General features: G+C 39.3%; 2 protein-coding genes and 2 long non-coding RNA genes across 6 annotated transcripts; all 4 read left to right on the top strand.

Annotated features, from left to right (window-relative positions):
* Positions 1 to 201: 201 nt before the first annotated feature.
* Positions 202 to 3,762, top strand: LOC121381376. Its single transcript, XR_005959074.1, has 2 exons — positions 202 to 338; positions 3,253 to 3,762. It is a non-coding gene; the product is annotated as an uncharacterized LOC121381376 (long non-coding RNA).
* Positions 3,763 to 20,670: 16,908 nt separating this feature from the next.
* Positions 20,671 to 24,872, top strand: LOC121381828. 2 transcript variants are annotated; one of them, XM_041511189.1, is made up of 2 exons: positions 20,671 to 20,795; positions 24,304 to 24,872. In XM_041511189.1, the coding sequence occupies exon 2, from the start codon at positions 24,315 to 24,317 to the stop codon at positions 24,756 to 24,758; it is 444 nt and encodes a 147-aa protein (XP_041367123.1). In that variant the 5' UTR covers positions 20,671 to 20,795; positions 24,304 to 24,314; the 3' UTR covers positions 24,759 to 24,872. The 2 variants fall into 2 exon arrangements, with proteins under 2 accessions (XP_041367123.1, XP_041367124.1); XM_041511190.1 differs by lacking the exon at positions 20,671 to 20,795 and adding an exon at positions 21,839 to 21,903.
* Positions 24,873 to 30,173: 5,301 nt separating this feature from the next.
* On the top strand, positions 30,174 to 35,279 carry LOC121381829. The gene is made up of 2 exons (XR_005959085.1): positions 30,174 to 30,451; positions 34,771 to 35,279. It is a non-coding gene; the product is annotated as an uncharacterized LOC121381829 (long non-coding RNA).
* Positions 35,280 to 41,605: 6,326 nt separating this feature from the next.
* Positions 41,606 to 70,165, top strand: LOC121382136 (protein PIF-like). 2 transcript variants are annotated; one of them, XM_041511642.1, is made up of 16 exons: positions 41,606 to 41,700; positions 43,497 to 43,601; positions 44,293 to 44,346; positions 45,471 to 45,621; positions 46,553 to 46,704; positions 48,251 to 48,422; positions 49,030 to 49,178; positions 50,967 to 51,014; positions 52,497 to 52,544; positions 53,398 to 53,433; positions 55,083 to 55,160; positions 56,642 to 56,683; positions 57,596 to 57,688; positions 61,610 to 61,666; positions 62,881 to 62,977; positions 68,773 to 70,165. In XM_041511642.1, exons 2-16 carry the CDS (start codon positions 43,592 to 43,594, stop codon positions 69,101 to 69,103), a joined length of 1,518 nt encoding a protein of 505 aa, XP_041367576.1. In that variant the 5' UTR covers positions 41,606 to 41,700; positions 43,497 to 43,591; the 3' UTR covers positions 69,104 to 70,165. The 2 variants fall into 2 exon arrangements, with proteins under 2 accessions (XP_041367576.1, XP_041367575.1); XM_041511641.1 differs by having other exon boundaries at positions 57,596 to 57,928.
* Positions 70,166 to 72,089: the final 1,924 nt, after the last annotated feature.

The following is a 72,089-nucleotide window of genomic DNA, read 5'->3' as shown; positions in this document are numbered from 1 at the left end:
CTAAATTTTGCGATAGTTATAATTTTATTATATATTAATTTTCTTTTTTTGTTTACGATCCCCCTCTTAACCTCCCCCAAAGTTCCTTTGGCATGTCACTCATGTCACTGGGGCCCCCCTAAATGGATTTTCTGGATCCGCCACTGGAAAGTGTTGACTTGGAGATATTCCAAGCTGGTGTTCCCGGAGGGTGAGTCTCCACCAATAGATCCGCTGTCGATGTAATCATCACATGCTTTTGTTCTATTATTGGATCAGGAAAACGAAACCGTAAGAGTGGTAACACATCGGTGTCGGAAAGTTGACGAAGGTTTTGAAAAATCAACTCTGTAAGACGTGTAAGTGATAAAAGTGTTAAAAACACCAGTATCTGTAATATTCAGACGACAGCCAGTTTGTAGTTAATACATGCGCAACATATATCGTGACCAAATCATGTGTTTGTGTCAAAAACTGATTTAATTAATTTAGTTTCAGCTTCCTTGTTCGTCAAAAACTAAATAAAATAAAAAAACATGATTGGTAATAACATTTCGCACACTCAAACTACGGCTATGTTGTCTTTCATATGTTTAGTGTGACACTTGTTCCAGACAGTGAGATATGAAACCCGCCACTTCCACATAGGCTACTCCTATCGAATAGCAACTTCGATGTTCTGTTGGTCCGAACATAGACTCCTTCCCAAAGGAACGTGGCACTGAAACTTCCCAATTTCTGTACTAAAAATTCCCAATACATTATATACTGGCAAAATTAGCGCCAATAAATCATACTTGGGATTTTTTTCAGGCAACCAAATGTATATATATATATATATAATTGTGTCTGTTCTACGAAATTAATTGAAAAGTTGTGTACTGCATCATTTGGTGGCCTGAAAAAACGTTACTTCTCGCTCCAGCCAGTGCACCACGACTGGTACATCAAAGGCCGTGGTATGTGCTATCCTGTCTATGGGATGGTGCATATAAAAGACGCCTTGCTGCTAATCGAAAAGAGTAGCCTATGAAGTGGCGACAGCGGGTTTCCTCTCTCAATATCTGTGTGGTCCTTAACCATATGTCTGACGCCATATAATCGTAAATAAAATGTGTTGAGTGCGTCGTTATGGGTTTTAGGTTTACAAGTCAGATGTACGAAGAAACTCTGCAAAGTGATAGAAATGTAAAGTAGCTGAAGGATTTAGAAATAATACACACTTAACGTGGATTTGTTGTCCGTAATCTTTGAAAAACATAAATAATATAACTGGATTGTCATTTCATCCAGCACTCACTCCTAAAAATAACAAAATTATGACTAGCAGGACATTCCTGATGCTGAAAATATTTCTGAATTGTGTTGAGTGTTTAGCTAATTTTTAACTTACATAACCAATTAAGTTTACAATGAGACGTAACATTGAAGATATAATCCTACCAATAACATACCACTGGGGGTGCTTTACATTCAGTAAGGATTATCTGTAATGTCCAGAACCAAACAAGTAATACAGAAACTTTGTGGTAAAATGTAACTTGCCCACAACTAAGTGATTAAATGTCAACAGTAATACCAATAAGATATGGATTTGATTTGATTCAATATGATATATGTTTGCAAATTACTAATTACTATTTTATTAAAAAAAAAATTGAGTTTAAGGTGAAATTTGAAAAAACCCACATTTTAGTCAAATAATTCCTAAAATTTACTTGTACATACAAGTCATATATAGTAAACACATTAACACAATACAAGTAGCAAGCTTGATACATTTGAAATATTAATATTTTCAAAATAAATACACAATGTATGTTCAGTTGATTGGTTATGGACACTACCAGATGTTACACACGGCCATGAACAGTAGATTTGAAACCATTAATAATCATCTCCAACATTTCAGAACTGTATTTTTCAAATATGAGAAATGTTATTTGTTTTGTTTCAAACCTTTTATAGTTATATTCAAAGTTAAATGATTTTGTTCAAATGTATGATTACTGTTGGGTTTTAACGAGATTACTGTTTAATGGTGTTAACAAAAATATCATTTATTTTCCGATTGTTTTATGAACATTTTAACCCAAAGAATGCACATTATTACTTTTTTGATAGTATATATGTTTACATACTGTGTATGCACATTATGATTTCGTATTTAAAACCCAGGTTTTGTTTGGTATTGTCTATAACCAAATGTTACTGACTTTACTATTTCAGGTTCTTTACCCATCTAAGTTGAGTGTAAATCAGTATATTGTACCTTAAAATAACCCTATTACAAATGAAACTATAATTTTATATCTCGGCACAACTGGCAGTTTTAGTTTATTTCTTACATTCATATTTATTAGTCATGTGATGCATGGTTCTTTAACAGTCAGTTGAATCTTAGATAAAATAAATATTATGTTTACAATTGTTTTGAATGGGACATCCTGGCAAATAAATACCACAATATTAGTTTGATGAAGTGCATTTATGTCTTGTTATATATAAAATTGTAGTATCCATAACCTTAATGTGAAAATAGAACGAAGCTACTGTCATAAACATAAACTTGGAATTATAATTCCCATTGGTACATTTTCCAATAGTGAAATGGGCATACTTTTATTGAAATAAACTTTAATTAGATCTACCATGAACCATTAATACAAACAGAAATGAAGTATTAAGCATTTTATGGATATGGCATATCACAATCGTAAATTTATGGTAAAGATAAAATATTTATGTTTTACAACAATAACACCATTAATTTGTTAGAATACATTAAAAGAAGTAAATAAACATTCATTTAGTTTGTGTTTTTGTAGGTTTTTTATTTTGTCATGGTGTACCAGTGTAGTGTCTGTAACCACCCTTTGTTAGCAGATGAAAAAAGATCATAACCTTTTTGTCAGTGATATTTGTTGAACAAAAGTTTGGATATAAAAGTTTTAAACATTATACATCAGAAAAATATATATTTCAATGGAAGTAAATGTTGCCCTTTATTGTAAAAATGCCGTTTGTAAATAATTTCAATTTGGTTTGACGTAAGATGAAAAGTGTTTTACCAAAAAAAAACCAAACAACTATTTTTGTGTGCAATTTAGAAAACAATCGGCTCAGAAATAAATAATTTACAGTAAATTCCATAGTATGAAAAAGGGCGTTCCTTGTGGGAAGGACTATAGATTGACACTCGTAAATTATGTATTGACTGAGATTTCAGAATAGTTTGGTGTCACTAATGCACTAATTAATTCATTATTTCAGACTAACAAGACATGAAGGTCTACATTTGGTTTCCTAACCAGACCGATGTCGGGCACGCTTCTTTAGAACTCTCCAAAGGAAGGTACCTAAGCTGGTGGTCAGACGATCGGAAAATGCTGAAAATTTCCGATGACGTCGAGGCAATGGGACGAGATCCTAACAAAACATTCGACCTTGATGACCTCCATTGCGATGAAGACGAGATCGAAGACGGGTGGAACGGAGCGAGTTATTTCGCGCTTGGTACCAACTGCTGCTGGGTGGTCTACCAAGCTTTACGACATGGCGGAGCTCCCTACAGTCCTAATCCGATCTGGACCCCGTCTATTCTCTACCGTTATTTGATAAGAGTGACAGAGGGGTTTTGGGCTATGCTTGGTGCATTTTCCGAAACATCGCTCTTTTGAAACGTTTCCGAAAGACAACGATGTCAGGTCAAGGGGTAATCTATAGACTGAAAGCGTAATGACACAAAGAATGAACTCGAAAAATAAAGCTTTGTTCAATAAATTTGCATCTTTGAAATTTGTTTTCTGCAGTCCAAGAGAACTATGTCGAAACTCGTAAGACATAATTCGCACGTTGATTTCTGAAGTGATCAGAATTCGTGGATCCCCACAATTTATATCCAACCACTCTGAGACTCATTTTAATCAAGTTTGGTGTAGGTATCTCACAACTATTGATTATACATTGGTGACAATACAAACATAATGCCAAGCACTGACTAAATTATTAACAGTAGGTGCTACAAACAACCTGAAATGAAGAGAACAGGCTCTGTGAGAGGATTTAAGCAAATAAAATTGATACTTCGCGACCTGCAACTTTAATTATCCACTCATTGACACATGGAGTAATGGAGGGGAGGCAACTCTCGATTAAAATATGTAACACGGGCACAGTAAACAATGGTCTTGCCTCTAGCTAAGCAGATATGCATCTGTCAGTTTGATATGCCAAAATCAAGAGGCAATGTTACCCTTCCACTATTCCATAATCATACTGTCAAGTCTGTGTTGAGACACCAACATAATAAAATAAAGAAAAGAGGTACACGTCGCTGATTGGCTGAAATAGCGGTGTGATCCCTGTAGCTGTTCTGGTTTATAAAAATAATGAACATTCCAGAAAGAAAAATGATGTTTGTTTGATGACATCTCCAGATTTGTTAAAGCACGGTAGTTTAATGTCTGGAATAATGTAGTTACATCGACACTTCTGCAGACGTTCTGCAGACAGGCCAGGAAGGTATCTGGGCTGTCTGTCCAGGGCATTGGGTTATTGGTTAGTGAGAGAGAGGTCGGTGTACTGTAGAGGCTTTACACCTACCCAATGAGTCGTTCAACTCGCTCTGGGTGTGAGCGGGTACCTTGATGCGAACCCAGTACCTACCGATGACTTAATCACCACAGCACCGAGGTCAATGACCTGTATGAAATCCACTAGTTGGTAGCCAGTTATAGACTATTTGAGCTGATTACGGTCAGACTGTCCTAACATTGGTGGATCGGGGCGGAGCTGGGGTTGGGGTGGTGGTGGTGGTGGTGTGTGTGTGTGTGTGCGTGTGTGCGTGTTTGTGTGGGTGGGTGGATGGGTGGGAGGTGAATATTAGGATATAAATGAGATAGCTGAAACATTCTAATCATGTCTAGCAAAAAGGTTAAGGTCCAAAAATAAAATTAGAATGCTCGGCCGAAAAGTTTAAGGTGTTTTGAGCAATTTAAACGGGCAGCCAAAAATAAAGTGCGTCGGGCTATTTACAAAAAAAAAAGAAGTAAATAAATAAAATTTTGAGGGACAGCCCAAAAGTTTAAAGTCCGACTAATCCCTTACCTGGAGGCGAAGATTCTTGGAGAGGTTGGCGGCGGAACTCATGGTGTGGTGATGGGCTGCTCGAACCTGAACTTCGGGAAGAAGTCAGGGAGGTTGAAATAACAACACAGAATAGCTCCTGTATAATCCTCACGTAGGACCACCTTGAGAATGCGATGGACAACTGCATTCTCCATTTCTGGCTTGAGGAGTCCTTGTTGAAACGGCCCGTTTCGCTCAGCAGTCAGGTAGAAGTTGTTCGTTTCGGCCACCGTTTGAAGCTGGTACTTCCCTTTTCCAGATGTTTCCTTAAACGGGCCGTTGATCTGGGATGCGCTGGTGAAGTCTCCCTGGATGGCATTCCGGTACTTCCCTGGCAGCTTCTCACAGATGACCTTCCCCTTCTTGCCTTCTCGCTGTGTATCCGCTGCTGGACCAACAGCAACTGGTGGAGACGCTGGTGGACTGGCAGGTGGGTCAGTAGTCACCACATGGCCGGTCTCCATCTGCACTGGTGCTGGATCAGGAGCAACGGACACTGTCAGTTGAGCTGACAGCTTTGGCCCTCCCCTTTGTCGCTCCTGACGTGGGCAGCATCCGAGTAGTGTATGTGTGTGGGGGAGGGGGGGGGGGGACGAAGCAGAAGGGACCGCCCCAGCAATTGAGCCACCTGTTTTGGTTCCACCTGACACGACCCTGCCGGTTTCGTCAAAGAAGGGTGACAATGGCCGCGTTCCCGTCGTGCTGGACCAGTTGGCAAGCACGTTGATCTTAGCCCCCAGAGTGGGGGGTGAGGGGTGTGTGTGGGGGGGGGGGGAGAGCAATCTCACAACACAATCGCATTGTTCGAAAGCTCGAGTAGGAATGAATTTCGGGGAGTATGTCATCGGAACTCTTACAAATCTCACTCGTATGCCATCAACAAACTCAAAGTTGCCTTTTAAAAAAAATGTGATCCCCTCTTTTCAAAATTCTGGACCCGCCACTATCCTAGGAGAGTGACGTTCAACCTACGGACAGAGCATACGACATAAAATGTTTCATTGTGGTAGCAACGACTTTGGTTTGTGCGGAGATACGAATGTTGATTATGTTGTTTTTCGTTCCAATTATATGCATTTTGCCATAGCCATGTGATTTGTATTTCAGAATGCTCAGTAGAGGACCATAAGTAGAAGGCCACAGGCACAACATGATCTCGATCGTTGGCAAAAAATAAATATAACTGAGCATTAACGGAGATTTATTAATTAAGCAAGCCGTCATGGGCACTATGACTTAGTAGAAACAAATGGAAATAGGCGGCTAAACATGAGCTACGGAGTGTGGGCAGATGGAGCTAACATCAAGATTAAGACACCACCTCCCCCATTTCGCACAGCATTTTCTGCAGAGCCATCTGTGTAGACTCGGGTCCAGGTGGTGGGTGGTTAGTCCCTGTCCAGCATTTCAAGGGTCAGAAATTTCAGTTCTACTGCTGCGTTGTCTTCTTTTGCTCCGACTCCATGAAGGTCAATGATGACAGGTGGGATATCGACTGACCATTCCTCATAGTCTGGAGCACTTCCTGTTGTTGGTTTTTGAGCGGGATATGTTCACCATGTTTTTTCTGAAGAGCCTTAATCAGGTGATTTGGACTCTGCCGTTTGATGCGGTTCTTGGTCAGAGCTTGGAGTGCAGTGGATGAGATGGAAGCCTCTTATTTTTTTCACTTTGTCTCAGGAGCTTCTCGTCTCTTCTCTCTTTGAGTGAGAGTAGGCCGGCCATCTTCTCCATTGCAGCTACTGGGGTGGTCTTCATGCCACCTGTGATGACTCGGTGGCTGGCATTCTGCGACTTGTCCAAATGGTCTGTGTTGCTTTTTGCTGCTGTAGACCAGGAGGTGGAGACGTATTCCATGTGGGGTTGGACAGATCCTGTGTATACTTGGGTCAGGATCTTCATGTTGGCACCCCACTTTGTGCCAGCCAGTTTCTTCATCACGGCTATCTTCTTGGTGACTTTACTGTGAATCACGTTGATGTGAGGGTCCATGTGAGCCTCATGTCCAGTATCACCCCAAGGTAGGTTGGGTTGTCATGCTGCGGAATGTCCTGGTTATCAATCTGCAGGCTGAACTTTTCTTTCTACACATAATTGGTGTAACAAAGGCCGTGGTATGTACTATCATGTCTGTGGGATGGTGCATATAAAAGATCCCTATCTGCTTATCAAAAAGAGTAGCCCATGAAGTGGCGACAGCGGGTTTCCTCTCTCAATATATGTGTGGTCCTTAACCATATGTCCGACGCTATATGACTGTAAACAAAATGTGTTGAGTGCGTCGTTAAATAAAAAAAAATCTTTCTTCCTTCCTGTAAATTAACAATGAAGTAATTTTCCCAATTGAAATGGCGCGAAAAAGTATTACAATTCAATGGAACATGCTTTAATTTTAGGCCTAATCGTCAAAATGGAAACATTTCATCATCATTTGTTGTTTCAAATTCAGTCATTATAGTTATTCAGATATTTTGAAAAAACCCAAACGTATTGTGGGAGATAACAAGTCGAGTTTAAAAATAAAAAAATACGAAGGAATTGTTTTATTTAACGACGCACTCAACACATTTTAATTACGGTTATATGGCGTCGGACATATGGTTAAGGACCACACATATATATAGAGAGGAAACCCGCTGTCGCCACTTCGATTAAACAGTTCAGTAACGTTTTGTAACAAACAATGTCTCATTTGTCTCGGAGTTACTTAAAGTAAAATGCAACCAGTTATTGCTATTTTGTTCTTAAACAAATCGTCGCTGAACGAAGAAAACCTCGTATGTGCAGTTTTGGCGATTTTCACATTTTTATTCTTTCAGAAGCAGAACTCTATTATCCTTTTGTTGTCAAAACCTCGTACATGTCCAGGCAATGGAAAGTATGGAAAATGTCATATAAGTAAAACACGTATTTGAAAACCACTGTTTATCTGTTATGAAAACCTTGTATCTACCACTGATTATTTTTATCCTTATCATATTTCAACCTTTTCTATCGGGTAAAGGTAAACTGTTTGTGACCAAAGTGTCTATATTGTATATATGTACATATTATGTATTCAACTGGTGGTCAAGGAAAAGCTATCATACCAGAAAAGAAGTGTCGGCCCACCCGGAATTTCCGTATTTAAGGTCCAAGCATAAATAATTTAAAAAAACATCTTGGAGAAGATAAAGGTTTATCTACAATTAAGCCTGGGACTTAAATTAAGAAGCTGAAAAAAATGTACCTATACATGGACATATAATAAAGGGGAAAAGTCCAAGTTAGGGTAGCAGCAGACAACATGCATGTAAATATCATTCAATGACAAGGCAACACATGTTTCAATACCATTATGTAGGACAGGAGGAACAGTTATTAATTTTAATTTTAAATGATGAAGGGCAGTGCTTATATATATTCTAGAAACCTAGCTGTTTCATAGTTGAGGGAAGGGGAGGAGGTACACCCGACGCCTATAGATATAATGGTTATTTTAATGGATACCTGCTGTTTACTTCATGTAAAATGTCAGTTTTTAGGTAAAGGATTCTTTGGGAAGCCACTGCACAGGTTTCACAATATCGAGTTATTATATACGCAAACATGATGTATGGTATCGATTAATATGTAGGTTTATTTGTTTATTTTATTTCATTGTTGTTGTTATTGTTATTGTAAAGAGAGCAAACATGATGATGCATCTTATTTAAAGTTCTTTTAAAATATCTCGTTATAAAATTTCCTCCAGTTACAAAGTAAATAAGATGTCATTTGTTAGCCTATTAAAATATTATCCGAATTCATGCCAATAGTCTTAAATGCGGCGAATGTTCCTGTTTTTAAATCTATGGGCTTCATTTTACGTGAATCCCAGTGACCTTGGAATGAAGTAAATGTTGTTGAACCTATGAATCATGTCCCAGATTTTAAACATTGTAGTTTACTCCGTAAGACAAGTATGTTCAGCTAAAATGAAATGTGTTACTTTGAAAATATTTGTGGATAATCTCTTAAAAGACACATTTTCTAAACCATTGGTGAATATTCTTGTTAGTTAACTTAAATGGACAATGAACAATTCGTATACACATTATATTGTTATACACCCTAACAAGTGGTAGACAGCCACCTTATGGGAAACCTACCATGTAACTTTTAAGGTCTAATATACAAGGTTTATTATAACGTTTATACACCTAATCAATTGGTGACCCGGAGCCAGTTTCACAAAGGCATTTACTGTAACCATGTGTTAAGCAATCTTTAGTGAAAATGTTTTCTTTGGTCATTTTAAAAATAAATTCATTATTGTGCCACATTTTTAAATGTAGCAGACAATACTAATGAACATTACAAATGGTCATTTCTAGAAAATACAGTTTTAAAATTTGGTCCTTACATGTTGCAGCCTGGTCAAGAAAGTGTGTGGGGTGGGGTGGAGAGGAGACTTTGTTGAACTGCTCCTAATTTAAGCAATTTAAAAACAAAATATTGTCCGGAGAACTGTTCTCTAAACATCGCTTACCATCGCCCCTACACAATGTCCTGCATACGTACCTGGGGGTCAATTACAATTGTTTTTTACCAACAGCAGATTAACAGTCAGTTAAACTAAACAATGTTTATGTTGTTTGTCCCTGACTGATTGGGCAAGACATGTTTATTTTATTAATTTTAATGAGGAATTCCTGATCCAGCAAAGGACATGTGCGCGGCTTAACTGTTGAAAATGAGTACAAGTACACATGACAAGTACACCAACTGATTCAAGGCCTCGTTCCATGAAGCGATCTTAGCGTTAAGATAACCTTAAGTTATTCACCTAAGGTGATCTTAGCGCTAAGATTGCGTCGTGGAACAGGGCCCAGGACACAATTGAGACTGGGAGTGTTTATAATATGATACACCTTACATGGCTAGGTTTAAGTACCAGGGTAATTTGAAAAAAAACAATGTAGGTCTACTGGTCATACTAAATGAAGAAATTATTAATATGAAAAACTCCAATTCAGATTTTCACAGTGAAATACTCGTAAACGACATTTCTGTAATTCAAATTCAGTTATTGATAAATACTATTCATCAATTTAAAATGACTTCATTCGTAAAGTTATAGATCTTAAGAACCATTTGTTACACTGAATCAGCTTGTACCAAAGCAGTTTTTTTCGTCTCCTGTAAAATATAAAAAAAGCAGATATGAGTTTTACTTAGTTCAACGACGAAATGCTTTCCTGTCTACTATTTATCAAATCAAACAACACACACACACACACACACACACACACACAGAGAAAGAGAGAGAGAAAGAGAGAGAGAGAGAGAGAAAGAGAGAGAGAGAGAGAGAGAGAGAGAGAGAGAGAGAGAGAGAGAGAGAGAGAGAGAGAGAGAGTCCAATAATTAGTTAAATTTCGTCATAAGGACGGGAAAGCTAAGAGATTATTGACGAGGTTTATGGTTGCACCTATGAATGTTCATCTCAATAGAGTGGTGTTTTTTATTATTATTCTTAGGTTTTAATTTTGTTTAATTTAATTTTTAATTAAAATAGTCAAGCTTTTAGTTTAATATTAGGTTTTCGTCTTTTGGTCACGAACTGTAGGTCACAAACTTGGTTTATAGTTGTACCTGAATGTTTATCTCAATGCATGTGAAATGTTTTTTAAAAACGTATTATATTATAACAAATTTCCTTTAGGCTTTTAAAAGTGAAATTTTAAATAACTAAATTAACCATGAATTTTATATTACATTTAAAAAAATATTTTAATAAATTGCATTTTGTTAACATGACTGAGATGAATATCAATGAACAATGAATGTAACTATAAGCGACACCAAATGCCCTGTTTATGGTAAGCGATGCATTTAAGTTTGCAAAATTGTATTATACCGAAAATACATCCTAGAAACAATGCAGTAAAACTAACTCCATACAGTTTTAATTTCGAAGGAATATATTGGAAGGATCTGACATTTTAATATTATTATATTAATGTCGGTAAACAGTATTACAGAATAGTTGTGTATATTAATTGATATGATACACACATCAGTTACAAAACTGAGTAGTTGGTTAATTACGTAATTTGTTTATTTAGCGGTATGTCAGTGTTTGAGATTAAAACGTTTTGGCAGTATCCCAGTTGGATACTAACATTTCAAAATCTGGTATCCAACCTGAGAATTCAGTATCCCACTTAAATGAAATTCATAAATAATGCAATCGAAATCGCTGAATTCGTGAAATTCGCAATCAAACGGAATTGGCAAAAAGATTTGCTGTATCTATTTTTGCGTAATACTGACATAAACCGGCCTCGGTGGCGTCGTGGTAGGCCATCGGTCTACAGGCTGGTAGGTACTGGGTTCGGATCCCAGTCGAGGCATGGGATTTTTAATCCAGATACTGACTCCAAACCCTGAGTGAGTGCTCCGCAAGGCTCAATGGGTAGGTGTAAACCACTTGCACCGACCAGTGATCCATAACTGGTTCAATAAAGGCCATGGTTTGTGCTATCCTGCCTGTGGGAAGCGCAAATAAAAGATCCCTTGCTGCTAAACTGAAGAGTAGCCCATGTAGTGGAGACAGTGGGTTTCCTCTCAAAATCTGTGTGGTCCTTAACCACATGTCTGACGCCATATAACCGTAAATAAAATGTGTTAGTGCGTCGTTAAATTAAAAAAAAATAATAATAAAAAAAAATACTGACATAATTATTATTTTTTAGCAGTAATCTATAAATGTTTCTGACATTACAAATGATAAACCTACCCGTATTAATTTTTTGCTGATGTGAAATCAATATCCCAAAAAACATTTGAAGGGAGGAAACATCAAACAAAAACAATAGCGACTTAGCAGTTCTTTGTCTATTGATACGCCGCTATTGCTCCAGTGTAGCATTAGACTGGGTACGAGCTCGAACGTATTGTTACTTAACTTCACCAGTAGATGACGACTTTTATTGTTTCAGTGAAAAATAAAAACGCTCAAATTAAAAAAAAACCCCCCCATTATATGGTATCCTGGTGGGATACAAGGTTCTTGAAATCTGATATCCAAATTTAAATCCTGGTATCCCCGGGATATCGTTAATCTCGAACACTGTATGTATGATGCTATTAGTAAATGTTAAAGGTAACCCTAGTTACAGTTATTTGTTAACCATTACGGCGTTGTTTTTCGCTATTAAACCCCATTTTTCACAAATAAAATTGCACTTCACTTACATTTTATTATTTAGAATACACATTTCCATTCACCTGAAGTGCTTTTTGGTAATCCTGATGTTTGTAAAACCACGAAATGCATTTTTTGAATTTTTTCACAAGACGTGCTATCGAGAAAAAAACGTTAAGCAAGCGAGGTCCAATCTATTTTTAGAGGGAATCTTCCTGTGTAAACGTCACAGATGTTGGTATACCACGTGACCGTTATCATTTTGGTTCGGTTTGTTTTCTCGTGCACGGTTCGCGCAATCAACATCCGATTTGTTGTTGTTCATTTGTGAGATTTTTCTTCACAGTTCGTGAACATTTTCAGTAACAATAAAGTTCAGACAAGTAAGTGTCTCAATACAAAATGTTACAAACCCTTAAAACCAATAATTTTGCTAAGTCTTAGAGGGGATACAACCAGAACAGAACAGTTGGAACATGTCCAGGAGAGGTGAAAAGAACGCACCCCAAGTCTGTGAAATCTGTCGTGACGTAGGCATTGTTGTGCTTCGAGCGACATCTACCGGTGACATCAGAATACAAACTTTCAAAATTATTTCAAGCAATTGGGACATGGGGATTCCCATGGTATTTATTGATATAAAACCTGCTTTTTCACTCCATTTGATAAAAACGTGATCTAAGTGTGTTACAGGTTTGTAGATTAACCAAATTATAATTTATTTTCGCTGGATGGAACTAGGGTGTGCGGCTTTAACTTATGGGTCAGTTTACACACGGTGCGATTTCGTCATGGGGCGAAAAGGAAACTTCATAACTTTGAACATTTGTTGTGATATTCACGCGTGACAGTTATTATTCGAAGGACAGTTACCTGAAAAGACATCTTTGTAATTGTTTGCCAACAGAGGAACATAGGATTCCACATCGTATTGAATAAACTGTGAGAAGACACGTCTGAACGGCCATCATTAGCGACGATTCGTGTTACGGCAATTATTGTCGTTTAATATAGTTATTTACATATGATGTTACCGATAAAGTATTAACATTTAGTTATGCAATGTAATTAATTTAAGTAGATGTTTAATAGAGGTAAAACATAATTAATTACCTATTTCTACTTATTAATTATTTAGTAATTAGGTCGTTTTACGGCAACAACTATAGACACGCACAGCGCATGTGCGATAGCCCAGCAAGGCTGGGTCAGGTCACCCGCATTGCTGGAATTCCAGCTAGAGCGGTGCTGGGGTCGTTTGCATATATAAGCGGTTGTTTGACAGCGCCGGGGCCCCCGCCTGCTACCAATCCCGGTCGGACTGCTGGTGCTCCCTTGCACCTGCCAGTGCAGGCGGTCCCCCCCCCCCCCCCCCCCCCAACTTTCTGTCTTGGACGACAGAGCTTGCTTCGCAAGCACTTGCGCCCACGACAGGCGTGAGCTACAACAGCTTGCTCTGAATGTGCACGTAAACCCTATGACATGACATGACAAGCGCCGGGGAGTGAAGCCACAAACGTTTATCACGGGTACGTGGGTGTATTTCTATGTTTACAAACTAAACAATTATTTTAGCAAAGTTACAAAACGAATTATAACGGCTTCACTCATTTTTATAAGATTATTTAAAAGTAATTTTTGGTTAGATTACATGTCTTGATCAGTAATAACGGAGTTCTTACCGTTTGACAGTTCTATTTATAGGACTAAATTCGACACGTAAAGTAAATAACAGTACACACAGAAAAAGTTGTTGTTTACCAAAACAAGCATTGAAATTATAGAATGCAGTTTAGAAGATTGACATTAAATACTAATGAACATTTGTTGTTCAAATCCTTAATGACAGAAATGATTATTTAGAAAAAAAAGAAGTATAAAGAAAGGGATAAAATACACGTTTGGTATAAAAATAGCATGCAAATTTGCATATTGGGGAAACAACTTCAGTAGTATAGTTTGAAGTAGCTCAGTGTTATTAATTAGTGATAATGTAGAAATTAGAATTAGTTATACAGAATAAGAAAAACTGTTGAGAATACACCAAGATTGAAATATATTGTTTGTGCAGAAATAAATAAACAAATATTATTTATTTACATCTTGTTTGGTTACTCATTTGCCTTTCAAATCACTCATGATTCATCCTGACAAAATGAATTATTATTTCGCTAATGAGAGTTGCTATGAATGTATGGCCACGGTCGTTACAATATACTGACTTCACCCACTAGCCAAAGAGCCATTTCACATTTAGCCTTTTTATGTATTTTATAGAGTTTACTGTTAGCAATGGGAAAATAATGTGTCCAAATTACCATAGGTTCTCTTTTTTTCATTGGTATATCTTGATTGCTGGATAGTAACATGGCATGCAATAGAATGCTTAATGGGTTTTTTCTTTTGTTTTGGCAGGAAACCGATACATTTTGGTTTTTACGGAATACTTGACAAAATGGGTTGAAACCGAGGCAATTATTGACAAGACAGCACACAGTGTCCTCTGTGTGTTAGTAAAGTTTGTATCGAGCCACGGGTGTCCTGAAGTTCTTATTACATATCAAGGAAGAGAATTTTGTAATGATCTGAACGACAGGTTTTGTCAAAAGATGGGAACTGACCACCGCATTGCCTCGCCCTATTACCCACGGACAGGAGGACAAACTAAAAGATATAACAATACCGTGTAGCATGTTTGGATGTTACGTCATTGAACATCAAAATGTCTGAGATGAAAAATTGCCATATATGCTGTTTGCATACAGAACGGCGGAGCACGAGTCAACGAAGAAGACCCCATTTGTTCTTGTTTAAGGGAGATCAGCTCGGCTACCTATTGAACTAGATATTTCTAGTGGGCCAGACACTGAATCGGCCGATTTAGCATTGGGAAACAGATGCAAGGCATTCGTTCAGCTTTCGTTGTATTTGCAAGCTGTCAAAACGACAATTAATTGTAATAGGCTAAAACTGTCACGACAAGGCACACCGAAGGAATCGAAGCTGTAACACTGACAAAAGTCATGCTATAAAAGAAAATGGTAAAGAACTTGCATTTAAGAAAAGGAAATTAAAAGTATATGAGGATGAGTTCAGTCAACACGAGGTTGAGGTTCGAGGCCAAACTGAAGAACCAGGAAGCACCAGTATTCGGTTCCATGCAGTTGACAAGGAATGGCAAGCCACAAAATCACAAATATTTGGTTTAAATGTAAAAAATGGACACGCGGAGATGGGAATTTGCCGTAAAATCAGGTCAGATGCATCACCCGTCAAGGTGGTTTCCATGAGAGGTGATGGGAATTGTCTATTTCGTTCAATTATCTACATATTAAGTGGAGTACAATCCAATTATAAGGTAGTTAGAGAGGAAGTTGTCAACTTCATTAACGCCAATAAACACATTTTCCAGCAAATCCAGTCAGAGCACTTCCATCAACACGTAACGAAAATGCAACAAGAGGGAACGTGGGGTACAAAGTTAGAAATTTTCACTTTCGCAAGCATTACAAACACAACAGTGTATGTTTACTGTGTTCACGGGAAGGTAGATGGGGAATCATTCTACACATGGTTACCATATAAACCCTTATTAAATACAGGTGAACTGCCATCCCAATGTGCTGCTTACAACCAAAACTTGAACGATCACTTCGAACCAGTTCTTGATGTCGAAGAAACGCTGTTTTCTAGACCACCATACAGACCTGTAAAAGATTCTGTGCCATCAAAATATTGGAGGTACATATCTGAGCAGACTTTAATTTCTGCACTGGTGAACAGCCAAACTGACTCTGATATTTTGAAAGAACGAGAAGGAATGGATATGGTATTTGTCCAGAAGTTTAGAAATACCCCCTACACCATATCGGGTTTAGATCATGTTGCTAAGGAAATGGATGCAAATATATTCAATTTGCTATGTGACTGGGAAGACCTGGAAGAGAAGTTGAAGTAAACTACACAGACTGGTTTCACGAAAATAATATATATACATGTAAACTATACACAGAAGCGCGCGCACACCACACACAGACGTACAGACACACTATACATAATTACTTCCTAATTGTATTTGTTTAAAGCGTGTCCAGTTTGGAGGGAATGTATCTTGCCAATAAAAAATAAATGTCTTAAAAATGTATAGGCTATGTTTTCTTTTCAGAACTCTGAACAGGTTTTTCAGAATGATTGAAGTTTCATTGCAGTAAACCAAAATGAATTTTAAAATGGAAAGTGAAACCTAGAAACTAAATTCTCAAATGGAAAGTGAAACCTAGAAACGTAATTGCCCTAACTTGTTCCATACGTGCAAACTTTTATGTAAAGAAATTTGATCAATTAATTGATTAATCCCCCCCCCCCCCCCAATTATTGTCATATTTCTTAATTGATATTTTATGTCTGCAACATAATAAAATCAGTTGTACTGGAATGAGGCAACAAGTCATGTGACAGTTATTTCAATATTATCTATTTACCATGTTTGGTATTTGTTTCTGTATGTTGCGTTTCCCTGCAACAGCCCCTGCGCGTGCTGTAACCTCACCGTGGTGCAGGGGTGTAACATTCTCTTTGAGAATGGCCAATACAGCACAATTGAAATGTTGAGTAAAAATAAGTATCTATCTGTGATATTTGTATTTTTGCACAGTTCCTTACACTGTTTTTATTTAAATCTTAAATTTTTATATTGATGTTGATCATCACTTTATTTATCTTTTGCATTACCATAGTTTGACACCCAATAGCCGATGTATTTTTCTTGCTGGGGTGTTGTTAAACATTCATTCATTCATTCCCTGCAACAGAAAACAAAAACAAAACATAGCGGCAAGAATTTTTATGTCCTTTTTGCTGTTGTTATAGGCACCTATTTGCCGAATAACTACCTGACATGAAAACGGGCATTATTGGATGAATAATCTCAATGTTGTTATAAAGGAAATCTCTACAGACATTTGTTTATCACAGTATCATGTTGCTATGAACGCCATATTTGTTGGTAATGAAAGAAGAAACTCACATCATCAAATCAGACATTTTAATCAATCCAGGCGTGGGTGCAGAACATTTTGCAAGGGGGGGGGGGGTGGGGGTGGGGGGGGGGGGGGGGGGGGGGGGTGGTGGTCTAGACTGGCAGGCTGAGTTTGCATGCTTCCCATGAATTTTTTTTAAAACCTAACAGGAGTCTACAAAATCTTTAGTGTATTTGAATGGGCTCCCATACCTTATAATTACACCCAAGTTTCATTACATTTGGCTGATTGGTTTGCCAGTAATTATTAATCGGGTTTAAGCCAGTTGAGTTGGGTTGAATCTAGTACTGAAATGCGAACCCAGTACCTACCATACTTGAGGCCTATAACCTAGCCACTAGTTTTATGATTTTTCATGGAGTAAAGTTGGAAGTTTGTTTTGTTTATCGACACCACTAGAGGACATTGATTAATTAGTCATCGGCTATTGGATGTCAAACATTTGTTTTTTGTGACACGTAGTCAGAGGAAACCGCTACTTTTTTCCTTTAGCAGCAAGAGATCTTTTATATGCACTTTCCCATAGACAGAACAGTACATGCCACGACCTTTGATATACCAGTCGTGGTGCACTTGTTGGAACGAAAAAAAGCCCAATGGTAGACATCCACCGAGGAGGTTCGATCCTGTGACCGTGGCACCTCAAGCGAGCGTTCAACCGACTGAGCTAGATCCCGCCCCTTTCATGGAGTAAAGTAAACATAAGTACTGGCCTATTCCATTTGTAAATGGAGGGGAGAGTCTTAACGATAAGCAAAGTTATCTTTAGGATAAAATGGTTAGCCCCGTTCGTTGCGGGCGATTCGGTGATATAGGTTCGAGTCCCAGCTATGGCATAAACAATTTGTGAGGCCAGAAAGGATTTAATTATTCCCTACGCCCGTGCGTTCATATCTATGTATATACTAGTCAAACCCGACATACATACAATATATATGATAGATAGATAGATATATAGATATATATATATATTCATACATAAAATACATACATACTTACATACATAGAACATACATACATGGGTCATTCTACACGAGTGGGTCTAATTATGTAAACAATGTGCACAACGGAAAGATAATAAAACTGGTTTAAAACTTTTTTTTAACTTGCATGTTGGGATTCCCGTATTGGCAAAATATGAGGTGAATGCAGAGAATGGGAATAACAACCACTTTCATATAAATGAACAGCTCAATCCATACTATATTTGCATCTATTTTGAACTATATAAAATGTCACTTGATGATAGAGGCCACTTTTAAAGTTCCTATGGGTTGTTGTTTTATAGAGGACTGACTGTAAACGTAATATATTATAGCAAAATAACTTACATAGAAACTTGTTGAAATCCCATTAAGAAGATTTTCTATGATTTCAAGTGGAGTCATTATTCTATGGGGGTCAGTTTTCAACGTGTGTGGGGTCGTAGTACTACGGGTTTTTGAGCTGGGAGTCATTTTTCTCCTGTAGAAAACTGACTCCTTTTGCCGTAGAAATGTGACCGGGAGTCAGTATTCTACGGGAATCAAAATACCACGTTACACCGGCTGTTCACCCGCCAAATTCACCAATTGCAAATTTTAAAATAAGTTGGCGAATTTTATTTTCATTTGGCGAAATAATTTCGTGTAATAATTGCTATTGGGTTAGAAGACAACTAGGATTATGCTATTTATTCATTGTTTGGTGAGGGGGCGGGACGTAGCCCAGTGGTAAAGCGCTCGCTCGATGCGCGGTCGGTCTGGGAACGATCCCCGTCGGTGGACCCATTGAGCTATTTCTCGTTCCAGCCAGTGCACCACGACTGGTATATGAAAGGCTGTGGTATGTACTACCCTGTCTGTGGGATGGTGCATATAAAAGATCCCTTGCTGCTAATCGAAAAGAGTAGCCCATGACGTGGCGACGGCGGGTTTCCTCTCTCTCAATATCTGTGTGGTCCTTAACCATATGTCTGACGCCATGTAACCGTAAATAAAATATGTTGAGTGCGTCATTAAATAAAACATTTCTTTCTTTTATTGTTTGGTGAAGTTTTCAGCTCACCCACACTGCTAATCCTGACTTAATTATAGATACCCCTGCGCGTGCTGTAACCTCACCGTGGTGCAGGGGTGTAACATTCTCTTTGAGAATGGCTAATACAGCACAAATAAATTTTGAGTAAAAGTCAGTATCTGTCTGTGATAGGGTGTCGTGAAACATTCATTAATTCATTCATTTTAATTATAGATAATGTATTTATTTCTATCCTAACATATGCACGTATATCGATTCTTTTTTCCTGACAACATCAAGATCACATGTGAAGGTCAAATGTCAAGAATTGTTAAATACAGCTTTAGAGGTTTGATAACGGAATCAATACAAGAAAAACATGTACATATTGAGTGAACTTAATAATTCATAATGCATTTTCTTCTGTCCTAACATATTCAGTGATACAAGTGGTTTGTAGCAATTAGGTAGCAATATATATCTATAGAGTGGTTACCGCTCTACGGCGAAAATGTATCGGTGATAGTGGGGCGAAAGCAGAGGCGGATCGGGGGGGGGGGGGGGAGGAAGCCCGGCCCCTCCCCCTAAATTTTGCGATAGTTATAATTTTATTATATATTAATTTTCATTGTTTTACGATCCCCCTCCAAACCTCCCCCAAAGTTCCCTTGGCATTCCACCTCATGTCATTGGCACCCCCCCCCCCCCCTCCCCCAAAAAAAAGAAGAGGATTTTTTGGATCCGCCACTGGAAAGTGTTGACTTGGAGATATTCCAAGCTGGTGTTCCCGGAGGGTGAGTCTCCACCAGTAGATCCGCTGTCGCTAGTCCCTTGGCTGGTTTCGGTTCCTGTAGAAGGGAGTAGGCCCCTTCCTCTTGTGAGAAGTTGAGGGTGGCGTTGGCGAGGCCCCTTCCTCTTGTGAGAAGTTGAGGGTGGCGTTGGCGAGGCCCCTTCCTTTTGTGAGGAGTTGAGGGTGGCGTTGGCGAGACTGTGGGGCTGGTCGGACATTCATCCATGGGCTCCACGGGAGAGACTGAGTAGACGGGACCATCGCTGGCGGTTGAGTCGCCAGTTTTAGTACCCGCTGGTTCGCCCCTGACGCGTTTTCTGGTTCTGCTCCTGAAGTAGATCCTGTTGCTATCTCCTGTGGTTCGTCCCTAGCCGGGGGTGGATTAGCAGAAGGGATCGACACTGGCGGTTTGGCTCTCAATTCATCATCAGTCCCAGAGTGGGGCGGGGGGATGGGGGGTGGGGGGGGGGAGATTAATTGACACGGGTGATAAATACAACCTCATCGTCGCCCTGTCAAAATTCGAATATTCTTGTTATTAGTAACTATCGTACTGAAAGCGAGGTAGGACTCGTAATCATCACATCCTTTTGTTCTATTATTGGATCAGGAAAACGAAACCGTAAGAGTGGAAACACATCAGGTGTCGAAAAGTTGACGAAGGTTTTGAAAAAGCAACTCTGTAAGACGTGTAAGTGATAAAAGAGTTAAAAACACCAGTATCTGTAATATTCAGACGACAGCCAGTTTGTAGTTAATGCATGCGCAACATATGTCGTGACCAAATCGCGTGTTTGTGTCAAAAACTAATTTAATTAATTTAGTTTCAGCTTCCTTGTTCGTCACAAACAAAATAAAATAAAAGTAATGCTTGGTAATAACATTTCGCACACTCAAACTACGGCTATGTTGTCTTTCATATGTTTATTGTGACACTTGTTCCAGACAGTGAGATATGAAACCCGCCACTTCCACATAGGCTACTCCTATCGAATAGCAACTTAGATGTTCTGTGGGTCCGAACATAAACCCCTTCCGAAAGGAACATGGCACTGAAACTTCCCAATTTCTGTACTAACAATTCCCAATCGTTGGTGATCGCACGCCCACGCGTACCACCAATCGTACGATGTCCTACTACCAATCTTAAGAGCAATCGCAGTATGCGATCGCAAATGGAGATCGTATTAAATATTGCCGATTGAGTCGTACCTCGGCCAAATTGCCACCAATCGCAGGATCTAGAAAATGTACGATCCATTGTGACTGAGGCTTTATACTACTACTGCTACTGCTACTACTACTACTACTACTACTACTACTACTACTACTACTACTACTACTACTACTACTACTACTACTGTCACTACTACTATTACTACTACTACTACTGCTGCTGCTGCTACTACTACTACTACTACTGCTGCTGCTGCTGCTACTGCTACTGTTACTGCTGCTACTGCTGCTGCTGCTGCTGCTGCTGCTGCTGCTACTGCTACTGCTACTACTACTACTACTACTACTACTACTACTGCTACTACTGCTGCTACTACTACTACTACTACTACTACTACTACTACTACTACTAAAACTACTACTACTACTACTAGTAATAATGATGAATTATTATTATTGTTGTTGTTGTTGTTGTTGTTGTTTTTGTTAAGTGAGTGAAAGCGAGGCAGGACCTTGGACTCGTAATCATGCGTTTGTTCTATTATTGGATCAGGAAAACGAAACCGTAAGAGGGAAAACATATCAGGTGTCGGAAAGTTTTGAAAAAACAATCTTTAAGAAGTGTAAGTAATAAAAATGTTAAAGACAACAGTATCTATAATATTCAGATGACAGACAGTTTGTAGTTAATACATTCTTAACAAATGTTTTGACCAAATCGTGTGTGTAGAAAACTGATTTAATTAAGTTTCAACTTCCTTGTTCCCTAATAGTCGGTTTACAGGCTGGTAGGTACTGGGTTCGGATCCCAGTCGAGGCATGGGATTTTTAATCCAGATACCGACTCCAAACCCTGAGTGAGTGCTCCGCAAGGCTCAATGGGTAGGTGTAAACCACTTGCACCGACCAGTGATCCATAACTGGTTCAACAAAGGCCATGGTTTGTGCTATCCTGCCTGTGGGAAGCGCAAATAAAAGATCCCTTGCTGCCAATCGGAAGAGTAGCCTATGTAGTGGCGACAGCGGGTTTCCGATTCAGTGTGACTGAGGCTTTATACTACTACTGCTACTGCTACTACTACTACTACTACTACTACTACTACTGTCACTACTACTATTACTACTACTACTGCTGCTGCTGCTGCTGCTACTGCTACTGTTACTGCTGATACTGCTGGTTTGTGCTATCCTTCCTGTGGGAAGCGCAAATAAAAGATCCCTTGCTGCCAATCGGAAGAGTAGCCCATGTAGTGGCGACAGCGGGTTTCCTCTCAAAATCTGTGTGGTCCTTAACCATATGTCTGACGCCATATAACCGTAAATAAAATGTGTTGAGTGCGTCGTTAAATAAAACACTTCTTTCTTTAAAGTGTGCATTGCTTGTGTTATTATAAAAGTTAACAGTTATGGGGAAAGGTGGTGTGGGTTTTTTGGGGTTTGTTTTTGCGGCAAGATATATCTGCCAATTTGCGGCACCAGACATCCTCAACATATTACATTTACACCCTGAAAGTCAATGTGAGATGAAATTTAAACATGTTCTCAGTAATACAACCTTTTGGATTTAACACATTCGTTTACCCAGTAAGAACATGAATAATGTTGCTACATACTGTTTCAGTCCTACTTTTATCATACTTTTCCCACTTTTGTCGTACTTTTGTCTATATTTGTATTCCTAATTTTGTCCTACTTTTTGTTAAGGGTGCGCTGGACAGCCTGAAAACGAAAAGGAAAACATTGGTCAAGATTCTAATAAAACAATACTCGCCCATAGTGATAGACGTCTGAGTTTGAGATGATTATTTTCCCATTTTCTTAATATTCCAGACACATATAAAACGGATCTCCAGCTAGTAGTAGCACATTAATAAAAAGAATACTAGCCTCGGTGGCGTCGTGGTTAAGCCATCGGACATAAGGCTGGTAGGTACAGGGTTCGCAGCCCGGTACCGGCTCCCACCCACAGCGAGTTTTAACGACTCAGTGGGTAGGTAAAAGACCACTACACTTCTTTCTCACTAAACACTTAACAACTAATTCACTGTCCTGGACAGACAGCCCAGATAGCTGAGGTGTGTTTGAACCTTAATAGGAGATAAGCACGAAAATAAGTTTAAAATGAAATGAATAAAAGAATAATCAAATAAAGAAAACTATAATTTCAAACTGCATGAGCACATGGCACTGTTACTACGGGTGAGTTTTACTGTTTAATTTATATACTGACCAATGTTTTTACCAACTCAAGTTTGAATTTCGAATCTCGAATGACATTTGCCATGTCACAGGGCTAGCTCTAGGTGTAGAGAACATTTCGCTACATTATCTCCTAACTTCAAACATTGTAAATATCCATTTATTAGTCCCATACCGATCCGACCGGAGGGGACTATAGGTTTCATCGCCGTCTGTCTGTCTGTCTGTCCGTCTGCCTGTCTGTCAGTCCATCTGTCTGTGACACATATAGTTTTACAGACGTTTTCCCCCACGATTTCCCAAGATATTGAGCTGAAATTTTGTGTACATCTTTATTAAGCTCTGTTGATCACGTTTTGAAATTCATGACGATTTACCCATTTTTGACAGAGTTATGGCCCTTGAAATGTGGAGATACAAAAATTTGTTTTCCGCACTTTTTTTTCGGAATTCCTTAGTATATTGAGCTGACATTTTGTGTACAACTATTATGTACTGTTACAGATCAAGATGAATTTTGTGGCGATATTCCCTTTTTTTTTTTTGCAGAGTCATGGGCCTTTAACTTAGGAGATAAGAAAATACGTTGGGCCCGGTAGGGGACATGCTTTGCTTTATTTTCTTACAGAATATCAATTATTAATTTAAATTATTTCGCTAAATCAAATTAAAATTCGTCATTTAGTTTTATAATTGGCAGAGCAACACCCGAATAACAATGTCAGTAAACGCCATCACAAGATCGACACTCTTAAATTGTGCATCAAACTGAGATTTAGGAACAGGTTGGTGTCACTAATGCACTCATTAATTCTTTATTTCAGACTAACAAGATATGATGGTCTACATCTGGCTTCCTAACTCGTCCCATGTTGGTCATGCTTCTCTAGAACTCTCCAACGGAAGGTACATAAGCTGGTGGCCAGATGAAGGAAAGAAGAAAAGTAAACCGCTGACAATTCACGGATCATCTCACGAATCCTTGGAGGATGACGTCGAGGCAGAAGAACGAGATCCTGACAAAACATTCGACCTTGATGACCTTGATTACGACGAAGAAGATATCGAAGACTGGTGGATCGAATGGAGCAACAGAGGGAGCTATTTCCTGCTTGGTACCAACTGCTGCTGGGTTGTCTACGAAGCTTTACGACATGGCGGTGCTCCCATCAGTCCTAATCCGATCTGGACCCCGTCTATTCTCTACCGTTATTTGGTAAGAGTGACGGAGGGGTTTTGGGCTATGCTTGGTACATTTCCCATTACATCGCTCATTTGATGTATTTGATCTCATTTTTGGAGAGGCGGTGTATAGATAGACGGATAGCTTAATGGCGCGAATAATGATTCCCCCCCAAAATAAAGCTTTGTTTAGCAAATTTGCATATTGGAATATTTTTATTGTTTGTTTTTAAAACAACTAGGTCTAAACTCTGAAAAAGAACGTGTGTTTCGCTCGGTTGTTTAATGTCTGGAATAATATAGTTATATGGACACTTGGCATACAGAATAGAAGAGGAAACCCGCTGCTGTGACAGCCTGGGCTACCAAACAGCAGCGAATGGTTTTGAGATTGGCAGTCCTGCAGACAAGTCAGGAAAAATGTATAGTGCTCATTTGAAGAATAGAAATCATCTGGATAACAACTATCAGATCTGTTCATATTGATATGCTTTAGAATCGAATGCTTATGCTCATCGAAAATGGTCTCTCTGCGCTAAAATGAATACGAAAAGTGTGTGTGTGTTTTGAAAATACCGAAATATGAATTACTAACCTGTGCAATGTGTAAACACACTGGCCATAATATAAACAAAAGAAATCGTACGATAATCATTTCGTACCATTGTAAAAAGTGATTTCATACAATAGTCAATTCCTACCATAGTTATTTATATTGGTCTTTTATCGGCAAATATGTTTTTAATGTGTGTGTGTGGGGGGAGGGTAATCTTTTGTCGTTAAATAAATAACTTGTGAAATTTGGAACTGAAAAAAAAACACCCCATAAAAACCCAAACAAATAATAACAAACAACAAGAAAAAACGAAGAAGCAATGATTGAAGGAAACAATTGTTTGTTTGTTTTGCTTAACGATACCATTAAAGCACATTGATTAATTAATCATCGGCTATTGGATGTCAAACATTTGGTAATTCTGATACATAGTGATCAGAGGAAACATTTTCTTAATGCAGCAAGGGATCGGCAAATACGTTTTTAATGTGTGTGTGTGTGTGGGTGGGTGGGTGGGGGGTGGGGGGGGGGGAGGTGGGTCATCGTTTGTCGTGAAATAAATAACTTGTGGAATTTGGAACTGAAACCCCCCACAAAAAACAAACACCCCCCCCCAAAAAAAAAAGAAAAGAAGAAGAAGAAGCCCTGAATGAAGGAAACAATTGTTTGTTTGTTTTGCTTAACGATGCAACTAGAGCACATTAATTAATCATCGGCTATTGGATATCAAACATTTGGTAATTCTGACACAGTCATCAGAGGAAACTCGCAGCATTTTCTTAAAACAGCAAGGGATCTTTTATATGCACTTTCCCCACAGACAGGAAAGCACATACCACGACTTTTGACCAGTTGTGGTGCATTGGAACGATAAAACACCCAATCACTTCAGTGGATCCACCGAGGTGGTTCGATCCTGCGACGCAAGCACCCGAAGCGAGCACTGAACCGACTGAGCTAAATCCCAGACCTGACGCATTTTGTGAGCGAATTAAACGAAGATTCTGGAATCTTGATAACAACATTTTATTCATATTAGCATTACTGTCAAACAGCTATAGAAAAAGAAAGAAATGTTTTATTTAACAACGCACTCAACACATTTTATTTACGGTTATATGGCGTCAGACATGGTTAAGGACCACACAGATATTGAGAGAGGAAACCCGCTGTCGCCACTTCATGGGCTACTCTTTTCGATTAGCAACAAGGGGTCTTTTATATGCATCACCCCACAGACAGGTGGTGGTGCACTGGCTGGAACAAGAAATAGCCCAATGGGCCCACTGACGGGGATCGTTCCCACACCGACCGCGCATCGAGCGAGCGCTGTACCAGTGGGCTACGTCCCGCCCCGATAACAGCTATATAGGGTTATAAACGAATCACTACACATTGTTACATGGATTACAACTAATTGTGCAGGTAAACTGATGGAAATGCTAATCACTACACATTGTTACATGGATTACAACTAATTGTGCAGGTAAACTGATGGAAATGCTAAACACTACACATTGTTACATGGATTACAACTAATTGTGCAGGTAAACTGATGGAAATGCTAAACACTACACATTGTTACATGGATTACAACTAATTGTGCAGGTAAACTGATGGAAATGCTAAAAAGATCTTAGGTTAGCACATTTTCTCCGAATATCTGTATAATGTTTACGCGAATTTGAGGTTTTGCTCTAGCACTAGGGGTGGGGGGTAGTTGCCCCAACCCCGCCCCCTGTCTCATACGTTTATGACCTAACGTGTCAATAAGCACAGAGCTCCAGGTGCAAACATTACAGAACTAGCTTGCTTAGGAACGTCAGATGTGGATGTTGATCACAATGCATGTGAAAAGAATTAAAAATTAATTAATTAAACATTTTTAATTAAAATATTTTTGCATTCAACTTAACGTTAACGTTTTTCGTTTACTTCCATTTCTCACAAAATATACTAGTATGTTCTAGATTGACGATACGTTTCTTTTAAATATAGTTGTTCCTATGTATGTTCATCACAATGCATGTGAAAAGAATTAAAAATTAATTAATTACACTTTCTTTTTATTTTACTAAAAATGTATCTGCTTTTTGCTCAAACTTAAAGTTTCACGATTAATTTGTTTCGCAAAAACAATAAGTCCTACACAAATGAAACTTAATTTATTGTTGCATCTATGAATGTTTATCACAGAGAATACGAAAATTATATAAAACAATAATTCTCTGCCCTCCGCGTCTTCATCGGCATGAACTTCAACAGACTCGGCGCCCGCTTGAGCTCCTCAATGATCTCGCAATCACCGAAAATGTATCGGTGATAGCGGGACGAAAGTGTTGACTTGGAGATATTCCAAGCTGGTGTTCCCGAATGGTGAATCTCTACCAATGGATCCGCCGTCGCTAGTCCCTTGGCTGGTTTCGGCTCCTGTAGAAGGGAGTAGGCCCCTTCCTCTTCCGAGAAGTTGAGGTGGCGTTGGCAAGACTGTGGGGCTGGTCGGACATTCTTCCATGGGCTCCACAGGGGGCGACTGAGTAGACGGGACCGCCGCTGGCGGTTGAGTCGCCAGTTTTGGTACCCCCTGGTTCGCCCCTGACGCGTTTTTTGATTCTGCTCCTGAGGTAGTCCCTGTTGCTATCTCCAGTGGTTCGTCCCTAGCCGGGGGTGGCTCAATCTAATTAAAATTAACTCCACTATTACATGTGGATCTAACAGCAGCCTGTTAGAGATCATGTCCAGTTGACCTTTCATTCGACCAATCAAAACCTTACTTGCAAAATCATGCCAGTGATTTAAAAAAAAAAAATTGAAAAGATTTCGGGATTATGCCGAAGGTATACGAAATGATTCGGGTAAATTACGAAGTATGCCGGAAACTAATTTCGATATAAAATTTTATATAAAATTCGTTTCAAGACGAAAGATTCCCAGTCTGGAGCTCCACGCGGTAAGACGTGTTTGTTTCGCGTGTGCACACTGCACGTGCTTTCGTGTGCTCGACTTGGGGGTCCTTCATTTCGTTGTTTTTGTCAGCGAAATGAAGTTTTGTACTGGGATGTATGCGGCCATTGGAACTGATTGAACGCTGGAACGCTTCTCGTTTCGACAGCCTGCACCACCAGGTTGGATTCTTTTTTAGCGAGATTACTTGCCTCCACGTCATTTCTCCGTCTGACTGTCGACTTGGTTTTTGTCGTGACTCGTATGACGGCCATTCTGCAGAACGCCACGGTTGTTCGCGTTTAGTCTCTACATGTCCGAGCCTGTCCTAGCAGCACTGGAAAATTGACCGCCCCACTCTAAGAAGAAACAGGAAGCGGGGTCGGCCCCTACTACTCTTTTTCTAGACTTTACCTTGCTTTATAGTGATACCATCTCGTATCCTCCGGAGTCGGGCTCGTCCGCACCACTATACCAAACCATGACGACTGGAATATACCCTAGTCTGATACTCTCTCTCGTTCAGACGGATCCGGCTTCTCAAGATCTGTATTTCAGATCAGTATTTCAGCACAGCACTACACCTTCAACGTCTATCGACTGTCAATCTAGGGGTTTTCTTGACGGGATACCACCCATCTCTTTACATTGTTTTATAGTGATACCATCTCGTATCCTCCGGAGTCGGGCCCGTCCGCACCACTATACCAACCCATGACGACTGGACTATACCCTAGTCTGATACTCTACTCGTTCAGACGGATCCGGCTTCTCAAGATCTGTATTTCAGCACAGCACTACACCTTCAACGTCTATCGACTGTCAATCTAGGGGTTTTCTTGACGGGATGCAACCCATCTCGTCCCTTTAAGCTGTGCACCCAAACGGCCTTAACGAGGCCACTCGCGTGGACATATCGATCGGACTTTAAACGTTTAGATCTGCGTTCAAAATTTTATGTGGTATTACTTCTTTTTTGTAATATTATTAAATAGTCCGATCCTCTCTTCTTTCTCTTATTTAATTTTGGACTGTCCTTCTAAAATGCTCCAAATTATATAAATATTCGGCCGAGCAGTCAATTCTTTTTTATTTTTGGCTTGTAACCTTTTTCTTTTTTTTCTTTAATTTATTAACTTTTTTACTAATTGCTATTTTCTAAATTCTGCCCATTTTCACCACCTCCCCCCCCCCCCCCCCTCCATCCCGAGTCAGGCCACCGATCTTATCGGAGGTCGGACTCGGGATGGGCGTGTTCGAAACCCTAGTGGTATATGGGCACGTTAAACTAGTTATCATCATCATCACCACCCATCTCGTCCCTTTAAGCTGTGCACCCAAACGGCCTTAACGAGGCCACTCGCGTGGACATATCGATCGGACTTTAAACTTTTAGATCTGCGTTCAAAATGTTATGTCGAAATTACTTCTTTATTTTTAAATATTATTAAATAGTCCGATCTTCTCTTCTTTCTCTTATTTTATTTTGGACTGTCCTTCTAAAATGCTCCAAATTATATAAATATTCGGCCGGGCAATCAATTCTTTTTATTTTTGGCTTGTAACCTTTTTTATTTTATTTTTTTATTCTATTAACTTTTTTACTAATTGCTATTTTCAAAATTCTGCCAATTTTCACCCCCCCCCCCCCCCCCCCCCCTCCATCCCGAGTCAGGCCACCGATCTTATCGGAGGTCGGACTCGGGATGGGCGTGTTCGAAACCCTAGTGGTATATGGGCACGTTAAACTAGTTATCATCATCAAGACGGAAAAAAACCTGTGATGGTATAGCCATAAAATCTCTTTATACTAGTATACAATCCAGAGTTTATTACTGCACTCTCCCCCCCCCCCCCCCCCTGTTTTTTCAATGTTGAAATAGACCAACAAGTTCGCCTATTGCATAGTCTCGATCGATATGTTTAGAATTTGTATGCTCCCGAATAACGTTATAAAAGGCGAAGTGTAATTGGTCGATATTTAAATTGTTATAGATGAGATGTCACCTGGCGGTTTGTCTCTCAATTCATCATCAATCCCAGAGTGGGGCGGGAGGGGGAGGGAGGAGAGATTAATTGACACGGGTGATAAATACAACCTCATCGTCGCCCTGTCAAAATCCGAATGTTCTTGTTATTAGTAACTATCGTACTAAAAGCGAGGTAGGACTTGTAATCATCACATGCGTTTGTTCTATTATTGGATAAGGAAATCGAAACCGTAAGAGTGGAAACACATCAGGTGTCGGAAAGTTGACGAAGGTTTTGAAAAAATCAACTCTGTAAGACGTGTAAGTGATAAAAGAGTTAAAAACACCAGTATCTATAATATTCAGACGACAGCCAGTTTGTAGTTAATACGTGCGCAACATATGTCGTGACCTAATTGTGTGTTTGTGTCAAAAACTGATTTATTTAATTTAGTTTCAGCTTCCTTGTTCGACAAAAAAAAAAAAAAAAAAAAAGTAATGCTTGGTAATGACATTTCGCACACTCAAACTACGGCTATGTTGTCTTTCATATGTTTAGTGTGACACTTGTTCCAGATAGTGAGATATGAAACCCGCCACTTCCACATAGGCTACTCCTATCGAATAGCAACTTAGATGTTCTGTGGGTTCGAACATAGACCCCTTCCCAAAGGAAAGTGGCACTGAAACTTCCCAATTTCTGTACTAAAAATTCCCAATATATTATATACTGCCAAAATTAGCGCCAATAAATCATACTTGGGATTTTTTTCAGGCCACCAAATATATATATATATATATATATATATATATATATATATATATATATATATATATATAATTGTGTCTGTTCTACTAAATTAATTGAAAAGTTGTGTACTGCATCATTTGGTGGCCTGAAAAAACGCTATTTCTCGCTCCAGCCAGTGCACCACGACTGGTACATCAAAGGCCGTGGTATGTGCTATCCTGTCTATGGGATGGTGCTTATAAAAGATGCCTTGCTGCTAATCGAAAAGAGTAGTCTATGAAGTGGCGACAGCGGGTTTCCTCTCTCAATATCTGTGTGGTCCTTAACCATATGTCTGACGCCATATAATCGTAAATAAAATGTGCTGAGTGCGTCGTTAAATAAAACATTTCCTTCCTTCCTTCCCAAGTATGATTTATTGGCGCTAATTTTGCCAGTCGTATCAGACATGGAACCCTTGCGAAAAATCCTGGATAAATCCCTGTATATATTATGCACCTGGTATCATATGGAGAAGAGTTTAGTAGGATAAACTAATCAAGAAATTATAATTTCAAACTCGATCAGCAGATGACATTATTACTATGGGTGAGTTTTGCTGTTTTATGTATATATTGACCAATGTTTTTACAAACCCAAGTTTGAATCTCGAATCTCAAATGACATTTGCCATGTCACAGGGCTAGCTCTCTGTGCAAAGAACATTTTGTTATTTTTCTTACAAAGTATCAATTATTAATTTAAATTATTTCGCTAAATTAAAATAAAATTTGGAGAGCAAATCCATCATGATAATGAAACCAGGCCATCACTATATTTCGTCCAATCCTCTTTTTGGTTTACAAACAAGGGACCAAATCATGATTCAGTGTTATGCTATGCTACAATGAAATATTGTGGCCCAGCACATCACTGTTTGGTTTGTGTTGGTACATATGAGTCACACCTAACTGCGTGGAGTATTTCAGGTTTCTCATTTCAATAAAAATTGCACACTGAATGAATGAATGAATGAATGAATGAATGTTTAACGACACCCCAGCACGAAAAATACATCGGCTGTTGGGTGTCAAACTGGTAATGCAAACAAATAAGGTGATGATCAACATCAATAAAAAAAATTCAAGATTTAAATAAAATGAGTGTAAAGAACTGTGCAACTATACAAATATCACAGATATATACTGACTTTTACTCAAAATTTCAATTTGTGCTGTATTGGCCATTCTCAAAGAGAATGTTACACCCCTGCACCACGGTGAGGTTACAACACACAGTCAATTAATGGGTCAAATTACGATACTTTTTGTCGTTATAGATTTCCATTTTAATTTTCACTGAAATCATGTTTTATGTTAAAATGGCAGTGGTTTCAGACAATTCAATTATCTTTAATATGTGAGTTATTTTTATAAAAATTGGTCATCAGGTTCAAAATGTATTGCAATTTATGTAAATGTACTAGTTCGTTATGGGTTTTTTTTCAAAAACAAACTATACCTCATGCTATATGGACATTAAGTCCTTAAACATTAAGTGAAAATAACTAATGTTGCACTGAATGTTCTTACAAATAATTAGTATTTATGATTTAGGAATAAAAAGTGCAATATTTTTTAATGTTACAAAAATTTAACAAAATTAAGGCAGCTTAAAATTTTGTCACAAAAATATGTAGTGTCCCTAACCATCTAATAATGATTAACTTGATCAAAAACATTGTACATCCAATTGAGGTTTACAAGAGAGATGTACGAAGAAACTCTACAAGGTGATAGAAATGTAAAGTAGCTGAAGGATTTGGAAATAATACACACTGAACGTGGATTTGTAGTGTCTGTACCTGTAGTGTCCGTAACCTTTCAAAAACATAAATAATATAGCTCGATTGTTATTTCATCCAGCACTCACTCCTAAAAATAACAAAATTATGACTAGCAGGACATTCCTGATGCTGAAAATATGTCTGAATTGTGTTGAGTGTTTAGCTAATTTTTAACCAATTTTTAACCAATTAAGTTTACAATGAGACGTAACATTGAAGATAGAATCCTACCAATAACATACCACTGGGGGTGCTTTACATTCAGTAAGGATTCTCTGTAATGTCCAGAACCAAACAAGTAATATAGAAAATTTGTGGTAAAATGTAACTTGCCCACAACTAAGTGATTAAATGTCAAAAATAATATCAATAAGATATGGATTTGATTTGATTCAATATGATATATGTTTGCAAATTACTAATTACTATTTTATTTATTTTTTAAAATTGAGTTTAAGGTGAAATTTGAAAAAACCCACATTTTAGTCAAATAATTCCTAAAATTTACTTGTACATACAAGTCATATATAGTAAACACATTAACACAATACAAGTAGCAAGCTTGATACATTTGAAATATTAATATTTTCAAAATAAATACACAATGTATGTTCATTTGATTGGTTATGGACACTACCAGATGTTACACACGGCCATGAACAGTAGATTTGAAACCATTAATAATCATCTCCAACATTTCAGAACTGTATTTTTCAAATATGAGAAATGTTATTTGTTTTGTTTCAAACCTTTTATAGTTATATTCAAAGTTAAATGATTTTGTTCAAATGTATGATTACTTGTTGGGTTTTAACGAGATTACTGTTTAATGGTGTTAACAAAAATATCATTTATTTTCTGATTGTTTTATGAACATTTTAACCCAAAGAATGCACATTATTACTTTTTTAATAGTATATATGTTTACATACTGTGTATGCACATTATGATTTCGTATTTAAAACCCAGGTTTTGTTTGGTATTGTCTATAACCAAATGTTACTGACTTTACTATTTCAGGTTCTTTACCCGTCTAAGTTCAGTGTAAATCAGTATATTGTACCTTAAAATAACCCTATTACAAATGAAACTATAATTTTATATCTCGGCACAACTGGCAGTTTTATTTTATTTCTTTCATTCATATTTATTAGTCATGTGATGCATGGTTCTTTAACAGTCAGTTGAATCTTAGATAAAATAAATATTATGTTTACAATTGTTTTGAATGGGACATCCTGGCAAATAAATACCACACTATTAGTTTGATGAAGTGCATTTATGTTTTGTTATATATAAAATTGTAGTATCCATAACCTTAATGTGAAAATAGAAAGAAGCTACTGTCATAAGCATAAACTTGGAATTATAATTCCCATTGGTACATTTTCCAATAGTGAAATGGGCATACTTTTATTGAAATAAACTTTAATTAGATCTACCATGAACCATTAATACAAACAGAAATGAAGTATTAAGCATTTTATGGATATGGCATACCACAATCGTAAATTTATGGTAAAGATAAAATATTTATGTTTTACAACAATAACACCATTAATTTGTTAGAATACATTAAAAGAAGTAAATAAACTTTCATTTAGTTTGTGTTTTTGTAGGTTTTTTATTTTGTCATGGTGTACCAGTGTAGTGTCTGTAACCACCCTTTGTTAGCAGATGAAAAAAGATCATAACCTTTTTGTCAGTGATATTTGTTGAACAAAAGTTTGGATGTAAAAGTTTTAAACATTATACATCAGAAAAAAATATATTTCAATGGAAGTAAATGTTGCCCTTTATTGTAAAAATGCCGTTTGTAAATAATTTCAATTTGGTTTGACGTAAGATGAAAAGTGTTTTACCAAAAAAAAACCAAACAACTATTTTTGTGTGCAATTTAGAAAACAATCGGCTCAGAAGTAAATAATTTACAGTAAATTCCATAGTATGAAAAAGGGCGTTCCTTGTGGGAAGGACTATAGATTGACACTCGTAAATTATGTATTGACTGAGATTTCAGAATAGTTTGGTGTCACTAATGCACTAATTAATTCATTATTTCAGACTAACAAGACATGAAGGTCTACATTTGGTTTCCTAACCAGACCGATGTCGGGCACGCTTCTTTAGAACTTTCCAACGGAAGGTACCTAAGCTGGTGGTTAGACGATCGGAAAATGCTGAAAATTTCCGATGACGTCGAGGCAATGGGACGAGATCCTAACAAAACATTCGACCTTGATGACCTCCATTGCGATGAAGACAAGATCGAAGACGGGTGGACCGGAGCGAGCTATTTCGCGCTTGGTACCAACTGCTGCTGGATTGTCTACGAAGCTTTACGATATGGCGGAGCTCCCTACAGTCCTAATCCGATCTGGACCCCGTCTATTCTCTACCGTTATTTGATAAGAGTGACAGAGGGGTTTTGGGCTATGCTTGGTGCATTTTCCGAAACATCGCTCTTTTGAAACGTTTCCGAAAGACAACGATGTCAGGTCAAGGGTAATCCATAGACTGAACGCGTAATGACACAAAGAATGAACTCGAAAAATAAAGCTTTGTTCAATAAATTTGCATCTTTGAAATTTGTTTTCTGCAGTCCAAGAGAACTATGTCGAAACTCGTACGGCATAATTCGCACGTTGATTTCTGAAGTGATCAGGATTAGTAGATCCCCACAACCTATATCCAACCACTCTGGGGCCCATTTTAATCAAATTTGGTGTAGGTATCTCACAACTATTGATTATACATTGGTGACAATACAAATATAAAGCCAAACACTGACTAAATTATTAACAGTAGGTGCTATAAACAACCTGAAATGAAGAGAACAGCCTCTGTGAGAGGATTTAAGCAAATAAAATGGATACTTCTCGACCTGCAACTTTAATTATCCAGACTATTGACACATGGAGTAATGGAGGGGAGGCAACTCTCGATTAAAATATGTAACACGGGCACAGTAAACAATGGTCTTGCCTCTAGCTAAGCAGATATGCATCTGTCAGTTTGATATGCCAAAATCAAGAGGCAATGTTACCCTTCCACTATTCCATAATCATACTGTCAAGTCTATGTTCAGACACCAACATAATAAAATAAAGAAAAGAGGTACACGTCGCTGATTGGCTGAAATAGCGGTGTGATTCCTGTAGCTGTTCTGGTTTATAAAAATAATTAACATTCCAGAAAGAAAAATGATATTTGTTTGACGACATCTCCCGACTTATTAAAGCACGGTAGTTTAATGTCTGGAATAATGTAGTTACATCGACACTTCTGCGGGGCTGGGGTTGGGGTGGTGGTGGTGGTGGTGGTGGTGGTGGTGGTGTGTGTGCGTGTGTTCGTGTTTGTGTGGGTGGGTGGATAGATGGGAGGTGAATATTAGGATATAAACGTCATGTGACACCTCCGCCCATTTGAAGTGTTAATTACTTTTTAAAAATTAATTATCCACAATATACAACACTAAATAAAAACGTGTCTCTGAGCATTTTTGTTTCTAAATATTCCAGGGAGTGAATGAGTAACTCGTTTTATGTGCTCATGTACCACGAAGGTTTCGAAAACGCCTGTCTCGGGCTTAACCTCTGACAATGTCAGACATCGCCAGTGATTAAGTCCGGGCTAGGAACGCGGGGGTGGTGTGTGTGTGTGTGTGTGTGTGTGTGTGTGTGTGTGTGTGTGTGTTAAGTTTGAGATGGGCGGAATTTGGAATGTCAATTTAGAAGTTAGGTCAGAGGCCTAAAGCCAAAATGAGATAGCTGAAACATTCTAATCATGTCTAGCAAAAAACGTGAAGGTCCAAAAATACAATTAGAATGCTCGGCCGAAAAGTTTAAGGTGTTTTGAGCAATTTAAACGGGCAGCCAAAAAAAAAAAAATAATAATAATAATAATTAAAAAGAAAGAAGAAGTAAATAAATAAAATTTTGAGGGACAGCCAAAAAGTTTAAAGTCCGACTAAGCCCTTACCTGGAGGCGAAGGTTCTTGGAGAGGTTGGCGGCAGAACTCATGGCGTGGTGATGGGCTGCTCGAACCTGAACTTCGGGAAGAAAGTAAAGTTTGTTTTATTTAACGACGCCACTCGAGCACATTGATTTTTTATCTTATCATCGGCTATTGGACGTCAAACATATGGTCAATCTGACACTGTTTTAAGAGGAAACCCGCTGTCGCCACATAGGCTACTCTTTTTACGACAGGCAGCAAGGGATCTTTTATTTGCGCTTCCCACAGGCAGGATAGCACAAACCATGGCCTTTGTTGAACCAGTTATGGATCACTGGTCGGTGCAAGTGGTTTACTCCTACCCATTGAGCCTTGCGGAGCACTCACTCAGGGTTTGGAGTCGGTATCTTGATTAAAAATCCCATGCCTCGACTGGGATCCGAACCCAGTACCTACCAGCCTGTAGACCGATGGCCTAACCACGACGCCACCGAGGCCGGTCTTCGGGAAGAAGTCAGTGTGGTTGAAATAACAACACAGAAGAACTCCTGTATAATCCTCACGTACGACCAACTTGAGAATGCGATGGACAACTGCATTCTCCATTTCTGGCTTGAGGAGTCCTTGTTGAAACGGCCCGTTCCGCTCAGCAGTCAGGTAGAAGTTGTCCGTTTCGGCCACCGTTTGAAGCTGGTACTTCCCTTTTCCAGATGTTTCCTTAAACGGGCCGTTGATCTGGGATGCGCTGGTGAAGTCTCCCTGGATGGCATGCCGGTACTTCCCTGGCAGCTTCTCACAGATGATCGTCCAAGGAGATAATCTGATACCCGGCGGGGCCTTTTCCGTGACTTTCCCCTTCTTGCCTTCTCGCTGTGTATCCGCTGCTGGCGCAACAACAACTGGTGGAGACGCTGGTGGACTGGCAGGTGGGTCAGTAGTCACCACATGACCGATCTCCATCTGCACTGGTGCTGGATCAGGAGGTACGGACACTGTCAGTTGAGCTGACAGCTTTGGCACTCCCCCTTTGCCGCTCCTGGCGTGGGCCGCATCCGAGTAGTGGCGGGAGGGGAGACGAAGTAGAAGGGACCGCCCCGGCAGTTGAGCCGCCGGATTTAGTTCCTCTTCAGTCGACCCTGCCGGTTTCATCTTCTTCTTAGAAGCAGGTGGGACCGCCCTGGCGGTTCAGCCGCCGAGTTTGGTCCCCCCCCTCCCCCCTGTGCTGCCTTGGGTCGCCTTTTCCGCCTACTTTGGTATCTACGCGGGCTATTGTCGCCATATATACTGGTGACAATGGCCGCGTTCCTGTCATGCTCGACTCTGTACTTGACATTGGGGCGAGACGTAGCCCAGTGGTAAAGCGCTCGCTTGATACGCGGTCGGTTTGGGATTGATCCCTGTCAGTGAGCCCATTGGGCTATTTCTCGCTCCAACCAGTGCACCACGACTGGTATATTAAAGGCCGTGGTATGTGCTGTTCTGTCTATGGGATGGTGCATATAAAAGATCCCTTGCTGCTAATCGAAAAGAGTAGGCCATGTAGTGGCGACAGCGGGTTTCCTCCTTCAATATCTGTGGTCCTTAACCATATGTCCGACGCCATATAACCGTGTTGAGTGCGTCGTTAAATAAAACAGTTTCTTCCTTCTGTACTTGACCAGTTGGCCAAGCACGTTGATCGTAGCCCCCAGGGTGGTGGTGGTGGTGGTGGTTGGGGGGGGGGGGGGAGGACGGGGCGGAGATAGCAATCGTCACTGTCTCACAACACAATCGCAATGTTCGAGAGTTCGAGTAGCAATGAATTCGGGGGAATATATCATCGGACCTCTTACAAATCTCACTTCTATGTCATTAACAAACTCAAAGTTGCATTTAATTTTAATTTTTTTTTTTTTTTTAATTATGATCCCCTCTTTTCAAACTCTTGGATCCGCCACTGTCCTGGGAGAGTGACCATCAACCTACGGACAAAGCGCACGACGTAAAATATTTCTTTATGGTAGCAACGACTTTGTCAAAACATCCCTTCGACTTTGGTTTGTGCGGAGATACGAATGTTGATTATCGTAACGGTTTGCTTTTTTCGTTCCAATTATATGCATTTTGCCATAGCCATGCGATTTTTATTTCAGAGGACCATAAGTAGAAGGCCACAGGCACAACATGATCTCGATCGTTGGCAAAAAATAAATATAACTGAGCATTAACGGAGATTTATTAATTAAAATTTAATTGTTGTATTCATTATTCAGTTGGGACCTTAGCGAGCCGTTCTGGGCAATACGACTTAGTAGAAACATATGGGAATAGGCGGCTAAACATGAGCTAGGGGCCTAGGCCTATATACACACACACACACACACACTCACTCTCTCTCTCTCTCTCTCTCTCTCTCTCTCTCTCTCTCTCACACACACACACTCTCTCTCTCTCTCTCTCTCTCTCTCTCTCTCTCTCTCTCTCTCTCTCTCTCTCTCTCCCTCTATCTCTCTCACACACACACGCGCACGCGCACACACATTGTTTTAGAAAATCTGAACATAAAACTGTTGCTAATTCTAAATACGCAACGGCGTTTACTGCAGGTTACTTAAAATAGTAATTAATATTGTGACTATACAAATGGTATATACCAGCATATATATATATATTTTTTTCTCTGAAATAAAAATGTGTGTGTGTGTGGGGGGGGGGGGGGGGGGGGGCGAGACATCTTATACTATCCCCCAAGCTAAATTTTTAAGTGTGTGTGTGTGGAAGGGGGGGGGGGGGCGTCCCCCTCGTCCCCCACCAATTGACGCCCATGGTGCTTCATACATCCATGAACGTAAAACATTATCACGTTCAAGTTATAAATAATGGAATTTTCCTAGTTAAGTCAACAACAATGTATTCCGTGGCCACTTACAATGAAAGAAAGAATAAATGAATGTTTAACGACACCCCAGCACGAAAAATATATCGGCTATTGGATGTCAAACTATGGTAATGCAAACAAATAAAGTGATGATCAACATCAATATAAAAATTCAAGCTTTAAAGGAACATTCCTGAGTTTGCTGCATTGTAAGATGTTTCCTACTAATAAAATATATGTACGATTAAACTTACATATTACATACATCTTAAAACATTGCAGCAAACTCAGGAATGTCCCTTTAAAGAAAAACACAGTGTAAAGAACTGTGCAAAAATACAAATATCACAGATAGATACTGACTTTTACTAAAAATTTCAATTTGTGCTGTATTGGCCATTCTCAAAGAGAATGTTACACCCCTGCACCACGGTGAGGTTACAGCAATCAAGTTTAAGTTTATAAAACATTTGAAAATAATTTTGCTACACCAGGTCCTCCGTTCATTTTTACATTTTTATATTTTATCGACTCGAATGTTTAATTTTTTTGTAAATTAACGTAGCCCAGTGGTAAAGCACTCGTTTCATGCGCGGTCGGTTTGGGATCGATCCCTGTCGGTGGGCCCATTTGGATATTTCTCGTTCCAGCCAGTGTTCCACAACTGGTGTAACAAAGGCCGTGGTATGTACTATCATGTCTGTTGGATGGTGCATATAAAAGATCCCTTGCTGCTTATCGAAAAGAGTAGCCCATGAAGTGGCGACAGCGGGTTTCCTCTCTCAATATATGTATGGTCCTTAACCATATATCCGACCTATATAACCGTAAATAAAATGTGTTTAGTGCATCGTTAAATAAAACATTTCCTTCCCTCCTTCCTGTAAATTAACAATTACGTCATTTTCCCAATTGAAATGGCGCAGAAAAGTATTGCAATTCGAAGGAACATGCTTTAATTTTAGGCCTAATCGTCAAAATGAAAACATTTCATCATCATTTGTTGTTTCAAATTCAGGCATTATAGTTATTCAGATATTTTGAAAAAACCCAAACGTATCGTGGGAGATAACAAGTCGAGTTTAAAAATCGGAAATACGAGTTCAGGGCTCATAATTTCTAAGCTATCGTAGCACTACGCAGGGCCGTACCCTGATCAAAATCCATGGGGGTGGGGTGAAGGGCACTACTTTTTTTAAAAATAAACAAATGAAACACTATATAAATTAAACCCTGAGATGTGTATGCTATTTTTTGGAGTGATAAAAAAAGAAGAAGAAAAAAAGTGAGATTCTCAGGGGGCAACTGCCTCCCCTGCCCCCCGGAGGATACGGCCCTGCTACGATATCGTATTCATTTCATTTTTCAACTTAGTTTCGTGCTTATAGTGGTTAATGAGAGAGAAGAGGGTGTAGTGAGTGGTCTTACACCTACCCACTGAGTTGTAAAACTCGCTCTGAGTGGGAGCCGGTTCCAGGCTGCGAACTCTGTACCTACCAGCCTTATGTCCGATGGCTTAACCACGACACCACCGAGACCATCTTCATAAATCAAGGCTAATATTCGTTCCTGAATACGAGGAACGAATATTAGCCTTGATTTATGAAGATGCACCGAGACCGGTTACGATATCATAAAAGCGTCCTGGTTTTACAATATCGTAGCGCTAAGATAGCTTCGAAATCTGTAGCCAGAAGCATTTCAGACGCTATTTTCAAGTAATTATTAGCAGCACACTCGAGCGCAGAAATATTCAGGGAGCTATATTTTGATATTTTTAAGAACTCACACGTTGGAAATAAAACAACAAATACTCCCCCCCCCCCCCCCCCCCCCCCCAAAAAAAAAAAAAAAAAACCCAAACAAACAACCCCAAACAACAACAACAACAACATCCCCTCCAAAACAACAACAACAACAACAACCCCCCAACAATTGTCGACAAAAATTAAATGGCTCCCCGGATTGCATAATTGTGTACACCTTTCCACCTTTCGACACACTGATGAAAAATCATCGCTATGCTGATATTTCTTCTCAATATGTCTGATGACGTCATAAATACAGGCGTATCGTTTTAATGACGTCACTATACGGAAGTAAAAATATATGTTTAATTAGGAGTGGAAAATCCACAACCCGACTCAATATCAACGTAAACTGCTGACATATTTCGAAGGTAAATGGTTATATCTGTTAATATCCTTCACTAGCTTCTCGTTTAAATTAAAATTAATTTTAAACATAGTCCTATTTCTAATTAATCCTTTAATCTAAGTCTGAAATAAAAGAAACATTTTAAAAACGTATTTGAATATCAATCAGTAGCTTATTGAGTATGCTTCCATGTACATATCGCTGTTATAACATAGTATGACTAAGGTAAAAGACTACAGTTTCTATTGAAATCCTGTCACTTTTTGTGCCAAAAGACCTTGTGCAGTGGAAATGGGCATCCAGTTCCATATGTGGAATGTTTATATGCAATAAAGTTTATCTTATCTATTTTATGGTATATATATGGGTTTGTTTCACGGAAAATACCCAAGACAGCTACACACACAACATTATGGGTACCTACTAGTATAATTCTGCAACTGAGGCGCATTCGTAATATGACCAAATTAGTGATAAAATAGCTGAAATTACTGACTGACAGACCCCAGCCTGAAATTCTACTTGGGACTGTGCCCTCTGCACTAGAGATTGTGCCCGCATTTCTACAGGACCGTAAATCTAAATTCCCCGTAGGCTAAATCAGACCGCCTGAGTTTTGTTGTTGGAAACTTGTGAAATGTTTTATTCGTGATCAGTCGATCTCTGGCTAAACATTCTGATAATTTAGTGCCTAAAATCATAAAATCCTAGCGCACAACAAACGTTCTCATCAAAATACTGTCTTGGGTTTCCGCGTTTCCTATATACATAATAAACATCTGGACACACCCATGATGTACAATAATGAATAATGTTATTCTATATATATTAAAACAAGAAACTAAAGTAGTAAAGTTACAACAAAACGTGTTATTCAATGTAGGAGGAATGCAGACCTAAAGTGTTAAGAGCCCAGTTTTGAAAAGAGTGTATACGTAAAACCAATGATGACAATACCCCAGGGTCATAGGTAGTCTAAACCTACCAGGGCACAGTAATACAGGTACACACACACACACACACACACACACACCCCGGTAAACAAAACGAGCATTTCTATACCAAAAGGAGCACTTTTTCGAATATGTCTAGGGGTGCAACTGCCATTTAACCCCCACCCCCATACAATCGTATACATGTACTTATTAATTAATTCATTCATTTCAGCTATTTTCGTAATTATAATCCAGTTGAGGTCGGCAATCAAAGTGTGAATTGACCTTAAGAGAGTTTGTGAATTAGGTCCAAAATGTTTTGTTTAACGACACCACTAGAGCACATTGCTTAATTAATTATCGGCTATTGGATGTCTAACACCTTGTCATGAGAGGACACCAGCTATATTTTTCCAGTAGCAGCAGGGGATCTTTTATATGCACTTTCCCATAGACAGGAAAGCACATATACCACGGCCTTTGACCTGTTGTAGTGCACTGGTTGGAACGGGAAAAAACCCCAATCAGTTGAATGGATCCACCGAGGTAGTTCGATCGTGCGACGCAAGCACCTCGGGTGAGTGCTCAACCCGTCCCAGATGTGTATTTTTTCTTTCAAATGCTTAACTGGGAGAGCCCGAAAGTGTTTTTGTTTTTAAAGTATCTATGAAAACGATCCTGAAAGTGTTTTTGTTTTTAAAGTATCTATGAAAACGATCCTGAAAGTGTTTTTGTTTTTAAAGAATCTATGAAAACGAGCTCTGTTTTGTTTTATCATGAACACTGATGTCATTTGTTTCCCTATTAGATGCAAGATTTAGTTTTGACTGTTGAAATGCGCATGGTGTTTGTGATGTTTTTAAATCATTTTATTTGTGTTTAGGTTAAAACGTTCACTGCACGAGAAACCGTCATGGTTGAGTATTCTATAGACCACTGTTTAAATTCTCTTGGAGTGAGAGTTGAATGGTGTGAGCTATGCGCCCAGGTAAGTTTGTTATTTCAAAATGTATCAGCACGCGTATGTTGAGATTGAACAATGTAGTGTTTGAGGACACATACAATAAGATTGAATGTATGTTCACAAAATAACAAGGCTATTTGGGGAGCGTTAGAACCCCGCCCAACCCCGGGGACGGGACATTGCCCAGTGGTAAAGCGTTCGCTTGATTGATCCCCATCGGTGGACCCATTGGGCTATTTCTCGTTCGAGCCAGTGCTAGACACCTGGTGTAACAAAGGCTTTGGTATGTACTATCCTGTCTGTGGTATGGTGCATATAAAAGATCCCTTGCTGCTAATCGAAAAGAGTAGCCCATGAAGTGGCGAAAGCGGGTTTCCTGTCTCAATATCTGTATGGTCCTTAACCATATGTCTGACGCCATATAACCGTAAATAAAATTTGTTGAGTGCGTCGTGAAATAACATTTCCTTTTCTTCCGCCCCACCCACAAACTACCAATTATTTGGCCATTAACGGAAATATCAGTTACCAAAACAACATCATTCAAAAATGATTTAGTCCGATTGATGTTACAGATGAAAATGTGTTATTACACGTACCTTCAAATGCTAATTTGTTTTCAAAATGTTATCACTAAAAATCACCGGTTCAAACAATCATTATACAAAGCAGACATTGTTGTTTACTTAATGGATTCCTGTTATTTTACTTTCAGCAATACCTGTAGTGCTTGTCTTACTGTTTAACGTTACAACTAGTTCCTATTACAGTGAGTATTCTCCTCAAACACACGCAGTTTGTCATCCTTTCATTCCTCCATCCATCGACGCACCCATGCATCCTTCCATCGATGCACTCATGCATGCATCCATCTATCACTTGTCATTTTGGTTGTTCATGAGAGTGCATAAGTTAACATTTTGTGGAAAACTAAATGTTTTAAAAGTACGTTCTTTCACTACCCTCATAAACAAATAGGGTATTTCTCAAGAAACTACTCGCGTCAATTTATTAGTGGAACGGGCCAACACAGTTTTAAAAAAAGTTTATTTATATAGTACGAAAAAAGTAACTGTTTTGGATCACACGTGGGATTCATTGTACACAGAACACATCATAGGTCTGGGTAGGCGGTCTGTAATTTCTAAAGACATTTATTGAATGATAACTGTTATCGAAAAGCCATTTGCAAAACATCATAAGCATGTTATTCATTAGACCATAAACCCCTACAAAAGCCAAACATTCTACCAAAAACGTGAATTGCGGGACATTAAATGACCTTATCTAGAAGCGAATCTTTCCAGCTGTGGTAGGCAAGTGAAGCCAACATCCTCAAATGTCGAAAATTTTACCCCAAAAACCCACCAATTCCTCAACACTTAAATAACCTGTTAGAATCGAACCTTTCCAAAAGTGATGTACAAATGAAGTGGAGACGAGTGTGCCCCAACACATACAAAAGCCGAAAGTTCCACACAAAAAAAAAAAATACAACGTGACTTTCTTAACACTTTAAAGAACCTTATCTAGAGTCGCATCATTCCAAAAGTCCAGCTAGTGCACCACAACTGGTCAAAGGCCGTGGTATGTGCTTTCCTGTCTTTGGGAAAGTGCGTATAAAAGATCTCATACTGCATTAGAAAAATGTGGCGGGTTTCGTCTGATGACTACGTGTCATAATTACCGATTGTTTGACATTCAATAGCCGATGATTAGTTAACCAATGTGCTCTGGTTGTGTCGTTAAACAAAACAAACAAATACATTTTCCAACTGTTATATGGACACGGGGTAGAGCTGAGTGTGGATGGGGTATGTTGGGGTAGGACGTATAACCGCTCGTCTAGGTACTTCATGCCTGACCCCCCATCCTGTCTGCTGCTACTTGTAGAGTACATTGGTTGTTTCGAGAAGGAGGTGAGCGGGTCGTCGTCCGTGCCCAGGCTGTTCAACAACAAGTACTCGGGGATGCCGCGGCTCACCCTGTCCGTGTGTCTGCTGGAGTGCACCTCGCACAACTACTACTACGTCGCCCTTGATAGGTACGTTCAGAGACTAAATAGAACACAGTTTACTAGATGGGCGTGGACCTCATTCTTATATGCAGATTAGTCCTCCTAGTTAAACTGAAATCTCTAATATTTAGACTTTTAATAAGGCTGAAATCTCTAATATGTAGACTTCCAGTAAGGCTGATATCTTTAATATTTAGATTTCTAGTAAGACTAAAATCTCCAATATTTAGACTTCCAGTAAGGCTGAAATCTCCAATATTTATAAATCGACAGGTTGTCGTATGTTCCGTGGATCATTCCTTATTATAAACGAACTTTTGATGCTTTTCCATCCCATCTAGTGGCCCTCGACTGAATCATCAAATGCCGTGGTATGTACTGTGCTGTTAATGGGTTAGCACGTAGGAGTGTCCTATGTGATGATAGTGTATTGTTTATATGTTAGACACCAAGATTAGCCCTAGTTTAGTTCTATCCTATGCATAATTGGGGCTTTCTAAGCTGTCTATGGGATTGTGCATATAAAAGATCCCTTGCTGCAAATCGAAAAGAGTAGCCCATGAAGTGGCGACAGCGGGTTTCCTCCCTCAATATCTGTGTGGTCCGTAACTATATTTCTGACGCCATATAACCGTAAACAAAATGTGTTGAGTGCGTCGTTAAATAAACCATTTAATTCCTTCCTTCTAAGCTAGTCTTGGGAGTGGCAGTCCTACAGGCAGTCCAAGAGGGATGAAAGATACTTTTTCGGATCTCCTAAGGGAGTAGCGATCCTCTTAAGGACGAGCACCTTATAGCGGATCATGGAAGCAATTATGAATTTGGCTAAAAACAAGTCCTTTCGGCTCTGCGTTATGCAGATACACAATTTTAATAACAAAATACGGTTTTGTCGTTCAGATTTAGAAATGTGCCGACGTGTCGTTTAAACAAACATTCTTTTTCTTTGCTCCCCCAGGACTCACTGCGGCTGTTCGAATACCGTGGGTCACCTGCGAAGGGAGAGCGGGTGTACTGCCCCGTGCAGGACGCGACCGTTCCCCAATGTGCCCTGTGGAGGCGAGATGCGACTGGCTGTGTACCAAATGACTGACAAACGCCATATGAAAAGTGAGTCAGCCAAACCCACTTAATTGCATAGCATGGCGTCGAGGGGAAAGTATGCTAATAACCCGATTATTCGTTGTGGCCCGATTTTCACATTATAACCAGCAGTAAACTTTACAAAAGGAGGAGAAGAAGAAGAAGAAGAAGAAGAATTTTATTATAGTGTCACATGCTGTATATAAATCATGTAATATAAATATATGTATACAGAGGTTAAAATTTACAGGATCTGACCAAACATTTAAAATTCTAAAATATTTAAAAGCACATTGTACTAACCCTATAAGTAAAACTCAATTTAATATGTGTTTATTATAAAATATAACATTGCTGCTAAGTTTGATTTTGGTTATTCAGTAAAAGCAATCATAAAATAATAACACACTAAGTAGTTTTGTTTTCTTTTGAAGGGACATCCCTGATTTTGCTGCAATTTTTAAGATGTTATCGACTAACAGAGATGTTTTAACGATTGTAATTACATATCAAATATAGTTTTCTGCATAAAATATTAGTGGCTGTATGTTAAACGTGTTTCTGATTGTTTTAATATTTGTACTAGGTTAAATTTAATTTTATTTCCTAAAATATATATATATATTTTTTTGTACGTACGAAATTATTTGAAGACAAAAGCCAGTTTGGGCTTCTTACAAATATTATGACGACCAGAAACACATTGAATATATAGACCCTGATATTCTATAATTTTTTTTTAATAATATGTAAGTTTAATCGTTGAAACATTTTATTAGTCGGAAACATCTTACAATGCAGCAAACTCGGGAATGTTCCTTTAAGCATGGTTAAAAGAGTAGTGGCCAACTTTACAAATGTCTGGTTGACAGTGCATTTGAAGGAAGGAAGGACCCTCCACTCCCCTTGCCCACTTTTTAAAAATTTAATAATCCGAATTGTCACATTAAATTAAATACCCCTCTGTCTCAAGTCCAGCCGTTGGCCATGTCAGAGATTGGACATGCGATGGACATGTTCGGACCTTTAATAGGATATGGACACGTAACTAGAGTACAAGGTCAAGGTCAGTACCCGACTCAGAAATAAGCTTAGGAATCGGAAGAGCGGGGGTGGGTGGGTGGTGGGACCATGTAACATGACATGCTCCCCACCTGTCAAACTAACGATGCCAAAATACGCTCTGCCACCCTCTCTCCCCCCATCTTTTGCCTATACTCAGGTGCGATGGGTCGCGGGATCGATTTGCATCGGCTGCCATATTGGATTGCTTCCTTTTCCATTTAGTGCAGCAATACGGAACTTTCAAATCCCGTCTTCATTTCGGAGGAAAACTCAATGTAGTAAACCATTTGGTTATTAGAAACAATAGCCGATGTACATGTGGTCGCAGCCTGTTTTCTCCTCTAAAACATAGACTGAATATGTGCTGGGGTGTCGTTAAAACATTGTTTTTCTTTTCTTTCTACCACCCCCCCCCCCCACACCCCCCCAACGATTAATTTAAAATAATAAACATTTAAACTGTTATTTCCTGTCGTCTGCTTTCCTTTTACATTTCTGTTTTCCTCAGTATACCTCGGCTGTTACAAACTGCTCCCCCTGGACGAGGACATGGCGATGGCGCCACTGCAGGACAACTCTGCGTTCAGCGGCGCCACACGCCTCGTCGAGCGCTTCGTGGCCACCAGCTGCATCAACCACTGCGCCAAGGCGGGCTACGTCTACGCCGCTCTGTACAATGGGTAGGTCCCGTACAAACAGGTGGACGTTGAAAAAAATCTTGTATAACGACCACATCTATATAATGGGCATTCCGTAAACAGCATTTCTGTTACATTGTTACCTGTTTATAGAGGTCACATGCTTGCAAAGGCCTTCTTGAAGAGTAAAACATATTCTAAATCAAACATTCCTGTTAGCTGTAATAAAACATTACTCTCAGTCGTAATAAACCATTCCTGTCAGCTGTAACAAAACGTTCCTGTTATCGTAATAAAAAATTCCTCTCAGCTGTAATAAAACATTCCTGTCAGTTGTAATAAAACATTCCTCTCAGCTGTAATAAAACATTCCTGTCAGATGTAATAAAACATTCCTCTCAGCTGTAATAAAACATTCCTCTCAGCTATAATAAAAAATTCCTGTCAGATGTAATAAAAAATTCCTCTCAGCTGTAATAAAACATTCCTTTCAGATGTAATAAAACATTCCTCTCAGCTGTAATAAAACGTTCCTGTCAGATGTAATAAAACATTCCTTTCAAATGTAATAAAACATTCCCCTCAGTCGTAACAAAACATTCCACTCAGTCGTAATAAAACATTCCTGCCCCCATGTTTTGAATTGTAGTGATTTCTGCGGCTGTGACACGCGACTGGACACCATCAAGGTGATGCGACACATACACTGCAACTACCCGTGTGAGGACGTCAAGTTGGGCACTTGCGGCGCCGGTAATGACGAGCCCTTTGTGTCGGTGTGGAAGTCAGATTCCGCTGGTGAGTAAAATCACAATCGAACAGGGCCACTTTTACTGGGGCACCGGTTGACCAAAAGAGTCAACGGATATAGATCGTGGATCCCGGAAACCGGCCTCGGTGGCGCTGTGGTTAACCCATCGGACATAAGGCTGGTAGGTACAGGGTTCGCAGCCCAGAACCGGCTCCCACCCAGAGCGAGTTTTAACGACTCAATGGGTAGGTGCAAGACCACTGCACCCTCTTCTCTCTCGGTAACTACTAACAATTAACAACTAACCCACTATCCTGGACAGACAGCCCAGATAGCTGAGGTGTGTGCCCAGGACAGCGTGCTTGAACCTTAATTGGATATAAGCACGAAAATAAACTGGAATGAAATAAAATGGATCCCGGGCAAGTATGGGCCCACAGCCACGTCGTTATAGTCATCTAAAGGACTTGGAACACTAAGTTTTCTGCCATAATGGGGGGAATTTTTTTTTAGTGTTAGTGTTTATAAAATTACAGTGCAGTTTACGGAAATGTTTTTATTTAACGACACACTCAACATATTTTATTTATGGTTGTATGCTGCAGTTTACGGAGACCGGCATTAGAATCTACTTAACCAATCTGCATGCAGTTTGACAGTAAGTTGTCTTAGCCACACGAATATCGGGGTCTAAAGGGTGTGCACCACCAAATAAATTCCCACAGACAACAATAGTAACATGTGGCTAAAACTGCTACAACCTTTCAATCAACGTATACACCCCTCACCTCACCCTTAAAATAAAATTTTAATATGGGGTGCTTTAAGCCATTCGTTTCAGAGAGTAGAGGAAACATATTTGACTACCCAAGTTCTGCACAATGAATTGTCATCCTATTTCACGAGTTTCAAGCACGACAGAGGCTAGTACACTAATACTAGTTCATAATAAATTACTGAAATTTATTGGCCAGATAAAAATATTTTGCCACGTCTTATAGCTCGCCAATGGGAGACGTGGCATTATTTGTAAAAAGTTAAAGTTTGTTTTGTTTAAAGACACCACCAGAGCACATTGATTAATTAATCATCGGATATTGGATGTCAAACATTTGGTAATTGTGACACGTAGTCCATCAAAGGACACCCGCTACATTTTTCTTAATGCAGCAAGGGATCTTTTATATGCACTATTCCACCGACAGGAAAGCACATACCACGACCTTTGACCAGTTGTGGTGCACTGGTTGAAAAGCGAAATGGAGGAGCTAAATGATACGGTGGTCCGATTTATGGGTGGATAACTAAAACAGTTTGTGATCAACCTGTATCGATTTTATCGTCAAAAAGTGATGGGGTCGGGATCTAGTTCAGTCAGTTAAGTGCTCGCCCAAGGTGCTTGCGTCGCAGGATCGAACAACCTCGGTGGATCCATTGAACTGCTTGGGTTTTTCCTCACAACTGTTTAAAAGCCGTGGTATGTGCTTTTCTGTCTGGGAAAATGTTATAAAAGATCCCTTGCTGCTAACAGAAAAATATAGCGGGTTTCCTCTGATGACTACATGCCAGAATGACCAAATGTTTGACATCCAATAGCTAATGATTAATTAATCAATGTGCTCTAGTGTTATCGTTAAACAAAACAAACTTTTTCTTTTTCTTCAGAACGTGGTGGTCACTCATTCATTGTGATATCATGCTACATTTGACACTATTTATTCTCAGGCAGTATTTGCATTGACATGCGTGGAGGAATTAATGGTGGTGTGTAACCTACACTATACCAAACACGTGCACGCCAGTTAAATAACTCTTATCATGCTATTTGTTTTCAGCAGTCAAGCTGTTGCCAAGTGTAGTCGACGAAGACTTTAACGAGAAAGGTAATGCTAATCAAATTTGAATTTCTTTTCGATCTCTACACATAGTTATGAGGCCAATATGAAACAAATGATTTCTGATAAACCAAAATGTTAGACGCTGACAACCATGATTTTTCAACATACCAACCAGATTGATTTTAAAGAGGAATGTGTAGCTATCACCTTATACCAGTTGTTTGCTTTTAACCTTTTATAAAGGCCTTTTCTGGAATTGGCCCCCTGACTAACAACATATAATGTGGAACTGTTTTGTTGCTAACTCTACACATGATGTATGCTCACAGGAAAAAGGTTTCTGTGCGTGTAGTACATGAGGTATATGTTTGGCAGTAATAAAGAAACGATCAAATTGTTTTCAAGAAATTATATATTGGTCATTCATAGACATTATGAAACGATCTGCAATATTATGGTATGTCCACAGGAGTCGTACATTTTCACAATTTACAAACTACAGTTGATTGGAGACCATTTTGTGACGCCATGGACTTTTGCCACGAGTTTATTTAATTTATTAAGGTGAAACCAGGTGATGAAAACCTCGTTTTGAAAAATGAAGAGACTTGGTCTTAATTATGACCAATCATACATTATGAACTTTTGTCCATTTAATTTGTAGTTCTAGCGTACATAAAATTATTTTGAAATACATAGCGCAGTTTTAATACAGCTGCCACGCTCTCCATGTTGATTTCCAGGTCACAATGACCTCAATTTGCAAAAGGAGCACACCAAAATGGTTATGAATTCCCTGTTTGGTGTAAATAGATACCTCGTTCATTATTCTAAACCTATTAGTTTGAGGACTCCAACATATTCTTATTTTAAATACGGTGGACAACGGCTATCTTAAACTTGACGGTCAAGATGACCTGAAAATGCAAAAACTAACTCACCTAAATATTGTAAATCCTCCGTTTTGTGCAGATAGACACTTCTTTTATTTTGTAATAATCATATATCTGTTCGTACACGTGTGCGCAATTATTTGGAAGGTAAAATCCAGTCTGGGCTGCTAACAACGGGACGGCGAGGAACATATATAGGTGTATTCTAAACAAACAGCAATGTATGGATCCATTAGGTTTGCGCCAATAGTCACAAGTGCCGTACTGCTGATATGTCAAAGGATATGGTATGTGCTGCCCTGTGTTTGAAAGCACATATAAGAGATTGCTTGCTACTAATAGGAAATTGCAGACGGTGCCCTCTGAAGACTTTGTGTCAGAATTATCAAGTGTTTGAACGAGGAACATCTTACAATGGCAGCAAACTCTGACCAGTGTTTAAAACTCAAGCATCGCAGTAATCAAAGAAAAGAACTGAATTCACAAAACATTTCATTTACTACTGTATGTTCTGGGTTGACCTTGCGCTATGAGAGTGAGAGTTTATTATAAGGCACTACCACTAACGTCTCTCTCAAACACCTTTATTTACTTTGTCTCTCGTCTATTCTCTTTTGTTTTGTTTTTCTCGCAGAGTTAATGAAACAAATGGACGCCAATATTGACGACGGGGATGATCGAGGTATTTTAAAACAGTTTCCGTGTTGTGTATTAATCTTCTAACTGTTTAATATTACATAGATACGTTTATATGTGAGAATAAAAAAATTCCTAATCCTACCGTTTACATGGCGCATTGTATTTAATAGTGATAAATATACTGATAGAAAGGAGCGAGGGAACACTTGGTAGTATAGATCAAATATAATTTATTCCTAGCGTAGTCAAATCTGTTTCTTACACACCCATTGGTGAACACATCATTCGTTATTTTTGATCATACATACATGTTTACAGACATGCCTGTGTTAACAATTTCAAGACATACGACTGGCTGCTTATAGGTGATGACCAGGTCACCAATACCATACATCCAATGACAAAACAGCACGATCAAAATCGATTACATTGTGACGTATAGTTAACCTGACAATCATTTTTATGTGACGCGTAAGTTAGCTACAAGTACAAGGGCTTTAAATAACTTTTAGTCGAAAAAAATGTTAAAACTGGCTTAAAATCTGGTTTTTGATAATACATTCTTGTCCGTTAGATACCATTTATCTTACAACTCGTTGTTTAAAACGTATCAAACTACCTTTCGCCCGTTAGATACATTGTAAGATAAATGGTATCTAACGGCCACTCATGTATTATTCTCTATATAGCATACAAATGAGATATTTGGTTATGTGACGTATATTTGACAGGTTTGTTTGTTTGTTTGTGTGTTGTTGTTTGTTTTGTTTTGTTTGTTTGTGGGTTTTTTTTGCACATATCTGTTGGTAAATGACTCGTTCATCTTGGTGCTGTGATTAAGACGTGCGATCTAACGGACCACCAGCTTTGATCGTTTGACATGTCTTGTTTTTCAGTTCAAGAATTCAAAATCACAGAAAACGGAAATTTAGGTACGACTCGTTTAGTTCATTGTACACTATTAGCTGATGTCCATATTTTGGCATTGTTTAATATTATTGAACAGTATTTTCTTTTATATATATATATTTTTTTTTTTATCCTGTCCTGCTTTAATCTGTCTGATCATACCTACATGTCCATTTTCTTTCATTCGGCCATCTAGCCAATTTTATTGTCAGGTTTTCTACATATTATATCAACGTTTACCGTTATTTTATCTATTAAAGTCGCAGATCCTATTTTCAACCTACGAAAAGGGACACGCAGTTTAGTTAATCTACACACCTGTAACACATTTGGATAAATTTACAACAAAGTGAATAAAAGGTTTGTGACGTTGAAAGAGGGAAATATTCTTTAAAATAGACTATAACTTGACTCCATAACAGTTACATTTCAGAAAAATGTATTAGAAACACCAGGATGACCAGAAACACTTGTGATGTAGAGAAATGGATAATGTAAACAATACAATAGGAGTAATGTGGATTGCTCTGATAGTGAGAATTATGCCTTAGTGTTTAAAAACTAGAGTGTCACTTTAATAGCGTACATGTCGACAGCATCCCCCCCCCCCCCCCCCAGTATCTGTGTGGTCCTTAACCATATGTCTGACGCCATATAACCGTAAATAAAATGTGTTGAGTGCGTCGTTAAATATAACATTTCATTTCTCTCTCATTAATTAATTGGTTGGTTCATTTTTTTGATTGATTGATTGATTATTTGATTGATTGATTCATCCATCCATTCATTCATTCATTCATTTTGCAAGCGACCAGATGTTGATATTTTGAAAAAATATCTTACTGTAATAAAGCTCTGTAAATCATTACGGTACATCAGTATGTATTTGAGTATTTCATAATCCTTTGCTTAACAAAGAAAGTCACCATATTTCACAGAATAACAGTAAAACAGACCATCTACATTTTCAGAATATTTCTTAAAAGTCACTAAAGACAAATAAACTGTAAATGTCTGAAGGTGAACTATTTACCTGCATTGGCAATATTAAATTGGTGTCTGTAATGTGAAAGGATGTTTATAGTTTTATATCCCTACAATTACTATAATATTATTACATAGTATCAAGATATGATGAATAGATATAAATGTCTATATTTTCGGTCACTGACCAAAATGTAACGTTTTGGGACGGAGCTACTTCTACACGAGTTATAATCAGCAAAGAAATGGTATATTGTTAAATGTTACTGATGTTTTATTTCCTGTTGATGATTTTTATTTTTTAGAAACGTTTCGGAAACAATTTTTGTTTTAAAAATAAAAATAATAAATGATTGTTTAAAACCTATTTATGTTGGTGTATAGATATTGTAAGCAAATAAGGCATTTAACACGTGTGGGCCTACTACGCCAGAAAACGGTAAAGTTGTGAAATAAAATGGTTAATTTTATTACTTTTTCAAAATATAATATATATAGCATTGCAAGATAAATAAAATGACAGGTTTCTCTATTAAAATATTGGCTTTACCCTGCTCCGGTCGAATGGTGAAAGCTGCTCGGCGGAGCTTCGCGGTATTAACCATTCTAACGTTCGTAGGATGCTTCCGATATCTTAAGACATTAACCAGTTATTCTCCATCTATCTATTTGCACCTGACACGTGCAGAGTGGAAGAACAAGGAGAAGAAGGTGAGGGTCGTTCGTTACGAGAGAGAGGAATCGTCTGGCGATGGAGCCGAGGATTGTAAGTCCTTTTCTTGTCGTCAACAGGTTTTACCAAAAAGGGACAGTCCTGAGTTTTCTGCCATTGTAACACGTTTATTATATAACGAACTGATCCATTTTTATGACTAAACTTACATATTAAAGATATTTTCTTGTTTAGAATATCAGTATCTGTATAAACAACGTGTTTTTTGTCGTCCTAATGTTTATAGTAGCCCAGACCAGATTGTACGTTGCAATAATTTCGTTCGTACGAAAAAAATATATATCCTGAAGAAAATGAACAATGATTTCTGCAAACATTAGCACACGACAACGAACACATTAGATATGCGGACGCTGGTATTCTAAACAAGAAAATACATTTAATATGTCATTTTAGTAGCCGAAAAGGACCGGTTAGTCCGAAACATCTTACAATGGCTGCAAACACAGGACAGTCCCTTTAAATAAATGCATATACATGTATATATATAAATAATTACAAATGAAACAATGGGATTTTAGCAATATGTCCACGTGCAGAATTTAGACACACTGGTTTAATGAAGTATCGCATAGACAATTTGCTATTTGTTTATTGTTTTATTGTTTTATTTTATTAATTATTATTATCATTATATATTTATTTATTTATTTTATTTATTTATTTATTATTTATTTATTTTTTAATTAATTAATTAATTAATTAATTTTATTGTATTATTTATTATTATTATTATTATTATTTTATTTTATTTTTTTTGGGGGGGAGGTTGTGTGTGTTTTTTGTTTATTACACTGGCTACTTTCTTTTCTCTCCTTTGAATTTTATCTCATTTCTTGCTGATCTGTGACAGATGATGTGCTTGATTGTGTTTAGCAGCTTATTCACTAGACCACGGAGCTCACTAACTAGCATATTGTTTGTCTAGAAAAATTACTCTTGCGCAGTGGGCGCAATCTTTTTCGTGGTCAGAGGCAGGACCCAGAGAGAACATGCTTGAACACTGAATGCATTTGGAATTAGAATGGACAATTTAATCGCTTAAGTCTTCAGTCTGGACTTTTAAAGTTGTATAAACACGGACTTTGGAGATTTTGCCAAAGAGAATTTACTAGTCTTGAGCCCGGACATTAACGTTTTTAAGCATGAGTTCAGAAGAATTCACAGTATATCAACTATCTCCCGAATCTCAATATATACTAATACTTTCTTTGACAACCCCCCCAAAAAAACCACAAAACCAAACAAAAAATACAAAACAAACAAACAACACACCAAATAAAACAAACAATAAACAACAACAAAATAGAATGTTACTGCAAAAACATAATTTCGCGTTTCGTTTGGTGTTCAATATATATTGGTATTGACTCACGCAGACTGCATGGTTTTTATACTGTCCTCGGCTTAACCTCTTAGCCATCGGTAAAATTCACAAAATGACTATTTATTATTTATGTACAGACACTGTACCGTCACATGAAAGAACTGATTACATCTGTTTTTATCAACAGTGGGAACAGAGGTAGACGGACCCAGTGGAAACGGAAGAAACCGTACGTCATAAATATTCGTAGCTATTATATCTCAGCAGAAAGCCGTTAACGTAAATTAAACATCATAGTGTATTAGTTCAATGGAACTTACGTCTTTGTGATCCGTAATCGATTGTTTACATTGTTAAGGGCGGGACGTAGTAAAGTGGTAAAGCGTTCGCCAGATGCGCGGTCGGTTTAGGATCCATCCCCGTCGATGAGACCATTAGGCTATTTCTCGTTCCAGCCAGTGCACCACCCAAAGGCCGTGGTATGTGCTATCCTGTCTGTGGGATGGTGCATATAAAAGATCTCTTGCTACTGATGGAAAAATGTAGCGGGTTTTCTCTCTAAGACTACATGTCAAAATTATCAAATGTTTGACATCCAATAGCCGATGATAAATCAATGTACTCTAGTGGTGTCGTTAAACAAAACAAACTTTAATTTTAGTTTACATTTTTAAAAGCTGTAAGTAGACAGCTTCTTTCTACGAATTTGTGCTGTCAATGGAAATCATAATGTAAATAGTGTGAAACACTACAGTACATAATTGTTTAATATTGAAAATATGATGAAGAAAAAAGTGTTGTGAAAAGGATGATTACATTAAATTATTTAGTTGTACATTTTATGTAATGCTTACATTTCAAAGCAAAAGTTAATAAATAATTTTGCTGGAAATCTTCATTAATGGCATCATGGAACTCTGAGATGAAGAAAATATATGATATTGGTAGAATGGAAATATATTTGGCTATCTCTAGATTTTCGTATTATCCATGTCATTGTGAATGAAACGGAAACTGTCAGCGGTTTTATTTTATTATATTTCATTTACAATTAACAAATGATATGTTACTGTATAACAATTTAAAAACAATTCGACTTCATTAATTCATATTATTTTTATTATTAACTGTTTTGCAATAGCTCTGGATGATGACGGTTCCGGCGGGTCGTCAAATGAAGCTCCCGCTAAAACCTCCACTAAAGCTTCCGCCCAAGGCTCCGGAAAAGCTTCTGGTAAAGCTGCAACTCTTGAAGTCTCTACTAAAGCTTCCACTCTTGATGTCAGCAACAGTGCTAAACTACATGTTAAAGCTAAAGCTTATAAAGCTCGTACTAAAGCTAAAGCTCGCGCTAAAGCTAAAGCTCGTGCTAAAGCTTATGCTAAAGCTCGTGCTAAAGCTGGAGCTAAAGCTAAGGTCTCCGCTAAAACCTCTGCTAAAGTGCCTGCTAATGCCATCAATATCACCAACGAAGGTATTTCACTATGATTAGTCTCTGTGGACCCAGACTGTTGTCGAACTAAGAGTCTGGGAGAACTGTCCAAGAAATTGAAAACCTGTAATGTCGAAAAGACAGAACCTGATTGGTCGAACCGGTCTTATTTTTTTATTTCGAATCGGAGTTGATCGAGACAGAAGGTTGGATGTTTTTGTGAACAGTGTTCTGAGCTCGAGTGACCTCTGAGCCTAGAATGTTTATGTGTGAGGGTGTGACTGGAGCGCATTTAGTGGTGGAGTCTATCCACTTGGAAATGTCTGACGAGCTAGCGGTCGCCAAGCATCGAGTCTACAGGGCCGTACCTTCCCGGGGTGGGGTTGGGTGGGCAGAGGGGCAGTTACCCTCCCCTGAGAATTTCACTTTTTTTTTACTCCAGAAAACGCCCCCCCCCCCCCCCCCCCCCCCCCCCCGGATTTTGATCAGGGTACGGCCCAGGTCTAAAATTCCATTTCCTGGTCTGGTGCTTATAAAACTGTTAGAGTCTAGACTCGAGACTCTAATAGAGTCTGAGACGTGAACGTCCTGGTCCTAGCACAGATCTAGAAATGTCGCGACCACAAAATACAAAACAAAATAAAATAATTAAAAGTCGCTTTTTCAGATCCACCTTGGACTAACGGTTTCTTAACAAACGTTGATACCACGAACCATTTATTTACGAGGTCACTCCTGACATTACATCTGCATTTTGGTGACTAGTTTAAACGCTGAAAGAAAAAAAAACACCCCAGGAAAAAACACCCAACACACTCTCGAAAGAGATATCGGAAAGAGAGCCACCCAGATTGGTATAGGTGTGTTGAGTTTCGTCAGGTACAGTTTGTGCTGGTCACCAATATGCGTGTGTGGTGTCATCAGTGTACTAACAAATTATCAAACTGACGTCTGCGGCTTCAGGTTTATAAAATGTATTTTGTGCATGCAGTCATTTGTCGTCACATGCAAGCAGAACAGGGGCCCATTTTACTAAACATCGTAAGTTTACATCTGCTACTAGCAGTTATAAAGCTAAAGTTCGTGCTAAAGCTAAAGCTCATGCTAAAGCTAAAGCTGGAGCTAAAGTTAAGGTCTCCGCTAAAACCTCTGCTAAAATGCATGCTAATGCCACTGATATAACCAACGAAGGTATTTCACGATGACTAGTCTCTGTGGACCCAGACTGTTTGACATCAATTTCACTCAGTAAATTACATCTTTACGGAATCTGGGGGTATTTTAAGGACAAAACGAAAATGAAATATGTGTTCTTCTAACTATATTTGTTGTACTATAATAGTAATAAGATTGTGGTTTAGTCATAGGTTTACATTTACGTGCAAAACTGGGCTTACGATGTTTTGTGAAACTGGGCCCAGGACTAGAGGATACTCGAGCTGCAGAGCTCCCGATGTCGTGTTTCGACAAGAATGTGGGTCAATAGAGACGAGATATATTAGTGGATTAGTTTTGAAAACATCTCATAGTCATTTGCGAGATTCTTGTTCATAAAGGTTGAAACAATGGGAAGTGGATATCTATGGAGCAGTGCCCCACGTCTGGTATATCAAAAACCCTGGTATAAGCTGTCCTGTCTATGGGGAGGTACAGATCCCTTGCTGCTGCTGAAAACATATATTGGGTATCCTTTGAGGACAACATGTTAGAATTACGAAATGTTTGACATTCAGTAGCCGATGATTAATGCACCATTGTGCTTAGTGTATTGTCATTTAACAAGTGGCTCAGGCCACAAGACTGGTAGGTATTGGGTTCGCATCCTGGTACCGGCGCTTCCACCCAGAGCGAGTTTTAACCACTCAGTGGGCATGTGTAAGACCACTACACCGGCTTCTCTCCCACTAACCACTAACCACCAACTACTGTCCTGAATAGACAATCCAGATGGCTGAAACGTACGTCTGCTACATCGACTTCTCTCTCACTAACCACTAACCACCAACTACTGTCCTGAATAGACAATCCAGATGGCTGAAACGTACGTCTGCTACTTCGACTTCTCTCTCACTAACCACTAACCACCAACTACTGTCCTGAATAGACAATCCAGATGGCTGAAACGTACGTCTGCTACATCGACTTCTCTCTCACTAACCACTAACCACCAACTAATGTCCTGAATAGACAATCCACATGGCTGAAACGTACGTCTGCTACTTCGACTTCTCTCCCACTAACCACTAACCACCAACTACTGTCCTGAATAGACAATCCAGATGGCTGAAACGTACGTCTGCTACTTCGACTTCTCTCTCACTAACCACTAACCACCAACTACTGTCCTGAATAGACAATCCAGATGGCTGAAACGTACGTCTGCTACTTCGACTTTTGGGCGGGACGTAGCCCAGTGGTACAGCGCTCGCTCGATGCGCGGTCGGTGTGAGATCGATCCCCGTCGGTGGCCCCATTGCGTTATTTCTCGTTCCAGCTAGTGCACCACGTCTGGAATATCAAAGGCCGTGGTATGTACTACCCTGTCTGTGGGATGGTGCATATAAAAGACCCATTGCTGCTAATCGAAAAGAGTAGCCCATGGAGTGGCGACAGCGGGTTTCCTCTCTCAATATCTGTATGGTCCTTAACCATATGTCTGACGCCATATAACCGTAAACAAAATGTGTCGAGTGCGTCGTTAAATAAAACATTTCTTTGTTTCTTTTTCTCACTAATCAGTAACGGGTAAACACTAACCCCTGTCCTGGGCAGACAGCCCATATTTCCGAGGCGTGTGCCCAGGAAAGCGTGCTTGAATAATACTTGGATATAAGCGCGCAAATAAAATGAATGAAATCAGCAACTGGAAGGGCCACTAATGTATTAATTCGCTTTTCAACTAAGGGTGGAGTGTGGGTGTGGGTTAGCAATGCATGATTTTCAGATCTGTACACTGTAGATTAAAGGTCCGTGTTTTTCTTACAGCACTGTACGGTACTGCTGTTTAAAAACCGTAACTTCCTCTTTACAATAGCAAATTCTCAACAAATAGCGTGTTATTGCTTGTCCTAAAGTTACCAAAAGCTTGTGTTTTCATGTGGCCGCTTGGCGAGCAACACAGTTTTGATGATACATTTTTGAATTACATCCTGTTCAGCGGCCAGGACGTCGGGTCGTTCAAAACTCTTCAAATAATACTGGATATAACGATTTGTTTTCAGTCCACATTTGAAACGTTGTGGCTGGACAACAGGGGTGTGGGACCCTTTTTCCTATTTTCTCATTCCAGGTAGTGCACCACATGTGTTTTCCTGTATGTGTGGGATGGTGCATATAAAAAATTCCTTTGCTACTAATGGCATTTTTTTTTAGCGGGTTTCCTCTCTAAGACTATATGTCAAAATTACCAAATGTTTGACATCCAATAGCCGATGATTAATAAATCGATGTGCTTTAGTGGTGTCGTTAAACAGAACAAACTTAACTTCACCTTTTCAGTATATTTTCCTTGGATACCTATTTGAATAGCTTTAAAATGTGTTTTAGACTTAGCGGGTGGATTCGTCCAAATATCTTAAGATGCATTTGTAGGTGATTATGCAATACGAAATATTATTTACACGCTTAGATGTGATGAAGTACAGAGAGTTTTAGCCAAACAGCCTAAAATGTTGTAAAATTACAAAATACCTCTAACTGGGATTAATTTATATTCCTGAACAGAAGCAGAAAAAGAGGAAAAAGAAGACTATTACGAACAAGAAGAGGAAAGCGAAAAAGGTAATTTTGTTTTTCTTTCATAAGTTATTTCGCTGAGGGTTTTCTTTTCTCAACATTTTGGGATTTTCGTTTTACTTCCCCGACTGCATCCCTACGGTCTGTTCAATGGCATCAACTCTCCAAGAACGTCGACAGGCGGCCGCGCAGACACGTGCACGATAAAATGACTTGAAAAGAAAATCTCCAAATGTTGTGGAAATTACTGTTGAAGAAGTAAGGAAGTGCATTTCATCTTAGAAGAATGGTTTTCAGGAATGTGGTCCAAGACGGTGGACCTGTTGGCATAACCGTTCGAGATGCGTTTGGGTGCAGGAAAAAATTCGCAAATTCGGGCAAAAACGATAGAGATATTAAGGCAAAATGAGCTGGCCTAGAGCCTTTTCACCATGTATTTCCACCATTCTACCCACAATATTAGTTGTAATCCATATAAAAATGCGTAATGAATCATTAGCAACCCTATTTAGACGTTTGGCAGTAATGCTAGTACGTCGTCCATATTTGGGCATTTTCAATAAATTAATGCAAAAATCAGACTGCCCTACTAAATGGGAACTCATACGCTTATGCCAGTCGGCTACCGTATTAAGTACATATAGTAGATGTTGAGTGGTTTTGATTTTTTTTCTCCATAATTAACATAATATACTGGTTTTGTACAAAGTTTGGTAACTTTCCCGATATTTGAGTTAAAAAAGTGGAACGTCTTTCTTAAACAACATAAATATTCGATATATAACTAGTATTTTGTGTCTTCGTGGTTACTAACGAGCGCAGGGTTTGAAATTCTTCGTATCCTAGTACTGAAACCATGTCTACTCGATGTTTTATTAACCAATTTTATAATTTTGTCTGCCATATAAAATTTGTAATTGTAAACTGTAGGGAGAGACCTTCATATACTATAGGCATCGCATGTTGGTCAATCCCAAAACGTTAATACAGACGTTAATAAATACTACTTTTAAAAATCCTAACATTACCAATGTATTTTGGGGCAATAAAAATTAAATTGGTTAAAAAACCCACACAGAAAACAAATAAATAAATAAACAAACAAAACAAGTCGTGCTGGCAGCTCATGTAAATTGTAAGATTTAAGGTCATAGCACTGACTTTACTCTCACTAACCCATAGCCATCATCCTCTGTCCTGGACAGACAGCCCAGGTATATGAGGTGTGTGTTCACCTGACTCTCACATTTATGTTGCAGACGATGTTGGGTCTCTTGGTCTGCCCATAGGACTGGGAGTCGGTGGCGGCGTCGTCTTCCTAATCGTTATCGTCGGAATTTGCATCGTCATAAAGAGGTTTGATTTAAATTACATCAGTCTGCTATAGGTAGTACTAAACCAACTAACTTCCGACTGGGTCAAAGTTCTTTTGATAGAGAAGTTAACACCACAGGTCCTCGGCAACACATTTATGCAATTTTATTTCATCTAGTACCACTGTGTCAAGTAGCCTTGTGCTTGAAACATGTATGGGGTACCTGTAAAAAAAGTACTCAAATTTTGTGCGGAACTAGGGTAGTCATAGCCGCTAACCGTTATCTCTGAAATGAGCAGCTTGACCCCCATTTTTTTTCTGATTCACTTTAAGGGTGAGGGGTGGTAGTATTTATATCCGTGGTGTTTATGTCCATTAATACGCTGCAGGTAGGAATTTTAGCCACATATAATACTATGGTCGTTTGTGGGATTTGATTTGGTAGTATACAACCTATACTCTACATAGGTTACAGATAGACAGATACACAGAGACAGAGACGCATACATACATACATACATATATACATACATACATACATACATACATACATACATACATACATTTTTATCCCGTGTGCCAGTGTGTTAATATATGTGTATATACTAGTCAAATCCGACATATATACAATATATGGATACATCTATACATGCACACAGACAGACAGGCAGACGAACAGACGCACATATAGACTGACAGACATGTGATTACAAAATAAAAACAGATATCATTGTATACAAGCCTATAGGATAGACTTTGTAGGTTAAAAACCGGCCTCGGTGGCGTCGTGGTTAGGCCATCGGTCTACAGGCTGGTACGTACTGGGTTCGGATCCCAGTCGAGGCATGGAATTTTTAATCCAGATACCGACTCCAAACCCTGAGTGAGTGCTCCGCAAGGCTCAGTGGGTAGGTGTAAACCACTTGCACCGACCAGTGATCCATAACTGGTTAAACAAAGGCCATGGTTTGTGCTATTCTGCCTGTGGGAAGCGCAAATAAAAGATCCCTTGCTGTCTGTCGTAAAAGAGTAGCCTATGTGTGGCGACAACGGGTTTCCTCTAAAAACAGTGTCAGAATGACCATATGTTTGACGTCCAATAGCCGATGATAAGATAAAAAATCAATGTGCTCTAGTGGCGTCGTTAAATAAAACAAACTTTACTTTTTGTAGGATGGAAGTGAAATCGCTAAATCTGATATGTATTTATCTAAAGCATGCACATACCCACCAGCAAGTTGCGACTGGGATCAACTAACCCACTGTCCTGGACAGACAGCCCAGAAAGCTGAGGTGTGTGCCCAGGACAGCGTGCTTGAACCTTAATTGGATTTAGGCACGAAACTTAAGTTGAAATGAAAATGACTGGGATTCTAAATGTTTTAGCATGTGCCTATCTGTCCACTCTACGTTTATATAATGTTTACTGGTGGGAACGTATACACCAGTGGTTCTTTACTGGTGGGAACCTCGTAATTTACTTATATAATGTTTACTGGTGGGAACGTATACACCAGTGGTTCTTTACGTTCCTCGGTGGATACACACGCACCTCGTAATTTACTTAACGTGTTTACTGGTGGCAAAGTATACACCAGTGGTTCTTGACGTTCCTCGGTGGATACACGCGCACCTCGTAATTTACTTAACGTGTTTACTGGTGGCAAAGTATACACCAGTGGTTCTTTACTTTCCTCGGTGGATACACACGCACCTCGTAATTTACTTAACGTGTTTACTGGTGGCAAAGTATACACCAGTGGTTCTTTACTTTCCTCGGTGGATACACACGCACCTCGTAATTTACTTAACGTGTTTACTGGTGGCAAAGTATACACCAGTGGTTCTTGACGTTCCTCGGTGGATACACACGCACCTCGTAATTTACTTAACGTGTTTACTGGTGGCAAAGTATACACCAGTGGTTCTTTACTTTCCTCGGTGGATACACACGCACCTCGTAATTTACTTAACGTGTTTACTGGTGAGAAAGTATACACCAGTGGTTCTTGACGTTTATCGGTAGATACACACGCACCTCTTTGTCTTAATGTGAGGCAGGTGAGAGAGTGGTCGCAAGTTGCTATTACTATGTGTCTTCAAAACTGAACGTGTTTATCTCTGGTATCCTTGAAGAGAGGTGAGTTATGGTAATTGTGTGTAGGGCCAAGATACTTTTCTATTGTCGAATCGTACGTCGTGCATCTTGTGATGAGTGTCCATATTGTAGTTTATGAACACTCACTTGTGAACTGCGTGACAGTCTGTGAACACACTCCAGAACCTCCTGGTAGTCTAGCCATATCCACTTGTGAACCGCGTGACAGTACATTTCAGAACCTCCTGGTAGTCTAGCCGAATCAACTTGTGAATCGCGTGACAGTACACTTCAGAACCTCCTGGTAGTCTGGCCATATCCACTTGTGAACCGCGTGACAGTACACTTCAGAACCTCCTGGTAGTCTAGCCATATCCACTTGTGAACCGCGTGACAGTACACTTCAGAACCTCCTGGTAGTCTAGCCATGTCCACTTGTGAACCGCGTGACAGTACACTTCAGAACCTCCTGGTAGTCTAGCCATGTCCACTTGTGAACCGCGTGACAGTACACTTCAGAACCCCCTGGTAGTCTAGCAATGTCCACTTGTGAACCGCGTGACAGTACACTTCAGAACCCCCTGGTAGTCTAGCAATGTCCACTTGTGAACCGCGTGACAGTACACTTCAGAACCTCCTGGTAAACTAGCCATGTCCACTTGTGAACCGCGTGACAGTACACTTCAGAACCCCCTGGTAGTCTAGCAATGTCCACTTGTGAACCGCGTGACAGTACACTTCAGAACCCCCTGGTAGTCTAGCCATATCCACTTGTGAATCGCGTGACAGTACACTCCAGAACCTCCTGGTAGTCTAGCCATATCCACTTGTGAATCGCGTGACAGTACACTTCAGAACCTCATGGTAGTCTAGCCATGTCCACTTGTGAACCGCGTGACAGTACACTTCAGAACCTCCTGGTAGTCTAGCCATGTCCACTTGTGAACCGCGTGACAGTACACTTCAGAACCTCCTGGTAGTCTAGCCATGTCCACTTGTGAACCGCGTGACAGTACACTTCAGAACCCCCTGGTAGTCTAGCAATGTCCACTTGTGAACCGCGTGACAGTACACTTCAGAACCCCCTGGTAGTCTAGCAATGTCCACTTGTGAACCGCGTGACAGTACACTTCAGAACCTCCTGGTAAACTAGCCATGTCCACTTGTGAACCGCGTGACAGTACACTTCAGAACCCCCTGGTAGTCTAGCAATGTCCACTTGTGAACCGCGTGACAGTACACTTCAGAACCCCCTGGTAGTCTAGCAATGCCCACCTGTGAACCGCGTGACAGTACACTCCAGAACCTCCTGGTAGTCTAGTAATGTCCACCTGTGAACCGCGTGACAGTACACTCCAGAACATCCTGGTAGTCTAGTAATATCCACTTGTGAACCGCGTGACAGTACACTCCAGAACATCCTGGTAGTCTAGTAATATCCACTTGTGAACCGCGTGTTCAGTACACTCCAGAACCTCCTGGTAGTCTAATAATATCCACTTGTGAACCGTGTGACAGTACACTTCAGAACCTCCTGGTAGTCTAGTAATATCCACTTATGAACAGCGTGAGAGTACACTCCAGAATCTCCTGGTAGTCTAGCCATATCCACTTGTGAACCGCGTGACAGTACACTTCAGAACCTCCTGGTAGTCTAGCCATATCCACTTGTGAACCGCGCGACAGTACACTTCAGAACCTCCTGGTAGTCTAGCCATATCCACTTGTGAACCGCGCGACAGTACACTCCAGAACCTCCTGGTAGTCTAGCCATATCCACTTGTGAATCGCGTGACAGTACACTCCAGAACCTCATGGTAGTCTAGCCATATCCACTTGTGAACCGCGTGACAGTACACTTCAGAACCTCATGGTAGTCTAGCCATGTCCACTTGTGAACCGCGTGACAGTACACTTCAGAACCTCCTGGTAGTCTAGCCATGTCCACTTGTGAACCGCGTGACAGTACACTTCAGAACCTCCTGGTAGTCTAGCCATGTCCACTTGTGAACCGCGTGACAGTACACTTCAGAACCCCCATGTAGTCTAGCAATGCCCACCTGTGAACCGCGTGACAGTACACTTCAGAACCCCCTGGTAGTCTAGCAATGCCCACCTGTGAACCGCGTGACAGTACACTCCAGAACCTCCTGGTAGTCTAGCAATGTCCACCTGTGAACCGCGTGACAGTACACTCCAGAACCTCCTGGTAGTCTAGTAATATCCACTTGTGAACCGCGTGACAGTACACTCCAGAACATCCTGGTAGTCTAGTAATATCCACTTGTGAACCGCGTGTTCAGTACACTCCAGAACCTCCTGGTAGTCTAATAATATCCACTTGTGAACCGTGTGACAGTACACTTCAGAACCTCCTGGTAGTCTAATAATATCCACTTGTGAACCGTGTGACAGTACACTTCAGAACCTCCTGGTAGTCTAGTAATATCCACTTATGAACAGCGTGAGAGTACACTCCAGAATCTCCTGGTAGTCTAGCCATATCCACTTGTGAACCGCGTGACAGTACACTTCAGAACCTCCTGGTAGTCTAGCCATATCCACTTGTGAACCGCGTGACAGTACACTCCAGAACCTCCTGGTAGTCTAGCCATATCCACTTGTGAATCGCGTGACAGTACACTCCAGAACCTCATGGTAGTCTAGCCATATCCACTTGTGAACCGCGTGACAGTACACTTCAGAACCTCATGGTAGTCTAGCCATGTCCACTTGTGAACCGCGTGACAGCACACTTCAGAACCTCCTGGTAGTCTAGCCATGTCCACTTGTGAACCGCGTGACAGTACACTTCAGAACCTCCTGGTAGTCTAGCCATGTCCACTTGTGAACCGCGTGACAGTACACTTCAGAACCTCCTGGTAGTCTAGCCATGTCCACTTGTGAACCGCGTGACAGTACACTTCAGAACCCCCTGGTAGTCTAGCAATGTCCACTTGTGAACCGCGTGACAGTACACTTCAGAACCCCCTGGTAGTCTAGCAATGCCCACCTGTGAACCGCGTGACAGTACACTCCAGAACATCCTGGTAGTCTAGCAATGTCCACCTGTGAACCGCGTGACAGTACACTCCAGAACATCCTGGTAGTCTAGTAATATCCACCTGTGAACCGCGTGACAGTACACTCCAGAACATCCTGGTAGTCTAGTAATATCCACTTGTGAACCGCGTGTTCAGTACACTCCAGAACCTCCTGGTAGTCTAATAATATCCACTTGTGAACCGTGTGACAGTACACTTCAGAACCTCCTGGTAGTCTAGTAATATCCACTTATGAACAGCGTGAGAGTACACTCCAGAATCTCCTGGTAGTCTAGTAATATCCACCTGTGAACTGCGTGACAGTACACTCTAGAACCTCCTGGTAGTCTAGTAATATCCACCTGTGAACTGCGTGACAGTACACTCCAGAACCTCCTTGTAGTCTAGTAATATCCACCTGTGAACCGCGTGATAGTACACTTCAGAATTTCCTGGTAATCTGCAAACACACTTTAGAATCTCTTGGTAGTCTGACATACACACAAGATAAACGGATAGTCTAATAACACCCACTTCAGAACTTACTGGCAGTCTAGGAACAACCTCTTAAGAACCGCTGTTGTATGAGAATATTTTTGTAAATGCTTATCTATGTGAAATATATAAAATGTTGAATAATAGGTACTGAAGTTAAATGTTTGAAAAGTTTGTTTCGTTTTCTTTTGTTTTTCAGAAAGCGTTCTAAAGTTGACGATTCGTCAGACGAGGATGACGATGACGATGACGACGACGAAGAAGTAGCGAAAAGGGCGAAGAAGAAAGACAAAACAAAGAAAGACAAAACAAAGAAAGATGAAAAATCTGGACGAGCTGCATCTTCCAGAAGATCAGGATCATCACGTGAGCACAAGTCGTCCTCGAGACACAGGTCTTCGAAAGAACGCAGGTCGAGAAAGCGCGGCGAGTCGAGCAGTCCCAGCTCGAGCAGACGACACAAGTCGAGGGATAAAGACACGAGTGATCAAACGCCTTTACTAGACAAGGAAGCGGACGAGGAAGAATGAAGATCGCCATCAAGCGATTGCTACTGAACTTTACTTGTTGTTACTCGACTGTTACCCTTCATTTCAAGAATAAAGATCGCCATCAAGCGATCGCTACTGAACTTCACTTGTTGTTACTCGACTGTTGCCCTTCATTTCAAGAATGAAGATCGCCATCAAGCGATCGCTACTGAACTTCACTTGTTGTTACTCGACTGTTACCCTTCATTTCAATAATAAAACTCGCCATCAAGCGATCGCTACTGAACTTCACTTGTTGATACTCGACTGTTGCCATTCATTTCAAGAATAAAGATCGCCATCAAGCGATCGCTACTGAACTTCACTTGTTGTTAGTCGACTGTTGCTCTTCATTTCAAGAATGAAAATCGCCATCAAGCAATCGCTACTGAACTTCACTTGTTGTTACTCGACTGTTGCCCTTCATTTCAAGAATGAAGATCGCCATCAAGCGATCGCTACTGAACTTCACTTGTTGTTACTCGACTGTTACCCTTCATTTCAATAATAAAAATCGCCATCAAGCGATCGCTACTGAACTTCACTTGTTGTTAGTCGACTGTTGCTCTTCATTTCAAGAATGAAAATCGCCATCAAGCAATCGCTACTGAACTTCACTTGTTGTTACTCGACTGTTGCCCTTCATTTCAAGAATGAAGATCGCCATCAAGCGATCGCTACTGAACTTCACTTGTTGTTACTCGACTGTTACCCTTCATTTCAAGAATAAAGATCGCTATCGTGTACTTACTTGCACTTGTTGATCTCTGGCTGTTGCCATTGATTGGAACAGGAATCTGAGGCAACAGTAACCACTATAAAAAGATTCTTATTGTCACTGCTGTGTCCTGTGCACGACATATCACTCATTGATGTGCGTTGGTAATAACTCTTTGTTGGTTGTAATTTTGAAAACAAAACCCCAATAACACTGACAAAACAGTATTTTTGTTGACTGCCATTAAATTTGATGTTTGTAGAAACCATTCGTTGGCGTATTATCAGTAGCATCATTTGTTGGAGCAGGAAATTGACAGACAAAAATAAATAAGATAAAACATTCTTTAAATTGTTGAATTGTTTCTAGATGTCACTCATATCCATTTGTGACACAGAGTTATAAGCACTACTCCTATGCTATATTTATCAATCTGTTTAAAAGGACATTCTTGAGTTTGCTGCATTGTAAGATATCTCCGACTAATAAAATATTTCTACGATTAAACTTACATATTAAATATATTTTCTTGTTTAGAATATCAATCTCTGTATATTCAATGTGTTTCTGGTCGTCTTAATATTTATAAGAATCCCAAACAGGATTTTATCTTCAAATAATTTTGTACGTACGAAACAAATTATATTTTAGGAAATAAAATGTAATTTAACCTAGTACAAATATTAGAACGATCAGAAACACATTTAATATACAGCCACTAATATTTTATGCAGAACAATATATTTGATATGTAATTACAATCGTTAAAAAGTTTCTGTTAGTCGATAACATCTTCTAACTCAGGAATGTCTCTTTAAAATGTAAAATATTTATTAAAACAAATAGCATCCTCATTTCTCTGTCTTTGTTAAAATTAAAAGCTACAGTCGGCAAGCCTCGTCCCAGGTCGAAATTTCCACCACCTCAGTTGTACTTTTTCTATACCACATGGTCGCGTTTTAATTCATTTCAACTTATTTTCGTGCTTATATCCTATAAAGGTCGTGGTTTTAAGTATTTTAATGTTTCCAGACAACTCTTCGTCATCATTGAATTCGAAAACTTCACATATTTGGTATCAGACTACATCAATCTTATTAAAAGAGTCTCTCTCTCTCTCTCTCTCTCTCTCTCTCTCTCTCTCTCTCTCTCTCTCTCTCTCTCTCTCTCTCTCTCTCTCTCTCTCTCTTTTCTGCCACGCTATTGCACTTACCCGTGGAATATTGATTTCAGTGAATTGTGCAATATTACTAACACAACGCATCCCTACCTAATGGACTAAAACCATATTAGTTACGCGCCAGAACATCGCGAGTATTGTGTTGACGGCAGGAACTGTTTTGTTATGTTCGCGGATGTAACAAGTGTGATTAACAATGAATGAAAGCACGACTAAGAGGATTTTAAAATGACGAACAATTGGCCTGGCCTGGTGGATGGTGCCGCTACATTACAGGTTTCTTGCCGATTAGACATAGCTATATTCATATTTATGAGATAATTTAAAGGTTCATGTACTTGCAAAGTGGATATATTAAAGTGACAGACTCTAGTTTTTAAACACTACGACGTATTTTTCACTATTAAAGCCGGGGTTTTTTTTATAATTTAAATTAGAAATATTTACATTTTATTATTTAGAATATTAATTTTTGTACACCTGACGCGGTTCTGGTCATCAAGGTTTTTACAATACTCCAAAATGTATGTTTTACAATTTTAAAAACGCACGTAATGTTTATCGGGACAAGCTCTAGATATTTTCATCTTCTCTCTGATATATACTAAATATGTGCTAACCAAACATAGTGTCCATTTTCACTCACTGAAACTAGGCTCTGAGCCTTTAAGTTTTGGACAATTTATATCTGAGGAACCAACCTATGGCTGTGGACATATTACTGAAGATTCTAAGCATTGTATTCTTTATTGTTCCTATACACTGAACTTCGGAACAAGAGCCTGTCACAATATATACATCTTGATTCCAATATTATTCTGTCAGGAAATAAAAATTATTGTACAAATGAGAATATGTTTTGATTAAAGCTAATCAGAAGTTTATCATGAAAAGCAAACAGTTTGATGTATGGCAAAACTTTGTCCCACTCTCGTTCAATCTCTGTCTGTCTGTCCGTCTGTCTGTCTCTATCGCCCCACCTCTCTCTTTTTATCCCTTTCTCTCTGCCTCTCTGTTCTCTCTTTCTCTGTTTCCCTTTCACGGTCTCTCTCTCTTTTCCTGGCTTTATCGACGAAGTGCCGAAATAG

Source organism: Gigantopelta aegis, chromosome 9 (genome assembly GCF_016097555.1).
Source record: "Gigantopelta aegis isolate Gae_Host chromosome 9, Gae_host_genome, whole genome shotgun sequence".
NCBI classification, from domain to species: domain Eukaryota; kingdom Metazoa; phylum Mollusca; class Gastropoda; order Neomphalida; family Peltospiridae; genus Gigantopelta; species Gigantopelta aegis.
This window is presented reverse-complemented; position numbering and strand designations above follow the sequence as displayed.

Excerpts from the sequence above, each read along its gene's own strand:
- LOC121381828 (XM_041511189.1), top strand. The coding sequence starts at position 24,315 with ATGATGGTCTACATCTGGCTTCCTAACTCGTCCCATGTTGGTCATGCT.
- LOC121382136 (XM_041511641.1), top strand. Across the intron at positions 48,423-49,029 it reads TACGCCGCTCTGTACAATGG|TGATTTCTGCGGCTGTGACA; the intron begins GTAGGTCCCGTA and ends TTTGAATTGTAG. Across the intron at positions 62,978-68,772 it reads ATTTGCATCGTCATAAAGAG|AAAGCGTTCTAAAGTTGACG; the intron begins GTTTGATTTAAA and ends TTTGTTTTTCAG.